The sequence below is a fragment of the Solanum stenotomum genome, chromosome 9, assembly GCF_019186545.1.
Source record: "Solanum stenotomum isolate F172 chromosome 9, ASM1918654v1, whole genome shotgun sequence".
Lineage (NCBI taxonomy): Eukaryota > Viridiplantae > Streptophyta > Magnoliopsida > Solanales > Solanaceae > Solanum > Solanum stenotomum.
Genome location: NC_064290.1, coordinates 44,423,263 through 44,495,351, shown reverse-complemented (window position 1 = coordinate 44,495,351; position 72,089 = coordinate 44,423,263). Strand labels below are relative to the sequence as shown.

Genomic DNA, 72,089 nt, shown 5'->3' with positions numbered 1-72,089 from the left:
TCCGAAAATGATCTTAGCGTGAACGAGTGGTTTTTGAATGTCAAGGATTGAAGGTGTGTTGTGAAGTGGAGGATTGGAATTCAAATTCCAGCATTCTATCTCTTGCTTGCCGGCGTAGCGGAATGGTTGCCCCTGTAGAGGGATGGGTCCCGCCATAGAGAGACAGACGCGGCTTAAGTCGGAAATAAAACCTCAAAAATGTTTTATTCTGCACTTTTCAACTTTGAGAGCTAAGGAACGACCCCAGGGTTTTCTTGACAGTTTTCCACCATTATTGAGTCTAAAGGTAAGATTTTCACTTCCCGAATTCATTTTTCTATTCGTAGAATGTAAATTCATAGGTAATTATTGTGGGGGAGGGGTTTTGATCTGAAACTAATGGTGGAAAAAGCCCTAAATTGAGTTATAGGATCTTGGATTTGATCTAGGGTTATTGAGTTTGTTATAATCCGGATACTTAGATCTTTGATTGTTGATCCTTGCGTTAATTGTATATTTTTAGACTACGAACAAGCGGGAAGAATTCGGAAAGGGAAGATTCAAGTGCCTTAGGGGATTCAAGCTTGGATTTGAGGTAGGTGATGGTTGTGATTTCATGATTGTGTGATATATGTTTGTTCTTGCTTCATTATAATACGTGTATGCATTTGAATGTTGCACTATTGATCACACTACTTGTGGATGAGGATAGATGAATGATGAATGCCATGAATCATGATTTGATTGTATGATTTTGAGAATATACTTGTGATTGTGATTGTGATTGTGGCTTGTAATGGATCGGGTGTTGCGTTCTGACACACTAACTTGGATCAGTTGCCACGTTCCGGTATAAATATTGGATCGGTTGCCACGTTCTGGCATAAACATGGGATCAGTTGCCACATTTCGGCATAAACATTGGATCAGGTACCACATTCCGGCATAAACATTGGATTGGGTACCACGTTCCGGTATACTAACAGTTTGGGTGTGGGTTCCATGAGAGAATCATTGATTTGACATAACTGTATATCTTGATAAATGTGAAATTGTTCGTTGTTCGTAAATGATATCGATATTGTGTATATTCGGTGTATGCATGTTATTATATTGTTGTAATGACTTATGTATGTTGCACTTAATGGGATAGCCGTGTGATCCTACCAGTACATTGTGATTGTGTACTGATACTGCACTTGCTCTTTCTTTGTTGAGTACAGGACATCTTCAAGTGACTACTGATAGACCTCAGCTAGGTGACTATTGAGTGTGACCGGATTCAAGGGTGAGTCAGTTCTTTCAGGTTGTCATTGATCTTTCTTGTTTAAGTTCACTCTTTTCGGACTCCCAATTGAGGGTTTGTGTGGGTGTCAATCACGACTGTCTGGGTCGTGACACTCTCACAATGAGAAGTGTATCACACTTGCGCCACATCAATGCCATGTCACTGTCACATCTGATGCCATGTCAAATTTTGACGAAAATTCTCCATATCATTCAATTGTTTCTTCTTCAATGAACACCACCATGAAACCACTACCATTACCACCATATTACTACCAAATTTGTATATTTCACCATGAAAATTAAAATAGTCACCATAAATTTGACCACCTATGATCAAATCCACCATCGAAATCATACTATCACCATTATCCCCACTATCCCCACAAAAATTAGAAAGATCCACAACAACATTTGACACCCATGAACAAACTCATCACCAAAATTACATTATCAGCATCAAAAGGTACAAACCCACCACCAAATATTATTACCACCATTGTCAATAATGATTTTTTCTTCTCCACCACCTTCAATTCCGCTTCTTTTTCACCCCACGCCAACAAATCAATCATTATATTTTATTTTTTAAACTTAATCATCAATTTTATCAACCACCAACAAAGCCGAAGAGAAAAATCAAATATAATGAAAATGGTGAAATCAAATAAGCATTAAAATAGGATATGATGAGGGTGGGTGGTGGGGAAGGATTTTGGTGGAGGTATAGTGGGGTGGATGAAAATTAGGTATGAAAAAATGATGAAAAATAATAAAGAAGAAGAAGAAGAGGCATTGGGTGGGGGTGGAGGGTGGGTGTAGGGGGATAGTAAAAATAAGATTTTAATTTATTTTTTTACTTTATTTACCGTCAAACGCGCTTTTCTTTTTTTATTTTTTTTATTTTTTGCCACGTCAGTTTTAGGCAGTAAAATATTCATTTTTAAATAGTAAAGGTGTGTAATAGGTCGGCATGATAGTTTAAGCGTGTAACTGACTTTTTGAGACAAGTTCAAGGGTGAATTTATGTCTTTTCCCCCTCAGAAAGAGTACCATGAGCTTACTTTTTAACTTTAACTACTCATACTTCTTAATCACGTACTAAAAATATATTAAAATAATCACCAACGGCGTAAGCACTTTGCTGGATTGTCACTGACCATGAGAGACGAAAAGCTAGGAGAGCGAATTTGTAAATGACTTAATTTAGGACTTTTATGCTTTGCTCTTTCGTCTTTTCCATCTTTTTGTATTATTATCATTTTCTTCCAATTTCGCCTAAAACCATAAATTGAATTTTCCTTTTTTTAAAATTTCATTCTTTTTTTGTTCTTGTTTTCTTACTTTTCCTTCCAATAAATCCTACCATTTACCTTTAGATAGAATTAATATATGTAAAAATATGTCATATATTTATTAAATTGATATAAATATTAGGTGCGATAAAAATACAAACCAATATAACACATTTCTCCTATGTAGCCAAAAAAATATGAAATTCTATAAGTGGGACTTAAGCTCCTCTCTGTTAATATGTATGCTTCACTACGATAACAATCTCGTCATTTCACATGCTTCACAAGGACAATGATTGTCATTTCACGTGCTTGCGATTACAACTAGATAGTTTTTTTTTGCATAAACATATGCTCTCTTAACTTTTTCGGCAATAAAACCACCGGTTTGATTGTAATCACTAATCACTGCAACATTCTGTGTTCTTATGTCAAATTCCTCGTTGTCTTCATCCTTTATCTTGTAGCAATTAGTGAACCAATAACATGTTTGATTAAGCTTTTGAGAGACCAATACTTTAAAAAATTACTTGATTTAAAATAGAAAAAATGTTTGATCAAGATTTTAAAAGAAAATAAGTATTTTTAGAAGTAGTAGAAGCAAGCTAAAATATATAGTTTTTGTCACTAGTACTTTTGTAAAGAATACTATTAGAAATACTTATTTAACTTTGTAAAGAATACTACTAGAAATACTTTTTAAAGTTTATTCAAATATTAATTATTGCTCAAATTTTTTAAAAAATTAATTGACCGATTTTGTAGAATTGGTCAAACTGTCTATAAGAGCCACAATTTCTTCAGGTGTAGATATCAATTTCAACTTGAATCTTCCCTTTTTTTTTTAAATAATTAAAGGTAATTAATGAGTTCTGCTTTTAATTTAATTTAATTGCATTAATTACTACACGAAACACAAAAATAACCATAACGATCTGTGTTAACTCTAATTTCAATTACTTCCTCCGTCCACTTTTAATTGTCATAATTTTTTTTTAGAATTAAATAATAAGTAAGAACTTTGATCAATATTTTACGATGTTATTTTCATCAATTGATATGCAAAGAAATTGCAATTTATAGTATTTTTCATATAGTTTTTGAATATCAATTTTTTTTGTTTAAAATAATTAATGTAATCTAATTTAACTTTGAAAATTAGACAAATTGACTTTCAAAAACCGCAACATGACAATTAAAGGTGGACGGATGAAGTATAAACAAGACACCATCACAATTCACAAGGTATATATAGTAAAATTTCTCTAAATTAATATTATCGGAATCATATAATTATTTTGTAGGGATATTATTTAATCGTTAAATTAATAAATTATTAATTTAAAGTTATTAATTTAAAGAGTGTTTTTGAGATTATTTTTTTTTATGACAAGGAAAACCCGCAGCCGCTATTCTTTGGGTGCGCACAGGGTAAAACCCCCTCTCCTATGTAGAGTGTTTTTGAGATTTAATACAGCTTAATTTTGATTACATCATTCGAAGATGAAGCCTCAAAGAATTTAAATGACCCTCTTATGAAAATGATATTCATGAATATGAGGTCATGATCAATAATCTCAATTACCACGATAAATGGATGTCAATAGCCTGTTAGATTGCCCGAAGAAAATGATACGTGTTTAGGGGTCCATAATTTAGAGGAAATTATGGATACCATCGAAGAAAACAATGTTGATAATGACGTTGAGGACGATACGATACCTTTGGAACCATTTACGCATAGAAAATACTTATTGCATCTAAAACTCTTCACAATTTTTAATGCAGTTTGATAAGATAACACCAATTTTTTTGGATACAATAATGTTGGTGTTGGATTTTGTGGATTACTAAAGAGATGGTTAAATTGAAGTAGTTGATAGAGTTGCTAACTTCGGTACCCGGGGCATTTCCCTCACATGCTGAAGCAAGAAAGCCCCTGTCTTTTGAATGAATGTTCTTTTGGGAAAATGTATAATAATACACCTAATAATAATACTCGAAGAGAGAAAATAGTTCCTACTACGACTCGGACGGAGGAAGAAGGATTTCGAGGGGTAGGCTTTCCTGTTCTCCCTTACACGGGGCTCTCCGAAGATGAAGATGGAGGAAAAAAGGATGCTTCAATGGAGAAGAATCTTATTGGGGAAGACAATAAAATGAAGAGAAAAAAATTAAAAGTTTTATGGGCCAATAAGAAAATTCATATAGTTTAATAAAAGTTAATATATTAAGAAAATAATATTTAAAATGTAATTATATATTGACCTATAAAAAAAATGACATGTGTATGATTTTATAATTCTTTTTTCCTTTTTTAACTTCTTCACACGCTATTGGGTGAGTGAACTCACTCTCTTTGCCACGTCATCCCTTAGGATTGCATTTAATTCACTTCAAAAATGTTAAGGGGGGTATTTGAACGCCCGTGTAGTTTAACTGTTAAAATAAGTTATCCGACCAAGTTCAGAGTTTTTTTTATGTGTTTTCTCTTAATTATAAATTAATTAACATGGTAATGAGCCAGATAGAGTCTTAGAGCCTTTTTGGTATTGTTGTTGAGAGCTCAAAAGCATTTATTTTGAGATTTATTTTTTTTTTTTTTTGAAAAATTTGGTGTTTGGAAAACTTGTAAAACTACTTTTAAATGGAAGCAGAAGTAGTTTTCTGTTGTTGCGAAGAAGCTAAAAAAATTTGCTTCTTAAATTAACATATCTCATATGTTTGGTTAAGTTCCATTTAATAATTTTTTTTATTTTTATATAATAAATTTATATTTTATTTTACATTTATGTATTATTATTTTATTTATTATTTTACATATTATTTTGTAGAATTAGAAAATAAAAAAGGTAGCAACAATAGCTTTGTAAGATTAGAAAAAAAAATAACAATTAGAGATTCCAACAATTAAAAAAATGTATAATATTGATTGAAAATTTGAATATGAACATTTTAATTTAATAAAAATTTAATTTATTTTTTTTGTAATAGATATCTAAACTAGTTTCTCTCTATAAAATAATTTTAATATTAAAAGTACATTAATACTTTCCCTTAATCATAATTTGACTCTCAAAAATATTTTTAAAAAAAGATTAGTCAAACACAATTTGCTTGTAAAAAACACTTTTCAAATGAATTAACCAAACACAAATTACTATTTTCTAAAGCACTTTTCTTAAAAGCTATTTTTAAAAAATGTTTCTAAAAATAAGTAGTTTTTAAACCGTAATGCCAAACAGGTTCTTAGAGATGTTAGATATCATAAATCCACGACAACTTAAACGACAAGACTGATTACTTAAAATAATTTATAGGTTAAAAGTTGGAGTTACGGTTAGTGTGATCAAGATATTTTCATTTTAATTGTATCGGATTTTCTATGTAATTCTTTTAGTCTTAACATTAATTAACTTCACATTAAACTTTTTAATGCAATCAAGATATTTCTTTAATTAATGACATAATTCATACAACAATATATTCAGTGTAGTTCCTATAAATGGGATTGGAAGAAAGTAAGATATAATCAGATTTTACTCTTATTTGATATGGTAAAAAAAAATTAATAGACCCTCGATTCAAAGGAAATATTTTCGAAATAGGGTTGCAAAAAATGTGTCAGCAAATTAGCAAAATACAGAGCAAATAAAACAATAGATTCACAAATTGAAGAATAAGAGATTATGCGATTAACAAATAATACTACTATCTATACTATACCAAAAAAAAATAATCTTTAGTAGTAATTTTTAACGACAATAATTTAATTGCTATTAAATATATTTTTTTAGAGTCAATTACTAGTGCATGTTATATTTTAGCATTCTAAATGCCCTTAAAGCCTATAACAACATGAGAAGTTCAAGTTACTGAGGAGCAAAAATGTGAGAGCTCTAGGGGGGGGTGGGGGGGGGTGTAAAAATATACATAATTTTTTTTTTGAAACCAATGAAAATTATCTAATGTCGATAAAGACTTTAACAGTGCATATATTTATTGACGCTAAAAATTATTTTTGTTATAATGCTAGAAAGAGGTTAGCCCCCTACCTCTTCCCTCCACAAGCATAGTTTATGACATGTAGATGTAGACAACAATGGCGGAGCTAGACTTTTTAAAATCGGTGTGCAAATTTTTTAAAATCAACTACAAAATTTTTCAACAAGTACGGTTTATTTGCATCCTTCTCAACCTTACAACTTTACTATCAACAACATCAACAAATTTTTTTACTAATTAAACACAAAGAGTCTAGAAAAAGAATTTTCTAGTTTAAGCTACTTTAAAAAATACACCATAAATTCTATTGACTAAAATAATATTTTTTTAATAAATGAGTCGAGATTTTACTAAACACACATCACACATCAGAAAATACAAATACTTTATTAATTTTACTTAAATTTAAAGTCATTTTAGTCTATTGGTTTTTCTACTTTTTTATTTTAATGAATGTATGTTAAAGTTCTTTAGTTTTGATAGAAAAAGCGTGAGAATTCTAATAAAAATTTTCTCCCGATTGACCTATGAAACTATATTAAAATTAATCCCTTATGAACTTCTTTTTTTTTCAAACCTCCTAATAACCTACTTGGGAGGGAATGAAAAGGTTAATTGTATATAACTTTTTCTTCTAATTCTTTTAGTAGAAACTCATTTAAAATATTATTTTATATTAATACAAATATATATTCAAATTAAAGTTTTAGTAAATTTAATACTTTTTTTGTCTCAATTTATATGACACGTTTAAAATTTTAAAATTCAATTTCCTAAACTGTAACTGCGAATTCGGAAATAGAAGCTTAAGTTTTTTTAAACCAAATTTATATATTTACAAATTACATAAAAAAATATAAATCACAATAATTAACAACTTAAAGTATTGTAAAGACATAAAAAACCAATAAAAGAAATTAAGTTGACTCTTAAAATTTTAATCATGTCACATAAATTTAAACAAAAAATATAATTATCAAATAAGTAGTATATAATAGTTCATAAAAAAAAAGTAAAATATAACAAATAATTACAAAAGAGTTAAAACGAAAGCTAAACAGGATTCGGAGTCCCTATCAGCAACACTTTTAGTCACCCTTTCCGCTACGCCAAAGGTTCTTCCAATAACAAGAGTGTGCAAAATAAATTATTTATTTGGTATTTATAAATTTTAACTTGCATAAACACATAATTTTCCGACGAGGCACTTGCACACCCTTAATAGGTTGTAGCTCCGCCCCTGACAAATAGGTTACATGAGGAACAAGAAATGGTGTTGAAATTTGTATTCTATATATACCTCATAACCATGCTTTGGACCTAATTTGTACAATTCAATATCATAGGGAAGTGCGAGGTATCACATATGTTCACAAGTTCAAAAAGTATGAGTGAAGAAGAGATGAATAGAGGTCGATCATTCACTTTGGAATTATTTAGAAGAGTAAGGTACACTAAATAGAATGTGAAATTTGTGTGAATTGGTTGCTCTTCCCCGCTTATTTAGATTTGAGTGGCAGCTAGATTTAGATATCAAATGATTTCAATTGTAAGATGATTGGATAAACTTATCGATTACTATATTCATTATAATGCAAATATCTCCTTCAGGTAAGCAGAGGCGAATTTAAAATTTGAAAACTCTGGTACATCAATATTATTTTAATTTAGGAGTTAGAAAAACACTTATCTCCTCTGCACTTATACTTTTTGAACTTGTGAACATATATCATACCTCGTACTTTCCTATGACTTCAAATTGTACAAATTAGGACAACATATTGTATGTGTGATGATATCAAAGAGGAATTTCAGCAATATCTATTTTTTGAATGTAGATTGTAGATGGACGATAAGAGTGCGAGAAGAGCTGGAAAGATGGTCAGGATGCAGAGTGAATAAGGATCAGGTGCAACCATGTTTAAGTTGGATAAAACAGAGAAATTAGAGACAATTCAAAAAGGAGCTAACAACAATAATTTTGGGGTCAAAGAGCTATCACACATGGAAGGTAAGGAATTGGGAACACTTCAAGGGAGTAGAATAGTTGTTGCACAAATAAAGGAGATTATTGAAAGGATAGATTAAGTAAAAGGCTCTAGGAAAGATAGGAAGTGCAGTAGTTAAGTTCAAAAATATGTAACTAGTTGTTGTTTTGCATACTGGTTCTAAGACTTGAGATGTGTAACGACCTGTTTTCGTCGTTATAAAAGAGCAAATGGGAAAAGAATTGGGGCCAGAAAATTTTTTTGTAGTAACTTGGAAATTGTAGCCTAGATCAAATTCGGATGAAATCTGAGTCAGGTAAGGTCTAGGGAAATCTGGTAATGAGTAGGATTTTGATCACATGAGTGGATAGCTAAGATGTTAAGGAGCCCATACGACTTTACGAAATCGAATCCGAGCGAGTAGAACTCCCGAAACTGATCTTGGTGTGAAAGGGAAATTTTTGAACGTCAAGGGTTGAAGGTTTATTGAGAAATGGGGGCTTGAAATTCAAATCCCGAGGTTCTGTCTCTGTGTAAGCCGCCATGGCGGGATTAATTCCACTAGGGCGGGGTCGCTATAGCGGGTTGGGGTCCGCTGTAGCGGGCCAGTCGCGACTTAAGTCGGGGAAAAACCCCAATTTCGTTATTTTTCCGCAAACTTCTTTCCTAAGAGTTAGGAGACGACCCAGGATGAGTTCTTGATAGTTTTCCATGACTTTTGGTGCTAAAGGTAAGGATTTTACTCCCCTAATCCATTTTTCGATCCATAGAACTTAGATTCTTGGGTAATTATTATTGAGGGAGGGTTTTGGCCTGAAGTTAATGGTGGGAAAAACCCTAACTGCACTTAGGATCATGGGTTTGGTCTTGAGTTATTGGGTTTGTTATAATTTGGGTAAATTAGACCTTAATTATTGATTCTTGCATTGTATTGATTATTTGTAGACCTAGAACAAGCAGAAAGAATCTGGAAAGGAAAGACTCAAATGTATTAAGAGGATTCAAGCTTGGTTTCGAGGTAGGTGATGATTTTATTTCTTGTTTGTGTGCATCCATGTATGAGAACAAGGAATGTAAATCGAATCTAATGCAAATAAGTATATGTAATTACATGCCATGAAACCATTGCTTGATTGTATGACTATGAGCATTATTCTTTATGGGTATGATTGTGATTGTGGTTGTGCTGACTGGATCGGGTGTCATGTTCCGACACATTTATTGGATTAGGTGTCACGTTTCGACACACTTATTGGATCGAGTGTCACGTTCCGACACACTAACAGTTTGGGTATGGGTTCCATGAGAGAACTACTTGTGATTGTTATGCTTATGTCAACTTGTCATTGATAATGGAAGATTGTATGTTGCTCGAAAATGATAACTAAAATGTATTTTGTATATGTGTGCTTACTATGTTGTGATTAATTGTTGTATATTGTGCTTATGGGAGTGGTCGCGTGATCCTACCAATACATTGTGGTTGTGTACTGATATTGCACTTACTCTTTCTTTGTTGAGTACAAGACATCTTCAGACGGCTACTGACAGACCTCATTTAGGAGATCACGTATCTAGACCGAATTCAAGGGTGAGTCAGTTCTTCCAGGATGCCATGGATTTTCTTATGTTTAGTCCATTCTCTTCGGACTTAGACCTAGTTCTTTAGATATTTGTTATGTTTTAGCTTTCGGGATTGTGTCCCTTATTCTTAGACTTATCGTTGGTAGAGTTTTTGTACATTGACTTTTAGGTTCTAAGGGTTATTTTCCGCAATGTTGGTAGTTTATTTTGTTAACTTTCAGAGTTTATGGGAACTCCAGTTTTCTTTAGACATTTAAACCTGTTTTCATATCTTTAAATGTTCTGATTTTCATTAAGTCGTGTAGTTGGGTTATAGTAATTGTTCTCCCACCAGAGGGTTAATGTAGGTGTCAATCACGACGGTCTGGGTCGTGACAAAGTTGGTATCAGAGCCAGGGGTTCATTGATCTCTTTGTACCAAAAAGATTCTAGTAGAGTCTTGCGGAACGGTACAGAGACATTTGTACTTTTCTTCTAGAGGCTATAAGACTTTAGGAAATCTCTCTGTTTTCTCTTGTCTCATTTAATGCTATAACTTGATTCCAATTGGTATTTGACGATCTAAATTGGTATCTAATTTCCTTCATTATTCTATCCGCACATGGTTAACATTAGATTCAACAGCATCGGGCCCATAGCTCTCGTCAATGAGCAACTGAGGAGTCTACAGTCAGAGGCCGTGGTCGAGGCATTGGTAGGGGAAGAGAAAGGGGCAGATGCAGGGGAAGAGTGGCAACCGCTAGAGGTGGAGCTCCAGCTGAGAACGTTCCAAGGGAAGAGGCCCCTCAAGAAGAGCTAGAAGAGAATATAAAGATTGAGGACGAGGGGGATGTTGGACAGGAAGAGGATGCACCAGCTAGGAATACCGACGTTCCTCTCTTAGAACAAGTGTTAGCTCAGCAGATCATGTCTTTTCTGAAAGGGTTGGTCGGCCCTGGAGTCCTTCCCGCAGTGCAAGTTGCTCAACCTCCAATCAACCACCTTTTTACTGCTACTACTCCCAGGGTAGATGGAGCATTAGGCACTGATGCCTTCTTTCATCCTTTGTTGGGTCCCATGATGACTAGTAATGAGCATGAGATGTTGAATAAGTTTTTGAAATTGAAGTCACTTGTGTTCCATGGTTCTGAGAGTGAGGCTGCCTATAAGTTCATTTTGGATTGTTATGAGAGACTTCATAAGTTGTGTATTGTACATAAGCAAAAGGTAGAGTTTGTGACCTTCCAGCTTCAAGGTGAGGCTAAGCAGCGGTGGAGGGCTTATGTGGAATGTAGATCGTTAGTTTTGCCCTCACTCACTTAGACGCAGTTCTATGCTCTATTTTTGGAAAAGTATGTTCCCCGAACTTTGAGGGATCGCAAGAAGGATGAGTTCATGCCTTGGAGAATGGTGGTATGCCTGTAGCTTCTTATGAGGCTAAATTCCATGCATTGTCTAGATATGCTACACAATTGTTGACTACTGAGGAGGAGAAGATTTGTCTATTCGTCAAGGGACTGAACTTCGAGTTACAAGTATTGTTTGTTCACATTACCTCATCTACGCTTCTTCTGACTATTGAAAGTGGAAGTTCAAGCTTTTGTGAAACAAGTGGAAAGAGTTAGACGTGATGGGCAGACTAAGGCTTTGGCTAAGAAGCCCAAGAGCACAAGTAACTTTCAGGGTTCTTACTCCAGAGGTTCAAGTAGGCCGATACTTGTAGCCCGGCCAATTCATTCAGCCTTTCCCTCTTCTACAGGTAATTATTCGGGAACTCCAGAACATAATTTTATTCAAGATAGACAAGGAGTCGCACCTTCGACAGGCAGCAAGCCATCTTTTGATCGTACTTGTTATAATTGTGGAGAACCTGTGCATATGAGGAGATATTGTCCCCACCCACGCATGTTTGATTCCGCGCAGCAGCAGACTAGAAGGGTGGTACCTGCATGCAACGGTAATAATAGTAGAGGGCGTCCATAAGGTAGGCGAGGAGGGAATTAATCAGGCCATGGAGGCCGGGGAAATAATAATGCAGATAGATGAGTAGTACATCCAGGCAAGAAAGTTGTCTGTCAAGATGACAGGGCTCAATGTTATACCTTTTCGAGCAACACAAAGGCTGAGGCGTCTGATGCAGTGATCACATGTACTATTCTTGTATGTGATCGGATGGCTACTATTTTGTTTTATCCAGGTTCTACCTATTCATATGTGTGAGTTCAGTTTGCCTTGGGATTTGATATGACTTGTGAGATACTTGATGCCCCCATCCATGTTTCCACCCCAGTTGGAGAGTCCATCATAGTCACCCATATGTATCGTGCTTGCTCTATCTTGTTTATAGGTTTTTAGACTTGGGCTGATTTGGTTATTTTAGATATGATTGACTTTGATATAATCTTAGTCATGACTTAGTTGTCCCCCCATTATGATGTGTTAAATTGTAATACTAAATATGTGACTCTAGAGATCCGGTAGGGAAAAGTTAGAGTGGGAAAGGGGTGTACAAGCCTAAGCCAGCTAATGTCATATCCTTCATTCAAGCTAGGAAACTGGTGGGGCAGGGATGTTTGGTATATTTGGCTCATAATTGTGATGTTGAGGTTGAGTCTCCCTCTATTGAGTCTATTCCTCTAGTGTCTGAATTTAAGGAAGTGATTCCTACCGATTTGCTTGGTATGCCTCTGGATAGAGATAGAAATTTCTGCATTGAATTGGAACTTAGTACTCGCCCCATTTCCATCCCTCCTTATCGCATGGCTCCGATAGAATTGAGAGAGCCTAAGGCTCAAATTCAGGAGCTTCTAGATAAATGGTTCATTCGTCCTAGTGCTTCCTCATGGGGTGCTCCTGTCTTGTTTGTTAAGGAAAAAAATGGTAGTTTGAGGATGTGCATAGACTATCAACAGTTGAATAGGGTAACCATTTGAAATAAATATTTGTTGCCTCGAATAGATGATATTTTGACCAATTTCAAGGTGCGTCAGTTTTCTCTAAGATTGATCTAAGGTCTGGTTACCATCAATTAAATATTAATTACGCCTGAGGTTGTACCCAAAACGGCATTGAAGACTCGTTATGGGCACTATGAGTTCTTAGTGATGTCGTTTGGATTGACCAATGCACCTGCAGCATTCATGAGTTTGATGAATGGTGTGTTCAAACCATTCATGGATTCTTTTGTTATTGTCTTTATTGATGATATTTTGGTTTATTCGAAAAGTGAGGAAGAGCATGTCAACCATCTTCATATAGTTTCGGGTGTCCTTGAGAGACAAATGTTATATTCTAAATTTTTCAAGCGTGAGTTCTGGTTGACTTCAGTTGCCTTTTTAGGGAATGTAGTTTCAAGGGAAGGGGTAATGGTAGATCCCTAGAAGATTGAAGCGGTTAAGAATTAGGTTCGACCTAGCTCTGTGACTGAAGTTAGGAGTTTTGTGGGGCTCGCTAGCTACTATCATAGGTTTGTGAAAAACTTTGATTCTATTGCCACGTAATTGACAAGGCTGACCAAAAAGGATGTGCCTTTCGAATGAACTGAAAAATGTGAGGAGGGCTTTCAAAATCTCAAGACTCTTCTGACCACAACGCCTATTCCAGCACTGGCGATGTAAGGTAAAGATTTTATTGTTTATTGTGATGCTTCGCATTCGGGTTTGGGTGTTGTGTTGATGCAAGATAAGAATTGCATAGCTTATGTATCACGGCAGTTGAAGGTACATAAGAGGAATTACCCAACACATGATTTAGAGTTGGCAGCGGTAGTATTTACTCTTAAGATCTGGTGGTATTACCTTTATGGTGTCAAGTGTGAGGTGTTTACTGATCATTGTAGTCTACAAAATGTATTCACTCAAAAGGATCTGAATTTGAGACAGCGAATGTGGATGGAGTTACTTAAGGATTATGATGTCACCGTCCTATACCATCCGGGTAAGGCTAACGTGATGGCAGACGCTTTAAGTCTAAGTTCATGCAGTTGAGAATCTCATAGAAAGGTAGGGTGTTAGCTAGCACTGAGGTTAGACCTACGTTCATTGAGGAGATCAAGGCCAAAATGTTTGACGATGAGAATTTAAATGAACTTAAAAAGAAGAAAGGGTCTGGTAAGGCACAAGAAATGGTTCTTGATGCAAGTGGTTACTCAATTTCAAGGGAAGGATTTGTGTTCCTCGAGTGGATGACTTGATTCAAAAAATGTTGACCGAATCCCATGGTTCGTGGTATTCCATTCATCCGGGTGTGACCAAGATGTATCGAGATTTGAAACAACTTTATTGGTGGCCTGGTATGAAGAAAGACATAGATGAGTTTGTGGCTAAGTACCAAAATTGTCAGCAAGTAAAGTATGAGCACCAAATGCCTGCAGGTTTGCTTTAGCAAATGCCAATTCCAAAATGGAAGTGGGACATTATAGCTATGGATTTTGTGGTTAGTCCCCCNCCCCCCAAGACCTTGGGAAAGTTTGATTTTATTTGGGTAGTGGTTGACAAATTGACAACCCATTTTATTCCAGTCAAAATATACTATAATGCTCAGCAGTTTGCTAAGGTTTATGTGAAAGAGATAGTGAGGCTGCACGGGGTGCCCCTTTCCATCATCTCATACCATAGTACATAGTTTACATCCAAGTTTTGGAGAAAATTGCATAATGAGTTGGGCACTCAACTCACTTTTAGTACAGCTTTCCATCCACAAATGGATGGGCAGTCAGAGAGGGCTATTTAGGTGTTAGAGGACATGTTGAGGGAATGCATGATTGACTTTGGAGGGCATTGACATAAGTTTCTACCATTATGTGAGTTCTCCTATAATAATAGTTACCGCTCCAGCATTGACATGGCACCATTTGAAGCACTTTATGGGAGGGAATGTAGGTCACCCATATGGTGGTTTGAGGTTGGAGATGTAAAATCTTTGGGGGTTGATTTGGTGAAAGATGCTCTGGATAAGGTAAGAAACATTCAAGTTAAACTTCTAGCAGCCCAGAGTAGACAGAAATAGTATGTGGACCGTAAGGTAAGGGACATGGCATTTCAGGCTAGTGAACAAGTTCTTCTAAAGGTGTCACCCATAAAGGGGGTAATGAGATTTAGTAAGAAGGGCAAGCTTAGTCCTCGATATGTTAGATCATTTGAGATTCTTGACTGTGTAGAGCCAATGTCTTATAGATTGGTCTTACCCCCTAGATTATTCGGAGTTTATCTAGTGTTTCATGTGTCCATGTTGAAGAAGTATCATGGTGACAAAGATTACATCCTAAAATGGGACTCAGTGTTGTTAGACAAGGACCTTCAGTATAAGGAGGAACCGATTGCAATTCTTGACCGTGATGTCCGAAAGCTGAGGACCAAGGAGATTAAATCCGTGAAAGTTCAATGGAAGCATTATCCGATTAAGAAAGCTACTTGAAAAACCGAGAAGGAGATGCAAGACAAGTATCCTAGTTGTTCGATGATTTAGGTACTACTCTAATCTTACTTTAGCCTTTTTTCTAGTTTATCACTCAGGGACGAGTGATGGGTAAATTGGTATCTATTGTAACAACAGGTTATAGAAAAGATAATAGGGAAAGAATTGGGGCCAAGAAAACTTTTTTTAGTAACTTGGAAATTGTAGCCTAGTCCAGATTCAGACCAAATCTGAGTCAGGTAAGGTCTAGGGAAATATGGTAATGATTGGGGGTTCTAATTTTATTTTTATTATATGTGTGGATAGCTAAGACGTTAAGGATCTCGTACGACTTTACAAAATTGAATTCGGGCGAGTAGAACTCCTGAAACTAATCTTGGAGTGAAATGGTAATTTTTGAACGTCAAGGGTTGAAGGTGTGTTATGAAATGGGGGCTTGGAACTCAAATTCCAAGGTTCTGTCTCCGTGTAAGCTACCAGGGCGGGGCCACTATAGGCTATAGCGGGTTGGGGTCCGCTGTAGCGGGCCAGAGTCTACTTAAGTCGGGGAAAAACCCCAATTTCGTTATTTTTCTACAAACTTCGTTCTTAAGAGTTAAGAGATGACCCATGACGAGTTCTTGACAGTTTTGCACTACTTTTGGTGCTAAAGGTAAGGATTTTACTCCCCAAATACGTTTTTTGATCCGTAGAACTTAGATTCTTGGGCAATTATTATTGAGGGAGTGTTTTAGCCTGAAGTTAATGGTGGGAAAAACCCTAGCTTCACTTTAGGATTATGAGTTTGGTCTTGGGTTATTGGGTTTGTTATAATTCGGGTAAATTAGACCTTAATTATTGATCCTTACATTGTATTAATTGTTTGTAGACCTAGAACAAGCGGAAAGAATCCGGAAAGGGAAGGCTCAAGTGTCTTAGAGGATTCAAGCTTAGTTTCAAGGTAGGTGATGGTTTGATTTCCTATTTGTGTGATATATGTCGGTTAATTGCTTCATTGTAAGCATGCATGTATGAGAACAAGGAATGTAAATCGAATCTAATGCAAATGAGTAAATGTATATGAATAATTGCATGCCATGAAACCATTGCTTGATTGTATGACTATGAGCATTGTTCTTTATGGGTGTGATTGTGATTGTGGTTGTGCTCACTGGATTGGGTGTCACGTTCCTACACATGTATATTGAATTGGGTGTCACATTCCGACACACTAACAGTTTGGGTATGTGTTCCATGAGAGAATTACTTGTGATTGTTATGCTTATGTCTGTTTGTCATTGATAATGACTGTGTACTAATACTGCACTTGCTCTTTCTTTGTTGAATATACGGCATCTTCAGGCGGCTACTGACAGACCTCATTTAGGAGATCACTGATCGAGACCGAATTCAAGGGTGAGCCAGTTCTTCCAGACTGCCATGTATTTTCTTATGTTTAGTTCATTATCTTCAGACTTAGACTAGTTCTTTAGATATTTGTTATGTTTTAGCTTTCCGGATTGTATCTCTAGTTCTTAGACTTGTCGTTAGTAGAGTTTTGGTACATTGACTTTCAGATTCTAGGGGTTGTTTTTTGTAATGTAGTTTGTTTTGTTAACTTTCGGAGTTTATGGGAATTCCTATTTTCCTTAGACATTTAAACCTGTTTTTGTATCTTTAAATGTTCTGGTTTTTGTTAAGTCGTGTAGTTGGGTTGTAGTAATGGTTCTCCCACCGAAGGGTTAGTGTGGGTGCCAATCACGACGGTGTGAGTCGTGACATGATGATTATAGGTTATGATTCCCTGGAGTGCTCTTTATGTGTAAACATCGACTTTTTATGGTAATCTTTTCACGGTTTACCAAAGAAAAAGCTTTCAAAGACAATTAATAAAATAATGTCGTATTTGATTGGTTACTAATAGCTTGAAAAATACAGAAAATATTAACTACATATATAGAAATCAAATATGAGTTCTAAGCAAATACTTGAACTTTACTTTGTTATAATATGAGTTCAAGCCTTTAAGATAATATGTAGACTTGAACTTAACTTTGTTATAATATGAGTTCAAACCTTTAAGATAATATATGTAGACTTGAACTTAACTTTGTCATAATATGAATTTAAGCCTTTAAGGTGATATGTAGACTTTGTTGGTGTAATATACCACAAATATAATAAATTACAGTTGAAAATAAAATGAATAAATAATCATTTAGGCTGAGGCATGGATATCTCGCTCTCCTTAGCAAAATTCAAGCTCATTGCGGCATAATCTACACCGATCCAGTAGTAATACTATTGACTTGTCCTCTCCAGGATACGATAACTCAAATAACTCAAGCAACTCCAGATTTAGTTGAAGTGTCCAAAGCTTCACAAAAAAAACACCTTCCTTCAACATATAAATACTCTCTCTTTTATATAGTGAATATAATTGAAGACTTAGAATATTTTCTTTGTCTCAACTCTCTCTTTCACTACTACACACTAAAATATTATTTCACACTTCTCATCTTTCTTGACATACATTTTCATTTCTTGTTGTACTTATTGAAAAAATGATTCTAGTATCTCAAAATGAATTATTTTATAATACTTGAAAATAATAATTATGTTATGTTAATATAGTTGTTATCTTTATTTCCATATATTCTAATATTGGCAGCTATATCACAATATTAATTAGCCTATTTACTCCTCCATTAATCACTCATTGTGTCGTTGGTAGCTCTTTAATGTGGCAATTGAATATTGCCAAAATGTTATTCATATGAGATGATAATCTTGTTCCATTATATATACTATTATCTAATCTTATGTGGGGAGTGATTGAGAGTAAGAGAAATTTCTTCCTTCTCTTTTCATATTCTATTGTGCTGAGTTTTGTTTTAAAGAATCTTTATTAGTTTTTGGCTTCTAATTTCATACTAGAAGAGTTTGTTGAATCTTGGGGGATACATTTATATCGGGTGAAATATTCTTAAGGACAGTGTTATTCGACACGCTTCAAGATATGAGAATTTCCTATAAGATTTATTGGTGAAGTACAGGTTTTGGTGAATTCGATACAAGTGTTCGTGATAAAGATATTTTTCCGTAAGATTTACAACAATACTCAATCCAACGGAAGACATCATTATTTATAGGTGAGGAATTCTTCCTTACAATGAATAGAAAAATAATGGGTAGTAAATTAGGTAAATGAATATCCTAAAGGTTACATAAATTACAAGGTATAATGAAGTAGAATAATAGGTGGAATTAGTGGTAGATCATGACAATTGTGGTTACAAGAGTTGCACCAAAATAATGACCACATTCTTGTCAACTTATACCCACTAACATATGCATTTAAAATTTTAATTTTAATAGTAAAATGCATATACACCAATCGACTTTAACTTTCTTGAGTGTCATAGTTCAATGATCAAGATGGATTAGTTCTACGGAATGATCGTGAATTTGAATCCCTTGCAATTTTAATGTTATAATAAGCTTCTAGTTGAGATTGAACCCTAGTCACCTAGTTGCGCGGATGGATGTTTTGTCTTGTACCAGTAGTACTTGCAATTTCAATATTATTATTATATATAAGCTTCTAACTGGGATCGCCCTAGTCGTCTAGTTGCGTGGATGGATGCCTTGGCTTGTACAAGCAGCACCAAGTCCCTTGTATTCTTTTTTATGGAGATACTAGTAGTTATATTTAGTTTATGTTCCTCAAATAGATATACATATATATACATAGTTTTTTTCAAAGTTAACGGATATATATGTGCCCCATCTATAGATGGGTCCACCTCTATATATTGAGCTCATGTTGGCACAGACCATCACTATCTAGTTATGCTAACAAAATTAGAGCAAACTGTATACCCCTTCATAGTGGCTGGTGAAGTCAATATATCTCTTATTCTAGAACGATGTTGAATTTCCATTAAATCCAAGCAAGCTTCATAATTTTCAAGGTGAAACTTTAAAAAGAAAGAATAAAAACAAAATTAGCAAAAACAAAATAAAACAAAAGACTGTCATGTAACTTGGAAAGAGCCTAATAAGAACAACCTCAAAATTTTATTTTATTTTTTTTTGGATTGGAGTCCACCAACTAATGTATAAGATATTTTCAATTTTTTACCCCAACAAAAAGAAGATATTTTCAATTTTCTAACAAAAAGAAACAAAAGAAAAAAGAAGATATTTTCAATTTTACCTTCTTCCACTTATATTAAAAATTACCAATTACCAAACAATCATCCCTAATCAACATTTAACTACCTTAACTTTATTGGATTATGACTCAGCCTAGTCGTAGACGTGACGTCATTTTTAAAAAAAAAATATATCATATTCCCTCTATTTCAAAGAAGTGAATTGTTGAGTCGTTTTTTTAGTTCAAAATAAGTTAATTATTCAAAGTTCAAGAAAGTTTTTGGAATTTTTTTTCATTTTGGCCCCTCATATATGTCTTCTAGGTGATGTAAACAAGAGAGTTAATTGCTCATATTTATGATTTTACTTTAAAATATCTATATTTTCAAGAATAGTTTGAAAATACTAAAAGGGCAAAAGTGGAAAAAGTGTTTATTTTATGTCCTAATTTCTTTTCTTAAGGGGTGTGCATTACCTTAATAATTTACTTATTTTGAAACGGAAAAGTATTAAATTAAATAGTCGGCCAATTGACCGTGTAAGTTGCATGATTCATATCATCACCAAACGGAAATAGTCTCTCAAGTATTATTGATTATTTGTAGCGAACTATTATGTTGATAAATTTCAACGATTTTTTTTATTATTATTGAACTATCGATTTTTAGATTTTAGTAATAATTAAACCGATAATTTGATAAATTAAAATAATAATAAAACTATATTTTTATCTCTAATTATATATTGGTGCTTATATCACTAAAAAAAATGGCTCAAGTGATATTTCTCTGCAATCTCTTTTGTATTTGAGATTGTTGCTTAACTGAAAATCTAAAGAAAATCATAGTATAATTAGGTTCAAGCTATAGACTTGAAATTAATTTTCTCCTCTTACATTATAATATTTGAGCTTGAATTTATAAGTTGAGACCATAGCTAGATTATATTCTTTACTCTTTAGTATGAGTATATCGATAACGCATATTTCATTAATTTATTTATTAATTTTGTGTGTTTACAAATTAATAAATCGAATCTATATATAAAAAAGCGGACCAGACCGGACTGATCAATTTTAATTTGTGTTTTGGGTGAATATAAAAGCTGGTTAAATAAGTTTTTTTATTTATTTTTTTTAATTTAGTGTTTGATTGTTTTCAAACCAAAGCAACTCAAGGACCTAAGTTAGAAATCCCAATTCCCAACTCATACGTTTTAGCTTAAAACCTTTTTTATGTTCGGCTAACTATTTCCTCTATCTAAAAATAGTTGTCCACTATATCATTTTGAGATGTCCAATAATACTTGTCCATTTTATGAAATCAATGAATAATTTTACATAGTTCCTAATTTACCCTTATAATTAATTATAGTAATTTCTCTATTACAATTTTCTAAATATTATACTTATTATATTTAAAAGGTGATATAGTAAAATTATGCTTTTGTTTATAGTTTCTAAAGACATGTGCAAAGCCAATAGTGGACATGTATTGTTGGACAGATGAAGTATGTAATTAAACACTACTCCCTCCATTCCATATTACTTGAATTTTTGAGGCATTTTTTATTTTTCAAATTAACTTAATTGTTCAGTTTTCAAGGCTACTTTTAGAGTGTTCTTCCTATTTTACCCTTCATTTGGATTTTCAATGTGATGACTTCAATAAATTTGACAATACTCCCTCTGTCCCTAATTACTTGTCCACTTTTGAATTGACACACATATTAAGAAAACAATTAATGACATAGTGAGTTTACCATTTTACCCCTATTAATTATGAAGTGGATGAAAAGTTCTACATTTTTCAAAGTAATTAGTCATTTAATTGAGGGTATAATAGGTAAAAAAATTATCTTTTCTTGATTTGTCAAAATGGACAAGTAATTAGGGACAACTATAAAAGGAAAAGTGGACAAGTAATTAGGGACAGGGAGAGTAATTAATAAGGTAAAAATGGAAAATTATGTTAAATTTATGTTTTAATCTACTTTTCTTAAACGGTATGAAACACCTCAAAAATTTAATTAATATAAAATGAAGAGAGTATGAATTTTTAGATTTACAATTTCCGTAATAATGGAGTTAATAACATAATTATTGATGTGCCTAATTAAGAGGTATAAGGACCTATTCAATCTACATAAAGTATATATATTTAGAGATATGAAAACTTTTAAAACTTCTAACAATTATATTATAGTAAAGAAAGGTAACATGTATAAATCATGAGTACAACCCTCCACCATAACTTAAATAATAATTCGTTTATAACAGTTTCCCTCCGAATCATTTTATTTTACTTGATTTTTATATTAAAAATAAAATTTCTTATTAGAGGTCTATGTTAGCAATTTTTTAAAATCATTTTCTTTCAATATTATTTTTATTAATAAAGTTAATTTAGTAAATAATTTCCTGATAAATACTTTTTTAAAAGGGAGTATTAAAATACTCAAGTAAAATAAAACAAAGCGAGCAAATTTCTTTCTTCAATTAATGTTATATTTAATATTTTCTTTATTTACTTTTACTTGTCCTTTTAAATGTTCCTTTTAAATAATAATGATTTATATGAGTTATTAAAATATTCATATTAATTAATGTTTTAGTATTTAATCTTAAAAAAATAGTGTATACTAAGAGTAAACGTGAAGAAAAATCAATTATTTTTTTATATATAAAAGTAAAAATATACTTTTAAAATAATACACAAGTAAAAATTGAGAGGAGAATATTGTGCATAACAAATACTAATTGGAAGGAAAATAACATACATTTGCATAATTGAATATTTGAATTTCTGTCATATTGGCACGTGAATTCTTGGACATATATGTCCCCACAAGCTACAACAAGGCAACTACAAGCAACAATATTTATATTTAATTAGAATTTAGAAGATATTTGGTATATACAAATATCCGTCAAATTAGGATAATGTTTCGTTAATTTATGTAGATAGATGATTGTGGGAGGAGAGTAAAGATCAATTTACCACCCTCCTTTCTTAATAAGAAGTTTTAAATTTGAGCGTTATCTTTGAATAGAATCTAATTTGACATGAATTTAGATTAGTCAAACTCCAATACAGATATCTAACACTGAGAAAAATCATATAAAATACAATCAAAAATATTTTTTTGATCAAATACTAATTGCAATTCAAAGATACTTTTAAAAATTGATTAGTAGTCAAGTAAAATTGATGCTCATCAAAAGTATAGTTTGAGTTTTTTGTTTTAAAGTAAATCGATATTAGAAGTTCAATCAAATAAATTATAATATTTACATTTTAAAATCTGTGCTGCCCCAAATATAAGTCTTTTTATCAAACTAAATTAATTTATTTTAAAATATTTGACATTCAAAAACAATAAGTAGCATTTAGTATAATTAGTTACTCTATTTTTAAAAACTAATTACCCTTATTGCTTTGATTAGTGAATTACAAGATTAATACCTAACCCCTAGTCCAAAAATCCACTTATTTGGGAGCTTATTTACAAGCGCAATATCAAAATTGAAAGAAGAAAAAAAAAGAATGTGAAATTTCTCGATTTCGAGATACACTTATACTTCACACGTCACTAGAATGTGGTAGTAAATTTTAACCACGTTGTTGAATATTCCCTCCGTCCAATAATAGTTGTCCACTATATTATTTTGGGTTGTGCGATAATATTTGTCCATTTTATGAAATCAATGGATAATTTTATACTTAGTTCCTAATTTACCCTTATCATTAATTATAGTCATTTCCCAATTACATTTTTCAAGACATTATAGTTATTATATTGATCAAAGTATGATATAGTAAAATTATCATTCTATTTATAATTCCTTAAGAAGTGTGCAAAGTCAATAGTAGACAAGTATTGTTGGACAGAGGAAGTATAATTTTGTAACAACAGTAGACATTGAAATTTTGATGGGACTTGAAGTAGGAGAAATTTGTAGACATCAAAATTTTATTAGACTCTACACGATGTGTCCAATTTTAGTTGGGACTCTACAAGACGTATTCAATTTCAATTAAGATTCTGGGAGACTACTCAATCATAAACCCTAGTTCATGTCTATATAAAGATTATTATATATTCTCTTAAGGAGGCATCTCAAATATTCCATAAATTCTTGGATATTCACAAAGAGATCACGAAGACATCAAATATTGTCTTTCTCAAATAAATCTTGAATAACCCATAAATTCTTAGTTTTTCTCAAATAAATCTTGAATATCCCATAAATTCTTAGGTATGCAAAAAGAGATCATAAAGACATCGAATATTGTCTTTTGTCTTTCTCAAAAAGCAATCTCGAATATCTCATAAGCTCTTGGATATTTATCAAAATCAATATCTATCGAATATCCCATAACTCGTGGGTATTCGCAAAGAGATCATGAAAAGACCAGAATTCTAACAAGAAGTTAGAGAGAGTTTGTGGATCAAATACCGCAAATTTCTTTACAAGCTACAAGTTCAAGAATTCAAGCACTGAAACATTCAAGTTCAAGAATGACTCAAGATCAAGACCACCAAATTCAAGAACAAGTTCAAAAGCCCTAAATTCAAGTTTAAGTTCATCAAGATCATTATATTCAAGATCAAGCTCGAAGACCCTTGAATTCAAGTACAAGTCAAGATCAAGTTTATTAAGATTATATTCAAGATCAAGCTCGAAGGCCCTTAAATCCAAGTACAAGTCAAGAACAAGTTCAAGATTTAACAGGTCAAGATCTCTTGAATTTATATTCGAAAAGATGAACCAGAAGAATCATAGAGATTGTAACACTCATATTTTGAAATCAAACACTACGATTGTAGCGATATTTTATTTCAAAATATGAGTGTTACAATCTTGATGAATCCTTTGGTTCATTTTTCAAATATAAATCAAGGGCTCTTGAGCTTGATGTTAAATCTTCAACTTGTTCTTGACTTGTATTTGGATTCAAGGACCTCCGAGGTTAATCTTGAATATAATCTTCATGAACTTGATCTTGACTTGTACTTGAATTCAAGGGTCTTCTAGCTTGATCTTGAATATATTCTTGATGAACTTGAATTTGATCTTGACTTGTACTTACTTAAGTTCAAGGGTTTTTGAGCTTGTTCTTGAATCTAGTGGTCTTGATCTTGAGTCGTTCTTGAACTTGAATTTTTGAGTGCTTGAATTCTTGAATTTGTAGCTTGTAGAGAAATCCACGGCATTTTATCTTGAATATAATCTTGATGAACTTGAATTTGATCTTGAGTTGTACTTAAATTCAAGGGCTTTTGAGCTTGTTCTTGAATCTGGTGGTCTTGATCTTGAGTCGTTCTTCAACTTGAATACTTGAATGCTTGAGTGCTTGAATTCTTGAACTTGATAGCTAATATCCAAAAAGTTATGAGATATTCAAGATATTGATCTTTATGAATACCCAAGAACTAATGGGATATTCGAGATGCCTTTGAGAAAGACAATATTAGCTATCTTCATGATCTCTTTGTGAATATCCAAAAATTTATGGGATATTCAAGATACCATTTCAAGTAAATATACTAGTCTCTATATAAACATGAACTAAGGTTTAGGATTGATGAGTAGTCTCCGAAAGTCTTAACTAAAATTGAACACGTCTAGTAGACTCTCACAAAATTTCAATGTCTATAGTAACTTTTTGTACAAAGGAAGGATATAATTTAAACGGAAAAGGTTATACAAATATCCTTTAACGTATTAGAAATGATCTAAAAGTTATTCCCTTTCTATCTATTGGATCAAATTCGCCCTTCCTATGATCTATTGAGTAAAAAATGTACTTAACTTATTAGAAATGATTCAAATTAACCTCTTCCTCTATTAAATTGAACTACGTAAGAATATTTTACATAGCGTAATATTTTATACTGGACCGTATATTTTTGAAAATATCCCTCCTAGTAAATATTGAATCAAATAATTGAGGTTCACATCCTTCTCACTGTTAAAAAAAAAAAAATTGATAGTGTTTATATCATGTCCAAATAGTGCCAAAAACATGTCACGAGACGTTACAAGACAAATTTCATCTCATCTACTCAGCCAGAAAGGCTTCAGTTTCTATACATATATATTTTTGTTTTGTCACCAACCATTTTTCCCTATAAATCAGAGCCTTTCTATTAAATTAAATTAAAAAAAACTGTCTTATAATTCAGTGCCTTTTTTTCTCTTTCTTTGTGCTTAGTTCAAATGGCTTCTTCTTTTCAGTCATTGAAATTATCTCTACACTTTCTTGTATTTTGCATTATAGCAATTTTCACCAATTTAATTAATTCTCCAATTTCAATTCATGCACTTAATGTTGGTGTTGAAACTAATGCTGGCCTCTCCTTGGTAAACTTTTCTTTCTATATCTCTCTCATCTCATGCTTTTCTATAATCATGTTCGGAGGCGGAGCTAGGTAGGGTAAACAGATATTATATTGTTTATACATACGAATATTATGATGTTGAACCTTTATCAATTTTTTCGTGTGTTTTACTTCTTCATATTTTGAATCTTCAAATTCTAATTCCACCTCTGATATTCATGATATTCCAAATTCAGTAATTCAACTAATTCAAATTTGTGTCATATATTTGCTCATTAGAGTAGAGAAGCTTCGTATTTTTCCATTCTTTAGTGTAGTACTTCAATTGTAAAATAATACTTAGGAAACTTAATTACGTGCTTCTCCATAGCGGCTGCTTTCAAGCCCACCTCTTGGTTATCATCGCCCGATCACTTCTTTTTCCACTAAGTAATTTTCTTAGGACCTTAGCGTACGATCTGGATTGTTTCCCTCTCGCCTTTGGATCTTAGCACCTAAGATCTGTATGTACAAACGATCTAGGCATGTATTTGGAGTTTCCCTAGGGTTGGTAAGGCAAAATGAGGCCACCCTAATCCATTGAGTGGATTTACAATAACCACGATTCGTGTCAGCGATCGTAGAAAATTCTTACAAAGCAAATGAATTTCTTTTGTCCATATATAGCCTAGATATCCTTTAAGAAGGGGATGCATAGTGTTTTTCTCTATTGTATAATCCTAATTCCTAACCGTCAACTAATGTGGAAAATTCTCGTTCTTCTAACACCAATAATGATTATTTTTATACATTGTAGGCTAAGATTTAGGACCGGAGGAGTACAAACTAATGGGCTAATTAGTACCCCTATAGGTAAGGTAGGGATGGACCCAATTTAATAGATATTTTTAAAACAGGGCTCGAACTTAAAAATTCTCGTTGAAAGTAAAGGAATATTGTTAGCTATCCCATTATATCAATTTCATCTTAATTATTCACAAACCTTACCCTAATCAACTTTTTTTGTTTTTTTTTTCTTTTTCTATTTTAATTCTTTTTTTTTTTAGGAAAAAGAATGCAGTAGAACATGTGAATCAAAGTTTTGTGCAGGTACACTCTTTTTCCATATTTAAAACTACTTCTACTTTTAATTGTATAAATTCTATATATTTAATAAATTTTTAAAAATGATTTTGTTGCAGTTCCTCCATTCCTAAGATATGGCAAGTATTGTGGAATTATGTATAGTGGATGTCCAGGGGAACAACCATGTGATGGACTTGATGCTTGTTGTATGAAACATGATCTATGTATACAACACAAAGACAGTAAGTTATTTACTTTACGAGTTCTGAATTTTATAATGTGATAAAAATACAAAAGCATTATTCACGTTTTCCTTATATATATATATATATATATATGGAGTTCAATTTTAACGATATGGCATTAAGGGTTGATATATAGGGAGTGTTCGGCATGCATGATGGAAAATGTTTTCTAGAGAAAAATATCTTTTAAGAAAATAAGTGAGATTTTTATTTATTTTATATTCGTAATTAAATTAAAAGATATTTGTATAGAATGTGACACAAATATCAAGCGAGGTGGGGCTGGAGGTGTGGGGCGGTGGGGTTGAGAGTTGTAGGGGAATGGGTGAAGATGAGGTGTCGAAGATAACATAATTTATGTGGGATATTACCTGTGAAATTTATTAATAAATATATTTTATAATATAAATTGCATTTATTTTTAATTGACTTAATTCTGTAAACATCTTCTTACACCCCCCAATAAATAAAAGTTAAATTCTACTTTATTTTTTCGTAGATGTCTAGATATATTCCAAAACTTCACTTGTCCAATTCGTAAAAATACTCCCTCTACCTCAATTTATGTGGCATTTTTCATTTTTTGAGAGTCAAACAATTTAAGTTTGATCGGAAATTTGCATATGAAATCTTCAAGTTTTTTAAAATGAAATTTATAGATTTGTAAACTATGTAAAAGTACTATAAATCACAATAATTGACAATTTAAAGTATTTAAAAGATATATGAAAGTTTTATGATAAAAAATAAATGTGTTTGAATTTCAAAATCCGAAAAGTATCACGTAAATTGGGACAGAGGAGTAATAAATTAATGAGTGACTAGTAACAAAGAAGGTTTTACTGAGGAAGTTGCTTTGCAAGACACCTAACTAGAGAAAATAATATATTTGAATTATGGGAGATAGTTGTAGTCAATAATGCATGTGTTGACACATCAAAGTTGGTGTTTATTATACTCAAATTATGGAGAAGCTTTGATTGGCCAAAATTCAAGGAACGTTAGCGGCTAATAAAATTTCATAGTTTAACTGTAAAAATTTTATGCTAATCTTATTTATTTATAAATTAGCGATGAATTATATGAAAATTTAACTAGCTAAAAACTATTTAACGATGAATTAACTAGGAATTATCGATATATTTTAGAGGTAATTGTATGTTTTTTTAGTAGTGGATATTATTTAGATGCTATGTTACTTTAATTATTATAACTTGTTTCATTTCCACAAGTAGGGTTTAAAAATATTTTTTAGTGATAGTTTGTTGGCATAAACGAATCTTACTTTAATTATTTTTTGGCTCCAACTATGCGAATATATATAATTAAAAAAAAGATGTTTACATTAAGAAACAAAATGTGTATGCTGATAATGTATATTTATTATACTTAATACACAAAACAAATACATATGTCGATTATTATTTTTTAGGATGGTCCAGAAAGATATAATTACCCAAAAAAAAGTCTCTCTTCGCCCATTTTTAATTGTCATGTACGTTTTTTGAAAGTTAATTTGGCTAATTTTTAAAGTTAAATTAGATAACATTAATTTGATATTTTAAGCAAAAAATTAGATATTAAAAAACTATACGAAAAATATTATAACTTGCAATGTTTTTGCATGTCAATATGATAAAAAAATACATCGTAAAATGTAAGTCAAAGTTTTTATAGTTTGACTCTAAAAAAGGAAACTATGACAATTAAAAGTGGACGGACAGAGTACTTTTTTGTCCCAATTTATATGATTCACTTTCTTGTTTAGTTAGTCTAAAAAAGAATGACACATTTTTATATTTAGTAACCATTTAACTTTAAAATCCCAACTTTACCTTTAATGAAATAATTTATAGCTACATAAACATTTTTCTTTCTTAAACTCTGTGTCAAGTCAAACTACATTACATAAATTTAAATAGAAACTATATATATGTGTGTGTATATGTATATACTAGCAAGTATTTATTCATATGAACTTATTGATTCTAAATTCTGAATTCATTGTTCTTAGCTATTTTTGTTATTTTTTATTTGACAGATAATTATCTAAATTTGGAGTGCAATGAGAACTTCTTGAGTTGTGTAGCTAAGTTCACAAAATCAGGATCTCCAACATTCAAAGAAAATACATGTTCAATTACTACTGTTGTTAGAGTAATCACTGATGTTATTGATGCTGCTGTTGCTGCTGGGAAAATTTTCAAGAAACCATAGTATTTTTAAAACCATTTTTAATTTTTCTAACTTTTTTTTTTTTTTTTTTTGACATTTGAAGAAAATTGTTGTTATCATTGTGCTTGTAATTTCTATGGGGACCAAATTAAATGTCTAGATGTATCGTATATAATGCTTCATTTGTCTTAGAAATTTGGTTTCAATTGCTTGTTAAACAACTCTAAGAGGGGCATACTAAAAACAAATCACCATTTTCCTTTTTGAAAAATGCTCAGCGGCTATTCCGACTTATATTTTAATTGAATTCGGTGTGAAGGAAATAGTAATTATTTCATATGAAAAAATAAGGAAGCTTTCTGTTATTTTAATGAGATTCTATTTTAATAGAAAAATCATATTTTATAACACAAATTTTCACTGATTCCCGATGAGAATCTTTATTTCTATTTTCTAGTAATGTTGATAGGTAAGATATATGCAAGATATAGGGTGAATTGTTTGGTAATTTTAAGTTTCAATCAGATTGAGTTATGAGATGCAAATCTAAAATAGTCAACCACATACATTTGCTTTTCTTTTACAACTTTGACAAAGCAAATACAAAATTAAATTTTAATTAAGTACAACGTCGAATATAGACATTTTATTTTACTTCAGTTAACATAATGTAGAAATTATAATAATGGGCCAAACTGCCAACCCCTACATGCTACACAATCTTGGCCCATTTTTGCATTAAGAATTTGCCATAAATTAGTAACTATGACCAAACTATTATCATGCATAAGAAAAGAGAAGATAAAAGAGTTTATCTTGTTTCTTATCAATGGTAAAGTTATGACATATGGATCTAACTCAATCCTAAATGTTAGCTTGTGAGCGAAGGATTGCCGAATTTTATGGGGTTGAGTTAGATCCTAGTATTATATCTTTACGTGGTATCAAAGCTATGTCTATCTTCGTTTGGGCTTTCAGTCCACGCTTCAGTTGTGCCTGAGCGTGAAGGAGGTGTTAGAGTGGATTAAATATCCACATTGGTTGGAGAATGGATTGACAGTTTGCTTTTATGGGCTTGGGTAATCTTCCCTTCATGTGATAGCTTTTGGAGTTGAGTTAGACTCAAATGTCATATCTCTCATGGTATCAGAGCTAGATTTGGGCTCCTGGTCCATGCTTCAATTGGACCTGGGTGCCTGAGTGTGAAAGGTAGAGCTGTCAAAATGGGCTTGGCCCACTAGGCCGGCCCAACCCAACCCTTGAATTAAATGGGGTTGGGCTCAATTTTTTCAGCCCATTTAGGAACGAGGCTTTTTAGCCCAGCCTCATTTGGCCCACTGGCCTCGTAAGGCCAACCCGCAAGCCTCAGAAGCCACCCCACGGGCTGTGAATTTTAAAAATACTTATTATATATATATTTTAAGTAGTGTTTTACTTGTTAAGATTTTGTCAATAAATATTTTTAAAGTATCAATATAAAATCAAGACTATATTTTTTACATATCTTTTACACTTTAGGGTCATTAGTCCACTAAATTTTCTTATTAGCTCAAGTCCATTACTCCATCATAACTATGAATCTTTGACCTTTTTCACATTTGTTTTTATGCCTAATTTTTCACTTCTCCTTTAGTGTCTTGTTATGAAAATAGTGATCATGTAATGTTTTTTTGCTCGGATGAATCTTATGAATGTTGTATCTTGACTATTATGTATTTGTTTTGTAAATATTCACTGAAGTATGTTTAATTCATAAATGAATTTATGTATGTATTGATGTCGTGTTCATTGGAAATCAATGTTCGTATCCTTTCTAAAAGGAAAATGTTGTCCATTTTTTGGTTGAAGGGCCAACCCATCCCAACCCGTGGCCCGCTTAGGGCTGGGTTGGGCTGCTATTTTATAGGCACTTTAATTATAAAAGGGTCAGCCCATCCCAACCCATTTAACTCTCTAACCCGTTAGGATTGGGTTGGGTCGGCCCATTTTGACAGCTCTAGTGAAAGGGGTGTTAGAGTGGATTAAAATCTCACATTGGTTTAGGAATACACTGACGTTTTGCTTATATTTGACTTCTACAATCTTTCCCTCTAGAGCTACAACGTGTGAGACTTCTGATTGAAAGTGAGAGAGTGTGATCCATCCCACTATACCATTATTTCATGGACTTCAACAATCTTTCCCTCTTAAGCTATAACTTTCGAGGTAGAGTTAGGTCCAAATCCCAACTGAAAAACGAATAACTAAGCAATTAGGAACATCCTTTTTCAACATCTGCTCTACATTAATGTGATCATTAAGCTGCAAAAAGTGTAGTTGGTCTAGAAATATAAGGAACTTAACACATAACTAGATGACTCCTAAACTATTTATTTGGTGTACAAACTGTGAATACTCACTCACATCTAAATCTAGTGCAAGTAATATGTGCTTCTAATTGTGTAAACTTTGAGAGTTAAGTATATCATTCAACTTAGATTTTGACAAAGAAGCCACTGTCAATAGTTACAGTAAATTTGAGCTCAATTATACAAATTAGGGATAAATGAAGTAAATGAAAGTAGAAAGAGAATAAGTACATACATAGAAAATACATCTGTTTGAGTAATAGAACAATTACCTTGCAACATCATTTATAGTCTAAGTAGATGCATTATTATTATTCTTCAAGAAAAAAGGCTATTAAATTCGGATGATAGTATTCTCAAAATTGAGCCAACATATGAAAGGATAACTTTAAAAAAGCTCGTCGTGCACAAACTGGAAACGAAACTATAATCCTTGACTGACAATGTGATCTAAGCACTCTCATGCTCTTTTTGAAACCAAACATTCACCAAAAAAGAGTCAAAGATGATCTGAAGCAAATGATATTTCGTGTTAGCAAACTGGAAATGCAAACTCAAAAAGTTGAAGAAATCAAGAATAACCTGGTTCAAATGTGCCGCTATGCATGGAAGAACCAGTAAACCAGATTCACCAAGAGCACCACCAAGCTGTTCTACTACTGCTACCATTACAGGCAGAGTTTTCTTGTAATAATAAAACGAAGGAAATTAGGACACTTGGATGATGTCATGAAAGAGGTAAAAAAAAGAAAAATATGGAATTGTGGGTTTCTCTAATCTCTGCATCAAGCTTTCTAGACTGATGCACTTTGAAGCAAGTTATGAGCAGAAAGATAAAATGTCGTTTACCTGGCTTGCAACAAGTAAAACAGCACTAATATTTTGCTTCTTTGAAAACGATGATTCACTACCCCCTGAAACAGTGGAGAGTAATGATATTGCCAGAGCATTGAAAGCAAAGAGGCTGAGATGTAGAAGCCTGCAAGAAAATCTTATCAGTCAGTGATTCTCCGAAACTGAAGCAAGCTATCTGCTTATACCATGGGTCAATTAGGAATAGACATGCTACTCCATCTATTTTGTTGACTAAGGTGATTAGGTAAAGTCAGCGCATGAAAATCCCACCAAATATTGTGATCGATGAAGGTGAAAGAATAAAAGCATACGGCTTACTTAATTATAGTAATATTTCTATATCAACTAATTGTATTAGCACAAATGCCAACAAAGCTATAGAGAGATCATTGACAAAGACAAAAAGGATTTACTTGGTTCTTCAAAAGATGCTACATGTATAAGTGCAACAAAAGACACTTGAGCCAAGAAAAAAATCTCAGATATAAAAGTCATGTTGTGCCAACTTGTTAGTCCACAAAAAAGTTTCCCAAACATATACCTATGTAAGCCAGAATTCATTTTGCATTGATTACATCAATCCACTATGCCATAAAAATGAATCAAATTAAACATCAAAAGTTAACGAAGACGAAGAGAAAGGAGAGGTGGAAGCATACACTCCTAACACAACAGCCAGAAGAAATACCGCTGGCTTAACCAATAAAAGCAGTGACCTCGATCTGCTGACTTGTATAAAAGGGGCCTGAATAAAAAAACTACTCATCAGGCAGTGCTTTTTAAATTTTTTTAACAAAACAACACAAAAACTAAAGCTAAAGTATGATGGGAACAAATTTTTTTGTCCATATAAACATTCTGGCAGTCCGTTCAGTCAAAGACACTTCCTCGACTTCAGAAGTTAACATGAATTAAATGCATGGGCAGGGGGAGCATAAACAGCTCATAACATAAAATTACAAACCTGCTTTCCTATTCCATAACAAAAAACACACAAAAATATGAGAACCCCCATGGTCATTTCAGAAAATATTTGAAGACTAACATGACTTAATGTCAAAGAATGGAAGACGATTTTGAGTACACCTTTCCTTCTTCAAAGCATGTGGAACGGCGATCATGGTTAAAAGCTTACTCCCTCGTTCCTAAGACCAATGTATGTGGGCAGTTACCTGTCTGAAAACCTCTCAGCTCCAACAATTAGATTGTAAAAAATAACTCCTTCATATTACTGCCGCCTTGACCTGACTTGTTAATCCCAAAAATATTCAGTTTAATACACTTCATATCTCTAGTATATAAAGCTTTAACTGTATTTACCTAATCTCCATATTAATATAGTTCACATGATTGGGAGAGCGAAAGTATGCAATTATAGAAAGGAGATCTCTGATGCTCCCAAAATGAGACGGGATCAGTAATTAGGATTTAAATATCACGTCCGAAAAACTCCCCAAACTTAGCAAAGCTCTGTGATAACAAACTTAGACTGGATTACTTAATTGTATTATGGGGTTTACTAACATGTAACTCAATAAAGAGCAATGCACAAACATTCTGCTTATCTAGTTTGATGTAGAGTCAACAATCAAAAAAGTGTTGCAATGATAATATAACGTTCAATACTTTCATAACTCCCTTTCTTGGTGCATCATATGGTCCTTTTTGGGGTGGGAGAGGGATGGACTCTGAGGCAGTTGTTGTTTCCACATTCAGACTAAAACAACAACATATCCTGTGTAAACCCACTAGTGTGGTCATGGAGGGTGGTGTGTATGCAGCCTTACCCCTACCCTTTTTTTTTTTTTTTTTTTTATGACAAGGGAAACCCGCAGCCGCTACCCTTTGGGTGCGCACAGGGTAAAACCCCCGCTCCTATGCAATAGCTCGCAAACCACATCGGAGAGGTAACCCGCACTAGGCAAGCCTGGTGCGACAAGCTCGACCCAGAAGGCAAACCCCTTGCTTTCGCTGGCAAGGGGTTTCGAACTTGAGACCTCCAACATGGAAGTCCCAAGCTCAAACCACTGGGCCACCCCGAAGGGTACCCCTACCTTGTGAAGGTAGATAGGTTGTTTCTGATATCAAGTAAAGCGTATCAAAAATCAAGCATATGTAGCCAGTTCCAAATACTTAATAAATCAAGCATAACAGATCCGATGTGCTTCAGGACCGCAAAAGCGCCATAATAATTTGGTGCAAGCTTATGATAGGCATGACTAGCTAGAGTTTTTTGGCAATATGGATGTAGATGTAACCATACATAAGATCCTTGAGATAATTCCACATCGCGATGTCCTTTATCATAAACTGTTTTCATCTTGTGTTGCGCCTGTTGGAGCTTAGCTCGAATATCTTGTAAGGCAACATCTCGTTCTATTAATGCCCTGTCTACTGCATCAACTTGAGATGACCCAGCCATGTACGATTGCAACCAGGGAGGCTCACAGCCATAAACAACTTGAAATGGAGATGCGTGAAGTGCTGAATGGTAAGAAGTGTAGTAGCAAAATCCAGCCCAGGGAATCCATTCTACCCATTTCGTAGGACGATCACCCACCAAGCATTGCAAATACATCTTGATCGTGCGATTAACAACCTCAGTTTGACCGTACGATTGTGGACGAAGCAGATAAAAAGTTTAATCCACATAAACAAAACAATCTTTTCCAGAACTTAGTAGTGAAGAGGGCATCTCGATCATAGACTATTGACTTTGGTATACCATGCGAACGAACAATATTCATAAAGAAAATCCTTGCTACAGAAGATGCATTATATGGATGAGCAAGAGAAATAAAATGTGCATATTTTAAGAACATGTCCACAACCACCAATAACACTATTTTAACTCCTGGTTCTGGAAGGCCATCTATAAAATCCATTGAGATATCTGACCAGATTTGATTAGGTAGTTGTAAAGGTTGTAACCTTCCTGCTGGACTCAAATTAACAGTCTTATTACGCTGGCAAACTGAACAGGCAGCAATGTAATCCTTGATAGTTGTCTTCACTCTTCATGGCTGGCCAATAGAAATCCTTGTGAATACGTTGCATGGTCTTCTGAACACCTTCATGTGTGCTATAATGAATCCGTACAAGACAGAACTTACCAATGGTGAGCTTGGCAAGAGATAGACCCTGTCTTTGAAGAACAATAGCCCATAGTAAAACATCCAATTGTCATCCTTCTCTTGTTCAATTTTAACTTGAATTTCCACAATTGGTGACTGCTTGACTTCTGCTCAGACTTCCTCAAATATCAAACTTTCCGGCTGAGAAGTAACAAATAACATATATCTTCAGCCTCTTCTTGCCGCGATAATGCATCTCGAACAGTATTCAATCTCCCAGCCTTGTATTCCACCGGAAAATCAAGCCCCATCAAATTGCTAAGCCGATGTTGTTGAGGAGAAGTAGTAAGGCGTTGATCTAACAAATATATAAAGCTGTAGTGATCCATTCGAATAATAAAGGCTCGACCCAAGAAATAAAACCTCCAATGTTGAACTACCTTTGTCAAGCCTATCAATTCATGTTCATAAGATGGAAGTTTCAAGTGTCGGTCAGCTAGCTTACGACTAAAATAAGAAATTGGATGTCCTTGTTGTTGAAGGTTTGCTCCTAATCCAACACCCGAAGCATCAAACTCAACAACAAAGTCTTCTTCAAAGTTTGGCAACTGTAACACCAGGGAAGCAACTAATGCCTTTTTAAGAGCATTAAAAGAAGCAAGTGCATCATAGTTCTACTTGAAAGAATGTCGCTTAAGCATACTTGTTAAGGGACAAAAATCAGACCATAATTCTGGTTAAAATTTACAGTAATATGCTGCCAATCCTAAGAATCCATGCAACACTGATGTAGATTGCGGTTGAGGCCAGTCCACCACGGCCTCAATTTTGCTAACATCAGCTGACATTTAGATTTTTTTAAAAATAAAGGCAATGAGCTTGCAGCAAACTCAAAGATGATTCACATATGTGAAAAGTGTTCCTTCCAGGTCTTGCCATACACAAGAATGTCATAAAAGAATACAAGTACAAATGCTGTAAGTACTTCCGAAATACCTCATTCATGATCATTGCTTGAAAGGTAGAAGGAGCATTAGTCAATTAGAATGGCATGACAAGGAACTCAAAATGCCCATGATGTGTTCTGAAAGTCATCTTCTCAACATCCATAGAATCCATGCAGACTTGATAATAGCTAGAGTGAAGATCAAGCTTGGTGGAAAATTGTGTTCCATGCAATTCTTTAAGTAATTCCTCCATTATTGAAATAGGGAATTTCTCTTTTACTGTTTTGCCATTTAGCTCCCTATAATTCATGCAAAAGTGCCATGTTTCATCACGTTTCCAGACTAGCAGTACAGGTGATGAAAAGGGAGAACGACTGGGTCGAATAATGCCTTGCTGAAGCATTTGATCTCACTGTTTCTCAATCTTATTTTTTCTGAAAGTGGGGGTAGAGATAGGGACAAACTACCACCAGACCAGTTCCTGGTAGTAAACATATGTGATGGTCCAAGAACGCATATGAAGCATACCTACAGGTTCTTGGAATGGGCCACTGAATCTGGCTAATACCTTCTCGAGCTCACCTTTTTTAGAATCCCGTAAAAGATGTAGGTGTGCCTAAAATAATTGTTGTCCATATAAAATAATCTGCTTCCCTTTTACTTGAAAGCTCATGGTCAATAAGGCGAAATCCCACAAGATAACCCTAGTGTTTGCAGCCACTTGATACCTAGGACAATATCAAAAGCATCCAAAGGAATCGCATATATATCAACACTGAAGGAATGGTTAGCTACACAAAATTGCACTATTGTGCAAAGGCCCAAATTGGAAATCTTCTTGCCATTTGCCACTGATACATAGAGATTTCCTCGATGTTAAATAGGCAAGTTTAAATGTTGGCCCGCCGTTGAGTTAATAGAATTGTTTGCACTGTTGAATCTGCTAAGCTAAGCAACAACTTCTTATCAATTACAACTTGCAACTGCATATTATTCATGTCGTTTGTCGGTAATAGCATGGAGTGAGATGGCAGCCTCTCCACTATCCGTTGTTATGCTCTTTGGATTCCCCATCCTCTATCTCCCACCAAAATAACTTTTTTCACTGATCATCTTGAACATAAGGATCATCACAGTTGTAGCACAACCCCTTTGCACTTCGGGCAGCCATCTTGGTGCTGGTCAACTTTTTCACAAAAGGATTAAAAGCAGTTACCTTAGCACTCGGAGTTACTGTTGTAGCAGCAGCTCTTGCACTAAAGAAGAAATTCCGTATCTTCTTCTCAATTGCTCTCTCCAAACTCATTGCTTCGACTAGGTTAGATGTTTTATGCAATTCAACATCGAGATGAATCAAATCAACTAATCCTGCTGTAAACATATCTACTTGCCGGTGCATACGTACAGCTGATGCACGAGCCAACATGTTTTGGAAGTTCCTCTGATAATCTTCAACATAACTAGTTTGTCTCAAGTTGATCAATTCCCCTAGTGGATTGCTTTTCATTATTGGGGCAAAACAAAGAGTATAATATTCTTTGAAGACACACCATGTTAAATTGGGTTCCTCTTGTTCCAGTTGATAAACCCACAAATTGTGTCTCCCCTACCATGTGAAAAGAAGCTAAGCCTACTTTTTCTTGGTTGGTTGTGCGTTGGTTAGTGAAGAACTTCTCACAATGGTGAAGCCAAATAAGAGGATCTTCACTTCCATCATAAGTAGGAAAGTCTAATTTAGTGTATCTAGGAACTATACCTCTTCCTGCTGTTGTCATCAGTACCAAAGTTATTGTTGTTGTTTCTTCCTCCTACATGCACACCTAGTTGTTCACTTGTGTTACTGGTTCATTGGACAGAAGCAGTGTTATTGTCTCCAACTTCAACTCCCTTTGCACGTTTCGTGGTGCAGACTAACGTTTCGATTGCACGTGTCCGGGTGCAGATTAACATTTCAATTCGTTGCGATAGTTGCTGGAATTTGGAATCCACCCTTGCTTCTACACTACTATTTTCTTCGATTTGAGTTTGGGCTTCCTATAGAAGACTTCCCGACTTTGTTTCTACGGTGTTTTCGTCCATGGTGGCAAGCTCTGGTACCAAATTGTTAAGGTTGCTAATTTTGGATCAGAGTCGCTGGACGATTAACTGGAAATTCAGGCCCAACACTCAGGTCCAAGCTCTTGTTCTTGTTCTTTGACCTGCCTATGATTGCCGAATTTCGCACTTCATTCAGGATCCCCAGACCTGGGAATTCGTTTGAGAAAGTTCTGAAGCTCTGTGACGTGATAAAATCCAACTTGTTTTATTAATAACATCAACTCTGTTAAATAGAGGTTTCCAGTAGCAAGAGTCCTAACAAACTAGAAATGGCAAAAGTCCTATAAAACTGAATTAACAAGAGTCCTAATCCACTCAGATAAGTTTTATTCGACTAACAAAAATATTAATCATCATCTGTCCTAATAACTTCACGTCTGGAATATTGTTTCCCGATAAACGCATCAATAATAGACTAGGATATAGTAAATTAAAATCTGGATCTTACTAGACTGAGGAGGAGAGCACTCATCATTGATAAAAGCTTACGATTTCGATCAGAAAACTCAGCCACACCTGCAATAGAAATTATTTTAAAAAATTAGTAATACATTAGGCAGTTTGATGCAACAACCAGATCCCTCGTATTGAGTATTATGTATTTATGTTCCAGACTATGTTTTGAGCATAGCATACATATAGGTTGTTATTGTTAATTATTACTTGGTTGGATGGTTTAGGATGAGACCCAAGGGGTTCAGATAAGTTGAAAACTTAAACCAGGTGTAGAACTGTTTCTGATGTATCTGGTGCAATACCAAAATTGCGGAATTGAGTTTGTTGACCAATGGTTGACTTTTCGGGCCACCTTGGCTTTACCAAGGTTATTTTCAATAACTAAGTCCAATGGGTTTGTCCAACCACATTGAAACCATTGTATAGATCAGAGTCGTCTCGAGGATATTGGACGGGGTAAAACAGTTTTGGAGCACTTAGCTTATCTCGAACCGAGGTAAGTACAGATTTTGACCTCTAAGAGTTTTTTTCCCCAAAGAATAAGCATACTATCTATCTTGAGCTACACGTTATGTCTGTGAATATGAAGTGAGTGTGACAAGCATATACAGAAGAACTAGGATATTTGTAAAGATATGACACCTGGGCATAACTCAACCTCAAAAGCTAGCTCACGAGGGGAGGATTTCTCAAGTCCATATAAGGAGACCACCAGTCCATTCTCCAACCAATGTGGTACTTTTACCCACTCTAACACCCCCATTCACGCCCAGGCCCGACTGGAGCATGGACCGGGAGCCCAAAAGGGATGGACCCGACTCTGATACCATGTAAAGATATGACACCTGGGCCTAACTCAACCTCAAAAGCTACCTCATGAGGGGAGGATTGCTCAAGTCCATATAAGGAGACCACCAGTCCATTCCCCAACCAATGTGAGACTTTTACCCACTCTAACAATATTATACTGGTTGATAGAATAAATGCTATGGTTTATGTGCATGATATGAGACATGCTTTATTTGGCAGTTGCTGCATATTGTATATGCTAGAACTATGTTATGACTAATATGAATATTTTGATACTCTGTGGTTGGGGCTTAGACCTGTGTTGCAGTTACGTATTTCGGATACATATTTGGTTACGAAGTTTATGCTTTATTTGGTGATTTGCTTATTTTAGCCTTAATGCTATTGAGGTTGAATGATTTAGATATAACTGATTTCGGTTTGCACAGCAAGGGGGAAGTCGGGTGTCAGTCACCGATCCTACAGATTTTGGGTCGTGACTACTTCATACCACATATCCAATACATTATTAAATGGTATGGAATTTCTCAATGGGAAGTCTTGTTCTAGCAATGAGACGCTTCACGCATTCAAATACTCGATGTTAAAAGATCAAATTTTGCAATTTGAAGTCAATTAAGATAATGTATCTATTGTTTAACACAACTTGTATCATATGGTAAGGCAATACTTCAATCGAAGTGATTTTCAGAATAAAGAAGCAAAGTAGAATGGTAACTGTGATCTCAGCCCCTGAACACTGAGTTTGACCAACAACCAGAGAAAAAGAGTGCCAAAAACCTTAACCTGTGCATGTCAGATGGGCTTGGAGCCTTGGACAGGGAAAACAGCCTAGGTCCTTCCCTCTCCTAATCCGACTGCCTCATGTAATTACATTAATGATCTTTTTACATACCCTCCACAAGCTCTTGTAAGGAAGAGGAAAGTCAAATTCCTTAGTATAAACAGCTAAACCATTATAACCAATAGTTGAGAGCACTTAGGATGGTGGTCCAGATTGGGTATTAACGCATTCATGGGAAAAGGCAGGTTTGAAACCATTAAAGCTATGAGATAGTTCAGATACAACATCTAACTTTTTCGATGAGTGCAGATCACTTACCCTTGAAACATTCTCGTAAAGCCTGTAAAGGGAGGAAAACAAGGGAGAAAAGAGAAGGCGTTAATCAGTCGTAGAAACTTCAAAGGTACAAGAAGAAAAAGAAACATCTTGATGCTATCAATTAAAGGTACAAGAAGAAAAAGAAACATCTTGATGCTATCAATTAAAGGAAGTCTGTCCAAATGAAATGTTTTAAGTTGGATACTCCAGATATATCTTGGTGTAAAATAGTTCCAACAAAAAGAAAATCCTTCAATAAATGAATAAGATAGAACCTTTTCAGTTATCTCTGCCCTTTTGTTTAGACTTGGGCCTTTTGAGCACTGAATTAAACCAAATATGGAGGATGGCTTCAATTCAACTAAGTTATATGTACTTCTCAAAACTGATTAATATTTTTGTACCAGGAAAAGAAGCTTTGAAGATAAAAAGATGACTCTTAGCAATCCTTATGGATCTTCTGCTTTACAAAAGAAAGATGATTCCGTGCACCATCAGGGTTTACTTGTACTACAAAGCATTGTGTGACCTCAGGGCAAGTATCAACTTGATGCCCCTTATGATTTTCAAAAAGTGGGGTCTAGGAGATCCTAAACCCACTCCGATGAGGTTGCAAAGGGCGGATCGCTCTATAAAGCGGCCTGTGGGGATTCTCTTCGACATCTTATGAAGAAAATCAAATATCACAATCACAAGAGGTAAGCACATGCCGGTCCTCTTGATCTCCCTTTAACCAGCACAAAACACCAAACCAAGGAAAAGATACTACACTATCTTTATTCTTTCACAGGAGAACTATATTCTCTCCACAATAAGAAAATGTTTAGCTAAAGCTGCTAACAGGAAGTTGAAAGCAGATTGAAACTGGTCCATTTGTCACCTACACATTGGATTCCTGCAGCATGTCTCCAGTATTTGGAGATGAAGTGCATAAATATTATGAGAAATGTTATGTATTCTTGGAAATATTTCTCATCTTTCTAGAACTTGTCCAACAAGATACAAGCTGAATTAGAAGTAAACTAAGATATGAACAACCCCCTCCCCAAACCATCACCCATATAATGATCATATATGGTCAGAGCATGATGACTATTATGTATGGTTCGTGCCAATTGAAAATAAATTATACTAGAAATTCCTAGAAAATAAAATCAATGCGACACTGATGAGAGGAAAGAAACTACAACATTGTAGTGGCTAGACTAGACTACTTGTTGCTTAACCTTTAAAAGATGGTTGCAATAAAGATTGTCTATCAAGAACTTGTGGAGTCATAAAAGAACTTCTAATTTTTTCAACAGGGTATGATGAATGGTATGATTTCTGTTAATACCTTCCCTATGATAAGAGGAACTAGAAGCGTGACAACAAGGCTTCTGAACAACTGCTCAGCTGGAACAGACACACCAACACCAGAAGCTATGAGCTTGGAGATCGAAAAAGGTACCTAGAACGACATTGAGGATAAAAAGAATAGTTAAAAGTGCAGAAAGTAGTGAGGCAAAAATAGTCCAAGCTTAAATATGGAATTAAGTGGAATTTATCTTATGCGTATCAAATGGAGCAGATGAGTATATCAATCCTTTAGTTTCAACAGTCACCATCAATTGCTCTACTGTAAATAAAAATAAATAATCAAAAAATTAATCTTGATTGCCATGTTGGTTTCAACTCAGCTGGTTCATTTCAAAAGGTAAAGGATGTTTCAATATGGTATTAACACAACAAGTTAATTCCCTTGCACAAGAAGGTGACATTGACTACTTTCAAGAAACATATACATATAACGACAAAGATTTTATGAAAAAGGAAGAACACCTAATACCCGTTGACACCTGAACGTTCTCGGATATACTTATTCCAAATTTGTGTTTCTAGGAGAAAACTTCAAGGAGTGGTGAGAAACATGAAGATAAATGGTTCAACAATTATAAGGAACCCAAATACTACAGATTTCCTTAAGAAAGAATCTAATAATTATAAAATGCAAAAGGAAGACGTGACTAGCAGGAAACTTGGTATTAATTTAAGCAACTCAGCATATACACCACAAAAGATGAATTCTTGAAGCTTTAATAAAGAATCATCTTCTTTCACAGAAATTCAAGCATTTCATGGAACAATAGTCCAAAACTTCCATCAAAGTTGCATGAGTACGATTGGACAGAAAAAAACATGCCATAAAATAAGACAGCCAACTTTGATAGTGTTATGTACAGATAAAGTGAAGGAGATAATGAAAATTGACATGAAACTTAATAGCATGGAAAGGATTTACAGCATTCAGATTCATAGCTCGGAAAACTTACAATCAGAATACCTAGAAGGTTTGATATTAAAGTCATCGCAAGCGCAAGAGCAGAGTTTCCTCCTGCTAACTGTATTTAAGTGAAACCTGCAGTCAAATTTAACAACCAACTATTTTCCATGTTTGGTTCTGCATAGGCAGTACCATGCATAACATAGGACATTCAACTTACACGAGTTAGTGCCACTCCACTAGATAATGTTGTGGGCATACAGCTAAAGATGGCCAACCCTGAGGAACCAAAAAATTATAACCATAATCAACAGGTCCATAGTGCAACGAGGAAAAACTAAAATGCACTGAAATTTATGCTGAACTCAGTTTTCTTTATGGTCAAATAGAAAGGGTTATTCATAAGAACTGTAGATTAAAAGACATGCATTTACAGTTAGAATAAAGATCAATGTAACTCCCTCTGAGTTCTTTTTTGATAAGGTAAAGGTTTATTGACAAAGTACCAAGAAGGTACCAAAACCAAAAGTAACTCATGGTTGAAAGGTTTTGATGTGTCCAGAGATGGAACAGAAAGCTTGGAAGTGACACACATTCAATATGTTGATACACTCATCTTCTGTGGAGCTGAGGAAGATCAATTGAAATATTTAAGGGTGATTCTGGTCTTATTTGAAGAGGTATCTGGCTTGCACATTAATTGGAGGCAAAGCTTCATGTATCCCATTAATGAAGTCAATCATAGGAACTGTATAGCCTCAATACTTGGTGGTGAAGTTGGCACTTCGCCAACAACTTACTTGGGGATGCCTTTGGGAGCAAAGTCCAAGTATTGAAATTTGGAATGGTGTGATAAAGAAGTACGACAAAAATTGGCTAGATGGACTACACAATACCTATCTATGGGACGGAGATTGACCCTCATCAACTCAGTCCTTGATGCTCTGCAAACATACATGATGTCACTATTTGCTATTCCAGCATGCATCGCATGCATCATCAAAAGTTTGGCGGATGAGAAGGAAGTTCCTGAGGCAAGGTAACAAAGATAAGAAGAGATTTCACCTAGTAAAATGGAAATCTGTGACAACTGGGAAGAAAAATGGGGGATTGAGAATAAAGTGAAATTTCAATGTAAAGCACTCAGAATGAAGTGGCTGTGGAAGTACTCAATTGAAGACCAGTTACTGTGGAAAAGAGTGGTAGGTGCCAAATATGAGGCTGAAGATAGCTGGATGACCAAGGATGTGACTTCACCTTATGGAGTCAGCTTATGAGATACATAAGAGATTTATTGGAGGAAATCAAACTCAACTCCAAGGTGAAAGTGGGGAATGGGAACAAGACCAAATTTTGGAAGGAAGAATGGCATGAGTTGGGTAATTTGGAACTCTTTTTCGCAGACATATATAACCTATTTCTCTCACAACAAAGAGCCATAGCAGAGATTTGGACCACACAAGGTTGGAATTTCCATTTCAGGAGACAACTCATGACTGGGAAGAGTTTCAATGGACTCTTGGCAGAAGAGGATGTATTAGGATGGAAAGGAAGCAGCAAAGGTACATTTAAAGTAGGTGCAGCCTACATGTTGATGGAGCAACCAAGTCAACAGATTCCTACCTGGCCATGGAGGCAAATTTGGAAATGCAGAATTCCTTATAAAGTCTCAGGTTTTATATGGTTGCTAGCTAAGGATGCAGCTCTGACACAGGATAATGTAATGAAAAGGGGGATAACCTTATGTTCTAGGTGTGTGCTATGTGGGGAAACATCAGAAACTGTTAACCATTTATTTCTACACTGCAAATTTACTCAACAGTTCTGGAGGGTATTCTAGAGTCTCAAAGGCATATCCTGGACTATGCCTACGAGAATTACTGAAGCTCTAAAAACCTGGGAGGAGGCAGCTGTGCTAGCAAAAGACAGAACTAGATGGAGAAGTGTCCCTACTTCAATATGGTGGGCAACTGGAAAGAGAGGAATTCTAGGTATTTTGAAAGCATAGAGAATAGTATGCAGAAAGTTAAACTTAACTGCATTTTGTTGTTATGTTTTTGGTTTAATCAATTATACTTACATAAAACAGTCTCTATAATTGATGTTTTAGACTCAATATAGACTTAGAACAGTGGAGTTTGGAGTTCATCTGTATATAAGGTTAAGTACTACCCATGTACTGCTGCGATATAATATAAAAGTTACCAAGTTCAAAATATTTGTGGAAATTACAGCTTAGTGATAAAAAGGGAAATTTCAAAAGCCTTAACACTGCTATATCAAAGGCCTTCAAACTTTGTAATAAACATGAAAAAGAACTGAGTTTCGAGAACATCATCTCCCTCCTTCAACCACACTGACAAACATTAGCCTCTCTCTCTCTCTCTCTCCCCCTCCCTCCCTCCCCCCTCTCCCACTGTCTACGTGTGTGTGTAATGGCTTGTAATACAACTCCTGTTCCATAAGAAACGCCAGTATGCCTATATATACAGAGACACTTTAAAGTGAACAATGAAATCTCTACACCAACTAATCTTGATGTATTTTAAGGACATTCAGGGTTTTTCTCTGAAGGAGCGTCAATGAATAATAATCACTTATCATAATCGTCTTCCTCATTTCATCCCGCCTTCCGCGTGTTTAGAATGTTATTGCATGCATACCACATTGAAAGGTTGAGTATTTTTAGCTGTCTAACCTGTGACAAATTCTTGAGGTTGAAGCTTTAGCAGCAAAATAATCTTGGATAAAAGAGGAGTGAAGAACAAAATAGAAACCTGCATCAACAAGAATATGCTAGAAATAGTTAAATATAAAACATAAAATGATCCAGAAACAAAATTAAGATATAGCCTCCCTGAGTATAATACCAAAAGAGCCAAAGAAAATTGGTATAGATCCATCCAGATGCAGTCATTCACAGAAAATGTAAAGCCCCATAAATTTATAATATTAATTTGGATATTAAGTACCTCATGAAATGATTTAAGTGTCCACAAAATGTGTATGGACAGACATGAGGGTACTGAAGAATTAGGTTATGATAACATGAATATGGTATTAATTGGAAGTGATTCGACGTGGCAAGGTAACCAAAAGAAGCAAAACCGACATTGGAAACCAAGGTCAGCTCCCAGTCCTCTTTTATGGTGACCTCGTATTGAGTGAGGAGGACCTGGGCAAGGAGAGTGGTCAAACCATTAAGGGGTCATTTGGCAGCTGGTAAGTTATTCATGATTAAATCTTGCATAGCATGTTAGGTAGCTTTCTTTTACTATGTATAAAATTAATACAATGTTTGGTTTGCAAATTAGAAACCTGCATAACTAATACATGTTTAAGTTATGAGGGAATCAATATATTATTTTATGAAGGATAGAAGATGGAATAGCTAATAAATGAATAACTAAACCCTGCGTAAAATAATACATAAATTCATAACTAATCCATGTATTACTAATACCTACATAACTCTAATCAACTACCAAATGACCCCTAACAGAATACCCCAGTCCTTTGTGTGCTCCATTGCGAGTGATCTAGGCGTATTTATATGCCTAAGTTGTCGATATTTGCCCATGTTTTGATTGAATTAAAGAATGATCTTGAGTCTATTAGCTTGATTTTGTGTAACTTGCGATGATTGTGCACTAATACACGTGATTAGATGTTTCAGGAATTCTCAAGGAGATTGGATTTGTATTAAAGAAAAGAGAGGCAAGGACGTGCGAAGAATAAACTAAGGATGGAAGCATCAAGGAGTGGGGCACTGTAAGGCGCAACGCGCCAAGGCCAAAACTTCAGAGGCATTGGCTTGGCGCTCTGAGAGGCGCGATGCGCCACGAGCAAAAATTCAGAGGCCTGGGCCTAGGGCGATGGGAGGTGCGACGTCCCACCCCTATTCCGAATTTTCCAGCAAAAATATCATTAAATAGGAATCCTAGTTGTAGTAGAATTCGACTCTATTGCTCCCAACTATTATAAATAGACCCCTAGGGCTAATTTGTAAGGAGTTCGACATTATTTTGGTGTGCAAGAGCAAGTTTTCATCTTTTGTAATAGGTTTCAATCTTCTAACTCTTCTATTTTCCGGAAATCGCCTGAACAATTGTATTTTGTGGTTTTCTAAGAGTATGAGTGGCTAAACGCCCTAGTTTTGGGGCAGTAGCTACGAATCGAATGTTGATTATTTAAGGTTTATGAATTAATTCTTGGTTATCATTATAAGTTACTTTTATATTCTTGTTTTAGTATTTTATGCTTGATCACCATCAGATAAATCTATTGTCTATTCTTAAAATCGAGAGAGGGGAGGGTAGATAGACCAAAGAATGTAGAAAGCTCGATCATCCATTACGAGTTGATTTGTGTTTAGGAGTGACGCCCGGACGAACAACTTGCTTGGTTACGAAACATGATGAAATATAAATGCTCGCCAGTTAGGCCTGTTTATCCCTGCTCAATGATGTAGTTAGACAGCTAACTGGAGTAGGCGACTAGAGGTCGAGAGACCCGACTCATACAATTAACCCTGTAAACCAGTAACTTGATAACCAAAATTAGTTCTTTACCTAAAATATGATACATGAGATCCATTGCATGTTGCAGCCCTGGAATTGCCTTTTACTTGCTTAAACACCATCTTAAAGTCGTTCACAATTAGTTACTTTTAATTTACTGCATAATTAGAATTAGTAGTTAACAATCATCGCCATCTCTTTTTTTTTTTTGATAAAAGTAACAGTTAGTCTATATTTATCCACAGGTATACTACCTCAAAAGTGTAGTTCCCCTCCAAAAGTGTTGTAGTTACATAGGATCCTATACCTACCAAGTTACAGCCAGTCTATATTTGTGTTGATTACTTCTGAGCTATCTAAGACTACTTGTTTACACCAAAAATAATACAGAGCTAAACATTTAAGCTTAAATCTTTGTATGTTGCTCTGCTTTCCTTCATGACATCTCTGGTTCCTCTCTAGCCATACTGTCCATCGCCATCTCTTTAAACGGTTACTTTTATTTTATTTGTAGAGTTAAGTGTTAAATATAAGTTGATCATAAGTCCCTTGGGAACGATAACTCGTTTCTTTATGAAACTATATTACTTGAGTGACCACGTACGCTTGCGTGTATATTGGGGAGGCCTTGGAGGAAAGTCAGGATCTTAGTCGCGAGCTTTATTGCGTGGGAGTATCAGCAGGGGCATGCAAAGGCCATTTACAATGACCTATTGTCCATTGCAAGCCCCCTCGCAAGAAGGGATTTAGACAGCACAACCCTTTCTTGCATTGCAAGAGAGGTGCATAGTAAAAAAATGGCTTCGCAAAAAAGCTTGTGTCGAGAGTGTATTGCCAGAATACCCAACAATATAAATCAGCTTATGCAAGAAGAGAGAAGACAAAAGGATCATTTATGAGGTGTAACAAGTAACAACTCAACCCCTCGTTTTGAGTATTTGCGTTCATTTCACGTTTCTAGACTTTGTATAGGTTGGTAAGATGTTTTGGGACATGGGGTGTGTGGTTGAGACCTGAGGGAAATCTATCCACTATGTTAGGGTAAGTGTATCTAACATCCTTTTGAGATTATATCATCATTAATGTGGATTAACATCATCGAAGCATGAGATTTATAGTGTTCTAAGGTGAATCTTCACCCCTAAGTTATTAAATCACCTAAATTGAGATTTGACCAAGTAAACTAAGTCAAGTATATATTTTGATTATTGATTTGAACTCTCTAGCTTATGGGTAATCCACTCATGTAATTTGTTTCGGGTTTGGACCTCATTGACCTATAGTTGACCTTTTGAGTTGACTTTGACTTTGACCAAAATATAAACTTTAAAGATCAGTCCAACAGATGTAAGCAACCCTCATATTCATTGATTTGAATAGATTAGGAGACATATGCGGAGCGGGAAAAAACTGTTTTGGACCAGTAGCTTACCTGGATATTGGTATAAAAAATACTTCATCCATTTCAATTTATGTGAACCTATTTGAATGAGCACAAAGTTTAAGAAAGAAATGAAGACTATCGGAACTTGTGGTCTTAAACATGCTAGTATAACATTTGACTGACAATGAGACTTTTGAAGCTTGTGGTCTTTTAGCACTGCTGCAAAAAATTATTGGGAGAAACTAGGTCTGGCCAGAGAGATCCAAAATATCAAGGACTCAAATGATAATGATTGGCTCAACAGTTGTCGAAAAATTAAGTATAAAAAGATCAACAACTTGATTAACCGGGAACAGGCTTTTCCATTCTATGTTTGGAATGAGGAAGTTTATAGGAAAAATGATAATTGCAATGCTTCTAGAAAATGGGAGCCTCCGAAATTTGGCCCAAAATTGAACATCGATTGCTCCTATTCACATAGTACAAAAAAGGGTGGGATCGGAGGTCTCTCTTCGTGATAAAAATGGAGAATGGATATCAGGTTTTAGTGCAAGAATTAATATGAAATCTGCTTTAGGTTCAAAATTATACTCCTTCTCATATGACCATAGATTACCTCATAAGGTGCAGGTGCAACAACTGGAGATTGCTACAGACGTAAAAGAGGTGATTGAACTTTTACAATTGAAAAATAACACTCAAAGTCAAACGTTTAACATGAATGCAAGGATTTGCTCCACCAGCTACGGAACCTCCTAATCATGCATGAATTTAGAGAGCAGAACAAGGTGGCTAACTTGGCTATAGCCAAACAAGGCCAAAAGCTAACAAAGAACCAACTTTTTGTGGACTCCCCATCCCCGGGGTTGTTTGTTTTGAAAACTAACGAAGTGGACAAAAATGGAACTACTTTTGCTAGGCATATAAAGCCTTTATGTAATTTGGGTTGTAACTATCTTATTCGGCCAAAACAGTGTTGTGCTAGCAGGAATGCAACCACTTATGTTGTTAATGATGCATAATACTAAATAATAAATTGTTGTTTTAACCAAAAAAAAAAAAAACATTTGTATGGACATAGATGTAACACCCCGTATCCTAGACAGACCAGAATGCAGATTTCAGAAGTTGCAAGTGCCACTGACGGGCACCACCCACGGACCGTAGGCGGGGGTCCGTGGATGGCCACCTACAGCTCCTCCCAGAAAAGTCCAGAAAATGGTTTTAAGAGTCGACCCACGACCGTACCTACGGACCGTAGGTCAGACCACGGCCCGTGGTCCTTGTCCGTGGATCGAGACCCCCAAAACCCCCTCTCTAAAGCCAGTCAACGGTTGACCCGACAGACCGTGGGTCAGTCCATGGACCGTCAGTCAATTGGCCCCGACAACTTTTAAGTCAGGGGTCGTTTGGTTTTTTCTTATGTGTTGGACCCCTAAACTACGTTGTTTTAGTCAATTTTAGCCTAGTAACTAAATTAGAACTTACCCTAGTCAATTAATTCTCCAAATAATCGATCAAACTTAGAACCAGAAAGGAGAAAGAGTCGACCAAGCTTTTCAAGAACGCAGCAAGTTTTCTTAAGTTCCAGCCTCACCAAGTATGTGGGATTTCACTAGTGGGTTACTTTCACCCATTAGGTCCCTAGAATTCAGCCAGAATCTTGATTCCCTTAATATTATCTAGACCTAGGGTTTCTTGAATGTTAGAAATTATTGGGTTTTAGCTGTTAGAATGATCCAAATCAGATTGTCATATTGTTGCTTAGTTCCTTGCATGATATTCAGAACCCTAGTTGTGTAAATCGTTTAGTTCATGAATTACACTTGCTAGGCCAGTTTATACAGATACACATGCCTCAGATTTCGAATGTTTCATTATCAGTACATTAATGTGCATTTTCAGTTAGCATTCAGAACTTTGAGCTATTCAGAATTTCAGCATTTCAGTCATAATATTGTTTATATACATTCTAGTTGGGAGTAGGCTTAGACCGAGTGGATAGGGCTCAACGTACCCAAATAGTCCCAGAACTACATGTCCCCGTAGGTTTATAAGTCCCCTCCGTGGGCATTACATTTTAGTGATCACGCCAGTCATGCCTCTATACCTCTGGTAGGGTATATTGGGTCCTCTCGATGGGGCGTATACATCGGACTCCACATTTAGCTCATGTGGTTTTATGTTGGTTATTAGTAGCTCCCACAGATTCTAGTGTATTGACCAGGTTATCAGTTACAGTTCGGTATTCAGTCTCAGCATGTCATGTACTTGGTCATTGCATTCAGTTAGCTCAGCACTCAGTATTTATGTCATGTTCAGATTCTATCATTGCTTTATCGCTTTGTTCAGTTATATGTTTTATTCAACTTTATTCCATCATGCATGCACAGTACCTTTCAAGTACTGACGCATACTCTGCGCTACATCTTCTCGTGATGTAGGTTCAAGTCCTCAGCATTCAGATCATGCATAGATCGGTTCCCGATCTCCAGTTCAGCAGCTTCAGTGGTGAGTCCTCATTCTTCGAGGACAATAGACATGTTTCTCTAGCTAGTCTTTTCATTCTAGTTTTCAGTATTTGCTAGAGTTAGCTGGGGGCATGTCCCAGCATCTCTAGTCAGTTAGAGGCATATTTCAGACATAGTTTAGATTCAGCTTTAGTATTTGAGTTTTCTTCAGTGTTATAAACTCTCATTCAGTATTTATTATATATTCAGACTTCGAATGGGTATTCCCCATCACTATTAAGTTTTACCATGATTTAGCTTCCGCACAGTATTTCTTTTAAGTATGTTTATGATATGCCAGCTCGGGGTTAGCTTGGGGTCACTCGTGATCCTAGGTCCCATGTTTACGCCCTGGGGGTAGCTTCAGGGAGTGACAATAGAAGTGTTTCATTAAGGGTAAAATGAAAAGTTTATATTAAACTGTTTTTAGATTTAGAAAGGGGGCATTTCTTGAACGGACTAAAGTAGATTCACATAAATTGAAACATGGGAAGTAATAAACTATTAACTCACAAGGCACTTATGATTGAAGTGTAAAAAGTAATTAATAACAATTAGTAATTATATTACTATTTGGTGTTAATTAAATTAGAAATAAACTTAAAAAAATTTGTTGGTAGCATACTTAATTTGAACCTAATCTAGAAACTCCTCGATCACCATAGCAATTACCTAGTGACCAAAGATTCCTTAAACTTCATAATTCTTTTAAAAATAAGCAACATTGCAACTGACTCAAATGAATCAAACACCAACCTACCACTAAAATGCTCCTGGATTAAATCCAACTGACCTATGGTCTCCTATTTAGCGACAATAGATATAGCTCTCCAAAACCACCCCGCCTCAAACCCAATTGCAATGTTACAAGTTCACACCTCCGTCAGTATTCACCAACTCCCCCTCCTTTACTTCTAACTTAATTTGAACATTTTTTTACTGGAAAAACACCTTTCTCAAGTCTCAACACACTTGCTTGCATGCATGCATGTACATAGATACATACAAATTCTTCTATTTATTCTTGCAATATAAGCATAAAGCAATACTATTTAATAATAGCAGCCTTGACTTAGATCTTCCTAGTCTTTGAGAGACACCACTAGGATAAATCGAATATAAAAATAACCTGTTTCATTTTATTCTTGATAGATTCTCGAAGGGTTTGCTATAGACAAGTCGTGAGATCAAACCATAGATGTCAAGCCAGGAGGAGTTGAAAGATCTGTTGCTGATTTTTCCATAATTTATAAAAATGTTCACGTTTTAAGACAGAATGAATTAAGTTGTTTTTTTCAAAAAATGTTGAGTATATGTATTGCGACCTTGCATATGTGGGGACAGTTACATGTATTTGTCAAAGTATTTTCAGCTTTAGTTAATAAGTGATTAGCTTGATTTTGTAATTATGATTCCCCATATAATGTATTTTTTATGATTACTTTTTAAAGTATGTTTTGGATTTTTTGAAAAAACAATTTAGACACATGTCGCTATTTAACTAACTATTGTTCAAGTGTTCTAAGCCACACCATAAAATACATATGTTTTGGATGAAAATGACATTTTGGGAGAAAGCTCGAAGGGTCTGAGTAGATGTTTACTTTCCCCCGTGAGGCGCCATCACATAACGTACACAGAGGTATGACGATATTAGATTATGCTACTCATAGATGGTAAATTCAGATTATGCTAGCAACCTTATCCGAGTGGGGGTGGTGTTAGACCCTCATGATGTACATACGAGGCATATGAAACTTAGTTGGGGTTGGACCAGTGGGATAGAATTTCTAGTGCGTGTGGTTTCAGATACTTGAGATATGTGTATCTTAGATACGGAGTCAGAAAATATTTCAGCTACAAACAGAGAGACAAAATCAGTGAAGTGAAATAGATTTACTTTCAGCAAATACTTACTGTTGCTCAGTTTTCAGATTCAGTATTCCATACATGTTATTCTCTAACTTTTATTCCAACAGTTATGGATGGTTATCTCACTGGGTCAGTAGATTGACCCACCCCCTTATGTTTTTATGCAAACTCGAAGTTACTTCTTCAGATGAGTTAGTAGCTGCCCGTGTTACCAGAGTTTGGTGAGCCCCACTGCTTCTTCGGGGTGCTAGAGTCAACTATTTTAAGCTATCCAGACTTTTTCATTGATATCAGTTATTAGAGATCTAGATCATGCTCCATAAAGTAAGTAGTAGGTGCATTTTAAATTTAAATCACATTGAGTTGTATATTTTGATTTTATGGTAGATTTTTTTGTCACTTACTAGCACTTGTTATATTCAAGGTTATGGTGATAGTTTTTACAGTAGCATAAGAGATACAATTTTCCTATTGACATAACCTTCTAGGTGTCGATGCGACCCCTTCAGATTTGGGTCGTGACAGTCTCAATCTGGTGTTTCTTACATCATACATAGTGAAGAATTTTGAAGTACAAATCAATATCCAAAATAGCAGTGAAAGCAGTTCAAGTTCCATTATCATTATATTCAGCCATAAGAACACAAAAAGAAGACAGAGATGACAAGGAGAACCTACAAAATTTACAATGGCATAGAGAAGAGTTTGAATTCATACAAGACCAAATAGCCCAACAGGCCAAGCTTCAGCAGCAGCACCTACTTCATCACTACGCAATGTAATCCCTGTATCATAAGAAGATAAATAATTACTGGGCACCAAAATTGACAAAGAGAAAAGCCAGAACTCTACCTGAGATTATAAATATGCCAAAGGTGCTAATTTTGGACAGATAATATCTATCAGCCAGACAACCAAGGGTAGGATTAGCAAGCCCTAATGCTACTCCACCAATTAAAGCTGCAAACGTGATTGAGAACGCATGAGTTTTGGTACTACAAATCCTTTCAATCAGTAAGCATAAAATAATTCAGAATTTTAGAGGATATATGTAATAACATCCACATCGGAAATAACGTTCCAGAATATCAAGAAGACCTTCATGATAACAACACACTTTAGTGTAATCAGGTATCACTCATGGTAATCAACAATCCCAGTTCCTGTATACTCTACTGTTGTGCACACTTAAGGATTCATGGTTATTTTGACTGGCAGAAGTTGATGCCTTTGACAGCCATTTCAATTTTCGTTCTTTCTCAATATGGTAAAAACATTCAAGAGCTATGTAGACACTGTGACCAAAATGACAACACAATTGGTATAGTTAAGAACTACAAGAACAGTAAACCCTTATAGTACATAATACTGTTCCAATATCACATAAAGTCCAACCAACTCTGTGCAGGAACACTTTCTGCATCAGCTTATTGGGCATAATGCCTTCAATAAAAGAAAATTAGTTATGTTCAATATCTTGAAAAGATAATGAGCCAGGTAGAGATGGACAAAGCAACAAAACATAGACATATAAATTCTTATCACAATCAGACAATTTTATGCTGTTGATCTGGAGCTGCACATGCTGTTTATGGATGCAGAGAAATCTGCTTCATCTTGATGCCCCAAGGGGAGGTGTTAAGTGTGCGAGGCTATTACACTTACCAAATTACAGTACATGTGGCATCAGCTGTATACAGATTAAAGGCATCTTTTATTTGTATTTGCTCTATTATAATTTATTAGCTGCAGCACAAACTTTCATCTAATGAAAAATTGAGTTTTACTTTGATTGAAACATCACCTATTTCATTCTTATAGAAAAAAAAATTTAAGGAAAAAAGTAGAGCAAGGAAAGAAGAAAAAACATATTCTTCTTCTATTCCAACTACCCAATACCCATTCAGTTACTAGGATATCCTCAGATCGTTCTCCTATTATGCTTCTCTGTGGGGATTGAGAGGAAAAACCGTCCTACTTCAAATTTGAAAATTGGTGGCTAGAAGTAGATGGATTCCTAGACCTTGTGAAAGACTGGTGACTTCTTTCTGTGTTGAGGGCAGACCAGATTCCGTTCTTGCCAAGAGGGTTATTAAAGGCCAAACTGAAGGAGTGGAATGCTGACACTTACGGAAACATTGATAAGAAGAAACCAGATATTAAGTGTTGGAGTTGGATTTTGAACAAGAAAGCAGGATTTTGCAGGAAGAATAATTATTAAGGAGGGCCACGCTACAAATGGAGTTGGGGGATATTTCCAAGTATGAGTAAATACATTAGAGACAAAAATCCAGGATTAATTAGCTGAAACAGGGTGACAGGAGTACGGAAGAAAAAAATGGCAAATGCACACAGAAGGTACGACCAAATTGGCAAGTTGATAGTGGAGGATGAGGTGATAGAAGATTATAAAAGGGGAAATTCTCAGCTACTACAAGAACCATCATTCAGAAACAATTGATTGGAGACCTAGCTACTGTTTGGGAGATCAATCTAAAATAGAGGAAAGAAATTATTACAGAGACCATGCGAAGAACAAGTGGCCTCTAATATCATTATGAGTTGCGTAAACGATAATGCTCCAGGTCCTGACGTGTAACAACCTGGAATAATTTCCTAAGCTTTTGACTCCTTAAAGTACGTTAACGAATTTATTTGCATGCCAACAATTGCTACAAATGAGAATAATATCATTTGAATATGAGAATATAGTTGCAATGTGGTTTGGAGGGTTATAGGGATGTTAGGTGTGGGAGAAGTATCTTGGATTTGGTTTGGAAAGAGTTAGGGGCGAAGAAATGTTCAAATAACGCATGGCATGACTTCACAAGAGCATATCTCCTACTATACAACGAATTTGGAGATGATTTATGAACAAAAACTGTAGTCCTTTTGAGTCTAGTTTCCAGTTCAAACCGTTCGTCATTTGGACAATTTGCTTGATAAGGTAACACTTGTATATATATCCAAAAATCAGACCTACCACGAACAATCTAACTTATTCCTACTGCATTTATTCGTCCTGAATACTCGTACAAAATTTGTGTAGGATATGTAGCTATAAACAAGTTTATGTTACTGTTCACATATGCACTACACTATTACTAACCTCCTTCAGCATTTTATCTGATTGCTAATCTGTCTTGCAACTTCCTCTATGTGAGCTTTCTCCAGGCATAACCAGTCCCAAACACAAACAAAAGGATGATTGTGTTAGGTTGACAGTAAAGATAGTCAAACTATTACAAATCCTTTTGATTATAGTAAGAGACCTGAATACAGTGTATTGGATACAAAAGATTCATACAATGGATCCTAACTAAATAGGGATTGAAGAATAGTTGATTGAACGATATTAATGTGTCTCCATAGAATAAAACCACAATCAGGCAAACTTGATAATAGAGGTTTGTTTCTTTTCTTTTTCTTTTTCTTTTTCTTTTCTCTTTTTGGCAAACCAAGAAAACATGTTATAATAGGGCAAAACTCATGGTTCAAAAACCATCGTATTGGAGCGGGATGAACGAAATGGAGGCTCACATCTAGTATATTGTGCGGTAAGAATGTGTCACAAAGACCCAAATGTAAGTTCTATAAAGTGGTAATTAGACCAACATTGGTGTATGGGGCAGAGTGTTGGCCAATCAAGAACGCCCAGATGAATGTGTGGCCATACTAGTAGAGATATGATTAGGAACGAAGTTATACGGGGCAAGTTGGGAGTGGCCTTTGTAGCGGACAAGATGAGGAAGCAAGACTAAAATGGTTCAGGCATGTGAATAGGAGGTGTGCGGATGCGCCATTAAGGAGATGTGAGAGGTTAGTTGTAGTAGGAGTTGGGAGATGTAGAGATAGGCCGAAGAAGAATGGGGGAGGGTTAACGAGTTGATTAGACAGGACGTGGCACGGCTTTAACTTACTAAGTACATGACCCTAGATAGGAAGGAATGGAGGTCGAGAATTTATGGTAGAAGGCTAGTAGGTAACTGAGTGTTAGTCACACTTTATGCAAGAGAGGCAGCTTACACTTCTCCTTATTAGTAGTATTATTTAGTAATCATGTTGTTTCTATTCTTCAATGTGTATTACTATCCATTGCTTCGTGTTCTTGGTATCTTGTTATTTTGCTGTCATATTTTTCTTATGAGCCTTCGAAAACTTCTCTTTTGACCCGAGGGTGTACCGGAAAGACAAAAACAATCTCTCTACCCCACCAAAGGTAAGGTGAAATATGTGTACATCCACCCACCCTTGACCCGCTTGTAGAATTACATTGGGTATGTTGTTGTTGTAGTGATGGAGATATGGAGAAAACCACTAGAAGACACCAGAAACTAAGGCACATCATGCACAGACACTGCACAATTAAGACTAGTGCTTCTCTCGATAAAACCTCCTCTTGAGTTAGAATGTAGCATGTTGAAAGCTTGTGAGCCACTGAATTGTAAAAGGTCAAATTTCTTGACTTCGGAAATATTATTCCTAACCTAAGTCTAGGCACTTGTTAAGTAGATAAAAACATTAAAATGAAAAACAAAAAATTTTCAGACTAAAAGATATATACAAATGAAAAATCCTTTGATACATCCGTTTGGATTGGCTTAAAAAAGTAGCATTTAAGTCAAAAATAAAAAGTCAAACTTAAATGACTTTTTAAGTCAAAAAATAAAAAGTAGGGGGAGACCTACTTTTAGTTTTTAACTTATTTTAAGCCATTTTAAACTTATTTTAAGTTATTTTTAACATTGTGAAACACTTCCTAACTTATTTTTAAGTCATTTTTTGACTTATTTTAAGTTATGTTTATATTTGCCTAAAACTTCCAAAAGTAAAAAACTGACTTAAAAATAGGTTTGACCAACTTTTAAGCGGCCAAACCAAACACCCTCTTAATCATCTGTCTACGGATAGACCCAAATTGTTAAAATGTACCTCATTCCCAGAAATATATCCTCTTAAGCACAACATATGAATCATTATCACAAAAAGGTAAATGAACCACCTATGATTCACTAACTGGATAATACACACAATATTGCATGGTATCAGAGCAGGTAGAGGTCCTGAGATCGAATCTCACTGCCACCCAAAATTAAAAAGAATTTCCACGTGCTTGGCCCATGAAAAAGAATCAAGCCAGCACATGAGGGGGCGTGTTGAGAATAAATAATTAACTAATAAAAGTGTGTTCTCTCTAATAGCTTAAGCTTTTGGATGAGATGGTCACACACTTCAACATTCCAAGTCCATAAACCCGGGTTACGAAATTCCCAGAAACTATTCTAAAGAAGTACGTAATGTTCCAATGCATGTCTTTCTAAGTTCATGTAAGAAACTGGAAGAAAAAATCAAAGAGCAAAATTGGTACACTTAAGAAACCATCAAGATATGTTTCTTCAAAGTGGCAGGTCAAAAGTAACGAAATTCACTGCCGAGACTAAACAATTAAGGTATATAATGTTCCAAAGTTCCCCTTCAATCCAAGCCACACATCATCGTCTAGCTTGAAAAACAATATATCAATCTGAAATCCAGTCCACAATATCAAAATTCTCTCAAGGAAGATTGGATAAGCTGACCTAAAGGCAAAAAATTGTTGGATACAAAACCAGAAAGTGGTTTTACCCAATCAGAGTTTTTTGCAGTAGCCCGAGGAAGATCGTCTCCACAACCATTTCCCTGAAAAATACCATAAATCTTATCAGCAAGGAAACGTAACCTACTCCCTTCATTCAAAATTAACCATCTAAAGTTGATTTCTGCAGTTTTGAACACCAAATTAATTTCAAATACACAACTCTTTTATCATATAGATCATACACTACTACGCCCGGTTCAAAATAAGTTGGGGTCAGCTATATGACTGACCGTGTTACTACATTTAAACTCATCTCATGCTAATATTATAGAAACACAAATGAAAAGTGATAGAAGTTCATCTATATTTTCTAAACCTAAAAATCACTGAAAGGCTAAAACACTCATAAAATGCATAGGACTTACTACGAAATAGCTAACATGTCTAAAATACATTCTCAACTAATACATATCTGTTAAAACATAAACTCTCCTAAAACTGAATGAAGTATAAAAACACAGAACTCATAAATGATATGCTGGAATTATAATGAGTTCTTTGTGCTTTTATACTTCATTCAATTTTAGAAGAGATTATGTTTTGACAGATACGTATTAGTTGATGAAAAAGGGAATAAGAAAACATACAACTAACAGCCATAAAGGACCACTATCTTCAGAAATTTAAGCAACTAAATTTGACCAAGTCTTTTCCTAGAAAATAGGAATGCAGTAAACTGAAATAAGCAAAAAAAGTAAAAACAATAAGTTGGAAGTAAAAATGTCAATTGTCCTTGGCATTTTTGTGACAAACACCAATTCTTTACCTCAGATTTTCAAACCTTTCCTGTAGCAGTAACTTAGTGAAACTTCCTTAAATTGTTGAACTTCTCTAATAAAATGAAATGTGCTTAGTTCGACCATGAAATACTGGATATTTTTTAGATTGAAATTGCTGACTTGTTATCACATATGATCCTGGTAGCTTCTGTTTGTTCATTGCCCAAGTCCTTCAACGTCTTCCTTAGCCAGATAGCTTGGTTCACAGCAGATGCAACAGCATCGTACTTAGCTTTTGCTATTGATTGAGATGTAGTTTCTTGTTTCCTAGAGCTCCAACTAAAACAGCTTGTGCCCAAACAAAACAGATATCCAGAAGTGCTTCCGGAATCATCAATGCAGCCACCCCAATCACTAGCAGAGTAACCAACCAGATTTATAGTCACTTCTGCAGATGCTGGAAAAAAAATCCAAACTTGATGGTTTCTTTTATATACCTTAACACTGTTTTAACGGTTATGAAGTGTGTGTCTCTAGGCAAATGCATGAACCAAGAGAGCAAACTTACAACAAATAGAATGTCAGATCGACTTGTGGTTGGATATAGAAGGCTGCCAATTAAGCTTCTATACATATTGTCATCCACTTCTTCAAAATCTTCATCCTTGCCAAGCTTCACACCAGTAGAAATTGGAGTACTCACAGGCTTGCAGTCTTGCATTTTGAACCTATTTAGAATATCCGAAATGCATTTCTGCTTGCATATAAGAAATCCATCATTGGACTGCAGCAATATGCCAAGGAAGTACTTCATGACTCCAAGATCAATCATTTCAAAGACTCTCCATTTCATCCTTGAACCTTTGGATTAGTTCAATTTTGTTTCCTGTCACAACCATGTCATTCTCATAAATTGGAACTAAGGACTCACCTCCAATGAACTTCACATACAAAGTAACTTCACTTTGACTTCTACTGAAGCCAAGTTGGATGAGCTGATTGTCCATCCTTTCGTGCCAAGCTTGTTTTAGGTCACACAAGGCCTTCGTTAAGAGATATACCTAATCCTCTTTTCTAGGAAATGAAAAACCACACTATACTGTTGTGCTTGTCCCTTCACCACCAATCTAGTCTTATGTTTGCAAATTGAGCCATCATGATTGAGTTTTGTCATGAAAATCCATTTTACACCAACCACCTTGAGATTTCTAGGCTAGTCAATGAGTTGCTAGGTTCCATTTTTCTCGATCATGTCTAATTCGGCTTGCATAGCTCTCCTCCATGCCTGGGAAAAAATTGTGCTTCACCATAGCTTGTTGGTTTAGATATAACCAAACTACACCACTGATAGTCGTCTTTCAAGATTCTGGTTCACTGCACTGGTACGTCATCCACTAGTTCATCTTCTACAACTTGAGGTTACTCTTTTAAAAATAAATCAGGAAAAAGGTCTCCTGAATTTTCCAATCCTAAGTAGCTACTTCATCAAACTTCACTTCTATGTTGAGAACTAGTTTTTTTATCTTCAAACAGAAAATACTATAGCCTTTGGATGATGAACCATAGCTCATAAATATGCCTTCTAAGCCTTGTTGTCTAGCTTACTCCTCTTAGGTACAGGAACTTGATAATAACATATACACCCAAAGAGTCAGGGATGGTTTATTGATGATTTGTCGCACATCAAGCTTCATCTGGAGTCATGTCCTGCAAGGCCTTAGTGGGCAATATGTTCAGCAAATATACTGAGGTATTAACTGCCTTTGTCCAAAACTGATTTGGGATCTTTTTTCAAGCAAAAAACACTTGGTCACCTCCATTACAATCATATTCTTCCTTTCAAGAACGCCATTTTGTTGTGGCATGTATGGTAATGCCAATTGGTGTTCTATACTTATGGTATTACAAAACTCTACAAACTGAGTAAAAGTATATTCTCCTCCCTCAATTGTCAGACCTTAAAGCTTTAATAGTGAGATTACATTAAGTTTCTACTCAAGCTCTAAACTGTTTAAAAACGTTAAAGACTTCACTCTTCAGCTTCATGAAATAAACCCAACACATACAGGTGCAGTCATCAATACTAAGGAGAAAATATTTGTTACCACTCATGGAATCTGTTTTCATTGGGCCACAAATGTCCATATGAATGAGCTAAAGTTTTGGTTAGCTTGTTGATTTGCTTGAAATGACTGTATTGTTTTCTTTCCCTGCTGACAAGTTTCACAAACTTGACCATTAGAAAGAAATTCAAGCATATTTTCCACTAACTACTTTTGTCATCCCTGTGATGCTTCTCTGATTAAAGTGACCAAACCTTTTGTGCCATATGTTTCTACATGTTTGTGAAGTACTAGTATAAGCATGCTCAGCTATTTCTCCCAATTAACTAAAACATTTTGGTACTCATCTTGACACAATAATTCTATTCCAAAAGGGTCAGAGACAACATTCACAATTCTTAAAATACAGTGAATAATTATTTTCAAACATTTGTTCAACACTCAATAAATTTGAATCATATCAAGTGTGTATAAAACACCTGAGATTGTTGAGACAGTAATTGTACCTCAACCTTTGACTTCTACGGCCTCACCATTCCCACTTTTACTTTGGATTTGTAAGTATCATCAAGGAAGCTGAACATTCCCGCATCATTGCACAAGTGATGTGTGCAACCCTATCGAGAAGCCAAGAAATTGGAGAATTCATTTGTTGAAAAGTATGAACCTGCAAAGAGTTACTCCTCATGTGCATCAACAACCTCTGCTAGTTATATTTGCAAAGCTCTAGAGGCCTTTATTTTTTATTTGTAAACATTGGATATGTGCCCCATCTTCTTATAGCTATCGCATATAGCTGAGACTATCCACCACCAGCAGTGCTTTTCCAAATGTGTAGTTTTTGCAATGTTTGCACGGAGGGAACTTCTCCTTTACATCTCCAATGTTATTTTCACCATCTTGCTTTCCCTTATTCTTTTAATTGAACTTATGCTTCCCTTTACCAGAATATTGTTTTTGCACAGAGAAAGTGCCTTAAGTGAACTTGTCCTATCTCATAGTCCTTCTTTGCTCTTGTGCTTGAAGAGCACTCATTAGTTCATCTAATAAGACTTTGCTTAGTTCCTTGGGTTCTTCAAGAGAGAAGATCTTAGATTCAAAATTCTTGGGAAGAGTTACAGGAACTTTCTACGCAATCCATTTGTCTGTGTATTCTGTAACTTCTTCACCAAGAAGCCTAATGTTATTAACAATTAAGGAGATTTGATCTGCTTACTTACTGATTGTTTCATCCTCTTGCATATTCAGAGACTCAAACTCATGTGTTTGATCGCTACCTTGATATTCTATTTTCAATTTGTCCCAAGCCTCCTTTGTTGTTTTACAATCAATGGTTCTATAGAACATGGAATATGCCTCGGAATTCTGCATAAGCGACTTGACTTTGGATTTCTTTGCCTTCTCTACACTGTTGAATTTGATTTGAGCCATGGTAGGATTTGCCGGTAGAACAGGTACTGATCAATCATCTGTCACAGTTTCCCAGAGTCATAGGCTTCTAAAAAAGTTGGCAGCTTCACAGACCAAATTTGATAATTTTATTGATGAAAGTAAAAGGTGGAGTTAAAAAGGTAGGTTGTTAGATGTCATTTGCATTGTAAGTTAAACTTTTTGATCCTATAAGATCAACTAGAGCTCTGATGCCACTGTTAAAACATAAACTCTCCTAGAACCGAATTGAAGTATAAAAGCACAAAAAATTCATTAAAATTTCAGTATATTTGAATTTATACAGGAAAAAAGATAATTATTTTCTATCTAGCAGCCACTTACAAAGTGAGTGAAAAACTGAATAAGATAAGTGGATGTTTGTGGGATTGAAATTGACATAGTAACAATTATAGTTGTGAAAAAACTGAATATAGCCCCCAACATTGAAGGAGAAAACATACAATAACTAAGGAATGCAAATTCACCTTATTTGAATGTTGTGAACTGGCTCTAACAGGTGAACTGAATTTCGAACCAAGATGCAACCTGTAGTTGATTATCGAAGGGCAGTTGCCAGAAAACGGGAAGTGGGTCGTCGGAAGATGAGAACTCCGGCACCGAGACAGTGAGTTCCCGGTGACCGGAGGATTGAGGAATAGAATTTGGAGAGTCCCCGCCATTGTGAGTGAACACAAAAACGGTACACTCAATTGGTGATTGAGAATATGGTTGAGGAAAAGTTTATAAATGACATATATTCCCACTAAGCTAGGTTTGTGAATACATTTTCAAATATTTTTGTGGTGAAGTTTTTAAAGTGTGTTTTGTAATTCTTTTTGAAAATCATATTTCACCTTTTTAAAGTCATGACATAACATTTATACACTTATAAATATTAAAAATTATTAAAAACATAATTTATAAGTTTGGTATAAAATTATTATTTCATGAGATAATGCATATGTACCCCTAAAGTATGACCAAAATTAAAGCATGCATCATAACTTAATCAGAATCATATTACTCATTTTTTTTCTGTATTTTCGTGCTACTTTTGTATTGATGTGGCACATTCAACCAAGTAAATTGACTGCATTTGTACCACACGCGTCCGCCATATATGTAATTATTATTTTTTAGTTTTTTTAAACAATCTCCGTATTTCTTTTATCTTGTATTTAAATTAAGTCGATACAAATAATTTATTTTTATTTTTTTGCCTTGTATTTAAACCTTTTTTTCTTCATGGTTTTTACCTTCATTCATTATTTTTTTCTCTTTTTTCTATTGATTTTATTTATTCTTATTATTTTCTTTGTCTTTCCTTTTGATTCAATTCAAAATTGTATTTAAAATAAGCTAATTTCGATCGGATATCAAAATAAGTGAACCAAATCAAATAAAACATAAAAAAAGTTATAAATTAAAGGACACTTTTTGATGAATTGTTTTAAAAAATTACACATAATTTTTTAAAAATAAGTAAAAGTGAAAAGATCAGAAACTAGTGAAAGAGAAAAAAATATAAAATTTAAAGTGAGGAAAAAATAAAAATAAATATTTTACAAAGAAAGAAATGAAAATAGTTAAATATATAAGTTTTAATGTAAATAATTATGCCTATTAACTAATTATAGATAAACCAATTAAAAAGGGGCATGTGTCCAACTTTCTAGGTCTTCACTTGCTTTCAAAAAACTATGTACACTCTCACTGCTATGTCAGCTTTTGAGGTATGTTTATTCCATCTAAACATAAATTAAAAGGGTAGTAAGACTTTAGTTAGATTTAGGTGTGTCGCTAAAATTTTGAATCACAGTTTAGAAAGGTATTTACGTATTATCCAAATAAATTAGATAATACATCATTCAAAAATTATTATACAATATTTAATCTAAAACTTCTAATAACATAATTACACCGCTCACCAATCAACCAAAAATGATACAAATATCACTAGTCCTAGTACATGATTGTACGAGTCTGTTTGACATTTCTACTAAAAACTGCTTATTTTTATAAATATCTTTTTTAAATAGCTTTTTAGAAAAGTGTTTTTGAAAAAAAAAGAAGACAATTTGTGTTAGGTTAATTCACTTGAAAAGGGTTTTTGATAAATGGATTGTGTTTGACTACCTTTAAAAAAACAATAGTTTTGAGAGTCAAATTATGAAAAATGACAAGTATCAATGCACTTTAATTTTAATATTAAGATTATTTTACATATCTATCATAAAACTATTAATTAAATTTTATTTTTATTAAATTAAAATGTACCTATTCAAATTTTCAATCAATACTATACTTAATTAGATTAATAAAAAAAATTTGAATACTGATATAATATGACTACATGTTCTATATGATCACAATGCAAATGTATGGTCCTCCCATGGAACTACAAAGTCAAAATTATTTCTAAGTATATTTTCTCAAAAGTGTTTTCGAAAAAGTAATTTTGGGGGGAATTTATTGATCAAACACGATTTTTCTCAAAAGTATTTTCCAAAAAAGTAATTTAAAAAAAAAGATTCATCCATATTATTAACTATTTGATTGTCATACGACGATAAATAATAATCATATTCGATGAAAACATCATACATGTGATATGGTCCATCTATCATTATTAAGAAGAGAAAACAAGATTTTCCTTTGCATACATGTGATGTGGTTCATCTATCACCAAATTTTTATAAAGATATTTTGTTATTGATAAACGTAGAATATTAGTTATGTAAAGATTTAATTATTAATGTACTTATTATTTCAATGTACTCTGCTAAAAAAAATATATAAATTTACTCATAATCTATATCTATCAATATTAATTAAGATAATTTTACTAAATAATTGATTTACTTCCTAACCAATTAAATAAATTCATTAAAGAAGAAATTAACGTTAATTAGTAATATCACTAGACAAAAGTCATCGTCTCAATATATAGGTGTGGGTAGCACACCATTCAAACACTAAAATATCTTCCCACTTTATAGGGATCCTTTCTTTCTCCATTCTTATAATTAGGGTTGCCGTTCCGTATTCGGTTCGGGATTCTCAAATTTTGAATTTAATAATTCGGTAATTGATAGTTAAAATTTGATACTAAATATCAAAATTTTAAATTTTGTAATTCGATAATTCGTAAATTAACTTCAGTTCAGTACGGTATTTGGTAACACGTACCGTATGGAAGTTGTAGCCGATTGTATTACAAAGTTAATACTCTTTCTCCAATTATTTCTATTTTTTATGTGAAGACACGATATAATAGAATATCAACAAGTAAGAAGACATTAAAAAAATAAATTGATACAACTAAAAGACATGTGTGTTTAAGTTGTTTATGTATATTATTTAACTTTCTCTTTGAACTTATACTAATTAGCAATGAACATCTTAATATATGACCTTTATTAAGTAAATAATCTGGTATTCAGGAAATAGAATATCAAATGGTACTAATATCTCATATAAAATCCAAATCTGAATACCATAATTCTAACATATTACTCCCGAATACCATACCAAATACCAATAATTACCGCATACTAAATTATCAAGTATTTCGGTTCGATTCGAAAATTTGATTTTTGATATTTTATGTCGTCCAGCCCTACTCATAATTTCTTTGATTGTCATGCCAGAATAATTATACTCGATGATAACACAGGCATGTGATGTGGTCTATCTATTACTAGATTTTACTTTATAGAGTCATTTTGTTATTAGTTATTGTAGGATACCAGTTAGGTAAGATTTAATTATTGATGTAATTATTATGCTAAATAAAACAATATATAATAAATAAAATAATATATGAATTGACTCATAATCTATACCTATCAAATATAAATACATACTGTAATTAATTTCCTTCCTAACGAGCAACTATAAATACTTATTAAAGAAGATCTATTAACCATAAAAATATCACTAGACACAAGCCATTGTCTCAATATATTGGTGGGCATCATACCATTCAAACACTGAAACTTGTTCCCACGTTACAGGGATCTTTCCTTTCTCTATTTTCATAATTTCTTTGATTGTGTTACGACGATAATCATACTCGATGATAACTTCAGGTGTGCTCACCAAAAATCTTGTTGTCTTTTCCTTATCATCCACCACAACACATACAACATTACAAGTACGACGATTCACATCTAGTAAATCAAAATCTTCGCTACGGATAAGTAACATGTAAAGAACTTAGATCAACAGTACTATACTTCACAAACCACTTAGAATAATCAATCTCGCTCCATCTCAACAACTTCAAAACTCATCGAACTAAACCCTTGTACCTCAATAATTAAGATGCAAATGTCCACCAGACTCCCCAAATACCTTATATTCCTTTTCAACACTCAAATAGGAATGACGGTGCTAGGCATATCTCGAAAACACATAGAATCCAAATCGAACCTTAATTAAGAAAGACGATATTTCACTAACCCAATGCATACAACCATTCAAGTACGTACACACCCTGAGATAAAAAAAAATATTGTTGCTTTAATGTACGCTCTGTAGAGTTTCTCCAAACTCTAGTTTCTGATGAATATACATAATATTGATTGTAATCCCCGTCTGATTTCATAATACACACAATTTCATAATGATCAGATACCATAGGATCAAAAACCAAATTCATTACCATCACTTCATGATGACTAGGGTTTGTAATTGTACATGGAAGTGGAATCAACCTACGTTGATTTGTACTCGGATTATAATTAAACAAAGTACAATTGATCATTTCCATCACCGGAGCTCCACACGAATGCAAATGTTCAATCTTTGAAGATGTAGTATGCTTCAAAATCATACTCTTGTTTTTCGGACATTCCATTGATGGGAATAAAGTCTACGTACTTCTTTTTATATACCCACCAACAAAAGAAGAGTCCGTCAACTTTGAGGGAACTCATTTGTTTTGTCCGGCTATGAAGTAGCCGGAATCTTTGGATGGAGATATGGAATAACCAATCTTTACAGACCGTTTGGAAACAGAGAAGAGATTTTGGAGGTAGACCGAGGAGAATCTCCGTTAAGAGTTCAGTGTTTCCAGTGACTTTGATAACTGATGTTGGGAAATCCATCTGACGGCCACCGGAATTTTCATTTAAGGGAGAAGTTTCCAATTTGGCTTAATGTTTACAAGCCCTTCATTTTCTTTCTATAAATAGTCCTCCTAGCTACTTATTATTATTATTATTATTATTATATAAATCATTTTTGTTGTTAAAACACCCACGTGAATTGTTTCAAGTGAATAACATATCAAAAGACTTGAAATATTGCGAGGACATCATGTTTAAATTTTAGGACTGCTTAGAAGAGATTTGAGTTGGTTGGAATTTGAAAAAAAAAAAAATTCATTGACAAAGATGAACTGTTGCAATATGTATAATATTGTATAAACAATATTTATAAATATATATGCATCACTGATACATAGTTATATATCATATATATATATATATATATATATATATATATATATACATACAATTTATATAATATCGATACATTACATAACTATTTATATAATATTAAATTTTCTTGTCACTTGTGATGCTCACATTGCCACATTTTGTACTTTGTTGGCCAGGCTCATAGCCATACGTAACTCATAAGCCAGACAAAATGATGAACTGCACAATAATATATAGTGGGTCATTGACAACTCAACAATCATGTCTATAGGGTAGCTTGGTACGCCTGAATTTGCAGGAATTATTTATCCTTGGTTGGAAGTTTTAATCCTATTGTTAAATATAATAGGCAAAATTCATCGTGAAGTTGTTGCCAACATTCACTTATGGTGATACCTTAAGTAAATCTTGTTCATTTTAAATACTTCAAGTCGGGTTCCATTGTATCATTTCGATATTTTCTTTTTGCATTAATCAACGAATGGTGAAGTGTTCCTCATGACGAAATGTTGGTCCTGGATAATATAACATTAGGAAGTAACCCTTGTGCCATATTTTCATCGTTGTTATTCACAATTGTTATAAGTTATTTATGAAAAATAAACAAATCTAAGCAAGTGAGTAAGTAGAGCACTGAGTTAAACCATATCATGACTGGTTTGGCCTCACGATGAGTGTTAAGTTATTTATCTGAAAATCGATATAGTTAAAATTGTCATGAGATCAAGAGCACATGATTCTATATAACTTATTATTTCATTGTTAAACAAGTAAATATGATGTTAGATAAGCTTGTTAAGATCAATAAAATAATGAAAAAAATAAATGGAAATGGTAAAACTCAAATGTTGTTGGTACAAGGGGAAGAAAAGTTAACTTAATTTTCTCTTCAATATTACATCATGAAACTTGTGTGAATCAAGAAGTGTAAGATTACATCAAAGCAAATAACTCCCAGAATATGCAGCACACCAAATCATAAAATCATATATATCATCCACCTTGAATTGTCAATGTACAACAAGTCGTTTACACGACAATTACATCCATGAGAAACTAGTAATTTTACAAAACATTTACAAATGAAGAAAGCAACTAGAGATGGAGTCAAACTGCACAAATACAATTCTCTGATGAAGTTTATGCAAAAAACAAGATTTCTTTCCAGCAAATAGACCACAAACATCATAAGCGCGTCTTCAATGATGAGTCAGAGTGACCATGATCACGTCGTTTATATACATGAATATGGTTCATCCATCACCACTTCCTTTCTTGAAGTAAACAAACTTATATACAAGAAACCATAGCAATATCAAACACGCGCCATTGTCTCAACATATTGATGTGTATCATACCATTCAAACACCGAAACATCTTCCCAGATAACAGGGATCTTTGCTATCTCTATGTCCGCAACCTCCTTGATAGTCATAAGATGAGCATCATATTCAATGATAACATCAGGTGTGGTTACCAAAAACCTTGCTGTATCTTCCTTATCATTGACAACCAAAGATACAACATTGCAAGTACGACCATTCACATCTAGTAAATCAAGTTCTTCACTCAACATTAACGGATAAGTAGTATGCAACGAACTAAGATCAACACGATACTTCACAAACCACTTAGAATAATCAATCTCCATCTCAAGAACTTCAAAACTCATCGACCTTAACCCATGTACCTCAATTAGATGCAAATGTCCACCCGACTCCCCAAAATACCTTATACTCCTTTTCAACACTCCAACAGGAATATCAGTACTAGGCATATCTCTAAAACACATCAAATCCAAATCGAACCTTAAGAAAGACGACATTTCACTAACCCAATGCATACAACCATTCAAGAAAACACCCTGACCTAAACAATGTTGATTCAACATCTCCATCTCCATCTCCATACAATCTCTCCAAACTTCAGTTTCTGATGAATATACAAAAATTTCATATACCCCATTTAATTTCATCACACATACAAGTTTATAACAATCAGATACCATAGGATCAAAAGCCAAATTCATTACAACAATCTCATAAGCTTTTATACCTAAATATGGGAGTGGAATCAATCTATGCTGATTTGTACTAGGATTATAGACATAATAATCAAGATTTTCAATACCCAAATTGAAACTTATACAGAACAGCCCATTACAGGAATGTAATTGTTCAATTTTTGAAGATGTAGAATTAGCAATATTTTTGAGTGCTGAAGGAATCATACCCCTTTGCTTTTTGGGTATCCCATTGAGAGGAATAAAGTCAACATAGTTATTACCATAGACCCACCAGCAGAAGAATAGTCCGTCAACTTTGCCGGAAGTGAGTTTTCTCCGGCAGTGAAGTTGCCGGAATGTACGGCTTGAGATGATCGAAAACCAGTCTTTACAAACGGCTTGGAATCGGAGAAGGGATTTTGAAGGTAGCCGGAGGAGAATCTCCGATAAAAGATCGGCGTTGCCGGAGACTCCCTGTAAGGATGCCGGAAAATCTGTTGGCTGGTCACCGGAGACTCCCTGTAAGGATGCTGAAAAAACTGCTGGCTGGTCACCAGCGACTCCCTGTGAGGATTCCGGGAAAACTACTGGCTGGTTGCCGGAGAATCCCTGTAAGGATGCCGGAAAATCTGCTGGCTGGTCACCGGAAAGTCCCTGTAAGGATATTTCCGACATTGACCCGTCGGCGTACATGTCGTACCACCGTTCTTTCTATATAAGTAGTAAAATGATAAGGAAGGGGCAAATTGGTTTACGATGGTCCACTTCTATTTGTCGTAGTTTTTTTTTAGAGTCAATTATAAAAATTTAATTAATATTTTATGATGTATTTTCTCATCATATTAATATATAAAAAAAAGTAGTAATTTATTGTATTTTTCGTATAATTTTTGAATATCTGAATTTTTTATTTAAAATATCAAACTAACGTAATCTAATTTAATTTTGAAAATTAATCAAATCAAATTTCGAAAAACGGATATAAAGATAAAAGTGACGGAGGGAGTGGAGTATTAAATATATTTATAAAAACTCCTTTTTAATACATA

At 34.4% G+C, this 72,089-nt stretch overlaps 4 protein-coding genes and 1 pseudogene across 5 annotated transcripts; 2 read left to right on the top strand and 3 right to left on the bottom strand.

The window, feature by feature from the left end:
• The first annotated feature begins 15,148 nt into the window (after window positions 1–15,148).
• LOC125877553 (uncharacterized) lies at window positions 15,149–15,532 on the top strand. The gene has a single exon (XM_049558814.1). It carries the CDS (start codon window positions 15,149–15,151, stop codon window positions 15,530–15,532), a length of 384 nt encoding a protein of 127 aa, XP_049414771.1.
• A 10,194-nt stretch (window positions 15,533–25,726) lies between these two features.
• On the top strand, window positions 25,727–29,664 carry LOC125877854 (phospholipase A2-alpha). Its single transcript, XM_049559131.1, has 4 exons — window positions 25,727–26,036; window positions 27,061–27,103; window positions 27,196–27,321; window positions 29,366–29,664. Exons 1-4 carry the CDS (start codon window positions 25,893–25,895, stop codon window positions 29,539–29,541), a joined length of 489 nt encoding a protein of 162 aa, XP_049415088.1. The 5' UTR covers window positions 25,727–25,892; the 3' UTR covers window positions 29,542–29,664.
• Window positions 29,665–32,083: 2,419 nt separating this feature from the next.
• Window positions 32,084–64,334, bottom strand: LOC125875466 (probable sodium/metabolite cotransporter BASS4, chloroplastic). Of its 2 annotated transcripts, XM_049556408.1 has the most exons (14): window positions 64,074–64,333; window positions 59,317–59,416; window positions 54,590–54,697; window positions 54,455–54,522; window positions 46,150–46,228; window positions 43,672–43,730; window positions 43,501–43,569; window positions 42,525–42,638; window positions 41,189–41,210; window positions 39,269–39,336; window positions 33,362–33,447; window positions 32,697–32,826; window positions 32,430–32,531; window positions 32,084–32,357 (listed from the first exon to the last, which is right to left on the bottom strand). In XM_049556408.1, the coding sequence occupies exons 1-14, from the start codon at window positions 64,266–64,268 to the stop codon at window positions 32,298–32,300; spliced, it is 1,260 nt and encodes a 419-aa protein (XP_049412365.1). In that variant the 5' UTR covers window positions 64,269–64,333; the 3' UTR covers window positions 32,084–32,297. The 2 variants fall into 2 exon arrangements, with proteins under 2 accessions (XP_049412365.1, XP_049412367.1); XM_049556410.1 differs by lacking the exon at window positions 42,525–42,638 and having other exon boundaries at window positions 64,074–64,334.
• Window positions 64,335–67,527: 3,193 nt separating this feature from the next.
• On the bottom strand, window positions 67,528–68,699 carry LOC125877552 (uncharacterized; annotated as a pseudogene).
• Window positions 68,700–70,025: 1,326 nt separating this feature from the next.
• LOC125875464 (F-box protein At5g07610-like) lies at window positions 70,026–71,744 on the bottom strand. The gene has a single exon (XM_049556406.1). It carries the CDS (start codon window positions 71,731–71,733, stop codon window positions 70,351–70,353), a length of 1,383 nt encoding a protein of 460 aa, XP_049412363.1. The 5' UTR covers window positions 71,734–71,744; the 3' UTR covers window positions 70,026–70,350.
• Window positions 71,745–72,089: the final 345 nt, after the last annotated feature.

Bases quoted from the DNA above. Each gene is read 5' to 3' on its own strand.
- LOC125877553 (XM_049558814.1), top strand. From the start codon at position 15,149: ATGGCATTTCAGGCTAGTGAACAAGTTCTTCTAAAGGTGTCACCCATA.
- LOC125877854 (XM_049559131.1), top strand. From the start codon at position 25,893: ATGGCTTCTTCTTTTCAGTCATTGAAATTATCTCTACACTTTCTTGTA. The intron at 26,037-27,060 runs GTAAACTTTTCT...TTTTTTTTTTAG, and splicing joins CTAATGCTGGCCTCTCCTTG to GAAAAAGAATGCAGTAGAAC. The intron at 27,322-29,365 runs GTAAGTTATTTA...TTTATTTGACAG, and splicing joins ATGTATACAACACAAAGACA to ATAATTATCTAAATTTGGAG.
- LOC125875466 (XM_049556408.1), bottom strand. From the start codon at position 64,268: ATGGCGGGGACTCTCCAAATTCTATTCCTCAATCCTCCGGTCACCGGG. The intron at 54,523-54,589 runs GTAGAGTTCTGG...CTTATGATACAG, and splicing joins TGGCATATTTATAATCTCAG to GGATTACATTGCGTAGTGAT. The intron at 32,358-32,429 runs GTTATTCTTGAT...CATTTGCTTCAG, and splicing joins TAGCGGCACATTTGAACCAG to ATCATCTTTGACTCTTTTTT.
- LOC125875464 (XM_049556406.1), bottom strand. From the start codon at position 71,733: ATGTACGCCGACGGGTCAATGTCGGAAATATCCTTACAGGGACTTTCC.